The sequence below is a fragment of the Lutra lutra genome, chromosome 7, assembly GCF_902655055.1.
Source record: "Lutra lutra chromosome 7, mLutLut1.2, whole genome shotgun sequence".
NCBI classification, from domain to species: domain Eukaryota; kingdom Metazoa; phylum Chordata; class Mammalia; order Carnivora; family Mustelidae; genus Lutra; species Lutra lutra.
In genome coordinates this window covers 23,582,790-23,653,508 of record NC_062284.1, presented here as the reverse complement: position 1 = coordinate 23,653,508, position 70,719 = coordinate 23,582,790, and the positions used below count along the sequence as shown (strand labels likewise).

The window sequence follows — 70,719 nt, the reverse complement described above, 5'->3', positions numbered from 1 at the left end:
CATCTTCCTTATCCATATTGGGAATATTTTAAAGAATCCTTTAATCAACAAATATTATAAAGAGCAAAGGAGGTACCAACAATAATAAAAATTGTGATTTTAGCATAAGTGGAAGCATATATGTTGTGAATATTTCAGATAAATATTTAAAAAATCAGTATTTAACACAGTTGAATTTCGCTACAAGATTATTTTCTTTCAATATAAAATTGTGAAAAAAAGAAATATGGAAATAATTCCCCAAAGTTATTAATTATTTTAAAAAGATATTTAATTTTTAAAAAATATTTTATTCATTTATTTGACAGAGAGTGAGAAAGATAGTGAGAGCAGGAACACAAGCAGAGGGAATGGGAGAAGGAAAGCAGGCTTCCTGTTGAGAATGAACATGGGATCTTGGGATCATGGCCTGAGCCAAAGGCAGACGCTTAATGACTGAGCCACCCAGGCACCCCTAAAAAGATATTTTTAAAAAGGAAGAAATAATGAGGATTCTTTGTTCCATGTAGGGACATTCACTGGGAAAAATATCTATCATAAAATATTCTTTCTTAAGCCTCTGAAAGAATGAAATCATGACTCTGAAACACTGACATCACTAGTAATAAAATGTCATAATTTCAAAAACGCCAGGATAGCCACTCACCTTTCTTCCCTGAAAGTAACTTATTCACTTGAAAAAAAACCCAAAACCAGTAACCTGTTCGAGCTTTTGACCTACAGAACATTACAAAAAAAAAAAAAAAAAAAAGTGGATCCGGTAAGACAATGCATTAAATTAATCAAAATAATGCATAACATTAGCTCTATTTTAATCAATCATACAGACATCTTTTGCCACAAATATCACGTTGCTTGATCCTTTGTCATTTACGTTACGTCATTTATTCATTTTTTTCTTCTCTGAGTGATTTACTTTGCAAATGACCAATAATTCTCTCTGCTGAGCTATTCAAATAAGTATATAGCAGTTATCTCTAAAATGTGAAATTCTAAAGCTCTCTTACACCCAGTAAAGAATGAAAATACCTCGTGATGTTAAAAATGCCCTGTGATGTGAAAAATGAAAAGAACATAGTAGGGGTATTGTGAGACTGAGGAGTATTATGAAGGGGTATTATGAGAGGTATTATGAGGATTATTGATGACCTCATCCTTGAAAAGTACTAAAAGTGAGTTTTTTTGTCTTTTTAAAAAAATATTTTATTCATTTATTTATTTAAGAGAGAGAGAGAACATGAGAGGAGAGAGTTCCGTGGGAGAAGCAAACTCCCTGCTGAGCAGAGAGACTGATGTGGGACTCGATCCCAGGACTCTAGGATCATGACCTGAGCCGAAGGCAGTTGCTTAACCAACTGAGCCACCCAGGCACCCCTGCCTTTCTTTCTTTTTCTTTTTTCTTTTCTTTTTTTTTTTTTTACATTATGCACATGTAATTCACTCATTTAAAGTATACAATTAATGGTTGTATACTTTACAACCATTTCTAGTAAATGCCATATTGTGCAACATTGCCACAAGTTTATTTTATTTTATTTTTTACTGTATACTTTTTGAATTTAAATTCAATTAGCCAAGGTATAGTACCTCATTAGTTTGCAATGAAATACTACCTTACATGAGTCTTATTTGTCTTATGGAAGACCACTTAGCTGGACATCAGCAACCCCAGATGCTTATTCTTATTCTTGATCCAAACAGAACTAGCACAACAAATAACCATTCCACACACCACACTAATGCTCTCAACAATTTACTACTTGCATTTAGCTTACAGTGAAAAAACAGCACAGGTAGACCTTTAACTTGACTTTAGTAAATCTGGTTATAATGGTAACTACAGAAGCTTCCCAGAATCTTTCTCTTTAGAGTGATACAAAAAGAGATATTGCAGGGTAGGAGTTTTTAATTCTGATATATTTATTCAATAAGATAGGGGAAAAAATCAAGAGTTAAATGTGAAGTTGGATTATATCACTTAAAAGTTATTAAATTAGGACCAGTGGAGACAAGATGGCGGGGAAGTAGGAGGAGGCGCCCTTTCAACCTGTACCCTAAAGTGAGCTGATTACCTTCCAAAGAACTCCGATCACCCATGAAATCAGCCTGAGGTCAGAATTATACATGTCTGGATCTCTACAGGGGCAGAAGACGCCAGTGGGCAGGTAAAGTTGAGTGGGAACGTTGGACTGACATCGTAAGATAAACAAAAGGGGGAGGGAGCCACCAGTGGCAACCGGTTGGAAAGTAATACCCCTAATACGAGAGTGCCCTGCGTCTGGGGACCAGCATTAACTTGGAGACTGGTTGAAAGCACTGAAAGAGAGCAAAGGATCACGGGGGGGGGGGGGGTGCGGGGAATTGTGGGAATCCGGGTGGCTAGGGACAGGGGTTTAAGTCCTGGGACCCAGGACAGCCTCCCCTGGTGCTGAGCCAGAGAGAGTGTGGCGGAGAAACCAGGTCTTGGTCCCTGAGCCGCCAGCGTGCCCGAGAATGCATGGGGTCCGGCTCCTGTGAGGGGCTGGGAGCCTTGCCAGACGGCAGAACACCGAGCCAAGCTACAGAGCCTGAGACGTGCGTGCCCCTCACCCTCCCCTGAGAGAGGTGCTCCAAGGCCCAGCCCAGCCCTCTTATACCCGCGCCATTCCACTAGAGCCTGAGACGGGTGCACTCCCCTCACCATCCCCTGAGAGAGATGCATATACTTTTATCAGTCTTTTTGTTTTTGTTTGTATACTTCATAAATCTTACCTTGGGGCCCATTTGGGCTGAACCTTCTCTTTTATCTTCCCCTTTTTTCCTGTCTCTCTCTCTTTTTTTCTTTTTCTTTTCTTTTTCTCTCGTTTGGGTGGGGAATCCTGATTGCTCAGAAGTGTTCCAGGGTGCACCTTGACTGCACCACAGTCGATACATCCAGTTACATCCGTTCAGCCATCTCTCACCAAAATGACTAGGAGGAGGAGAATGCCCAACAGAAGAAAAATACAGAGGATGGGCCTTCTGCAACAGAGCTAATGGCTATAAACATAGACAATATGTCGGAAAGAGAATTCAAGCTAACAATTATCCAGGCAATAGCTAGGTTGGAGAAAGCCATGGATGACCAAACAGAATTGATTAGGGCTGAACTAAAAGCAACCAGAGATGGTGTTCCCAATGTTAGGGCAGAGCTGAAAGCTACCAGGGATGAGGTTCACAATGCTCTCAATGAGTTCCAATCTAATCTAAATTCTCTCAAAGCTAGGGTAACTGAGAAAGAAGATAGAATTAGTGATCTGGAGGACAAACAGATAGAAAAGATCAGGAGGAAGCCTGGAACAAATAGCTTAGAAGCCACGAAAACAGAATCAGGGAAATAAATGATGCCATGAAACGTTCCAACATCAGAATTATTGGAATCCCTGAAGGGGAGGAGAACGAAAGAAGTCTAGAAGATATAGTGGAACAAGTTCTTCATGATAGCAGCAATCTCACGAATGGAACCAGCATTCATGTACTAGAGGCCAAACGATCTCCACCCAAGATTATAGATTCCAGAAAAAACATCAAGGTACCTGATAGTCAAATTGAGGAATCATAATTGTAGATATAATCTCCTGAAAGCCACTAGGACAAATAGGCTACTTACTTACAGAGGAAAGCACATCAGAATAACGTCAGACCTGTCCACAGAGACCTGGCAAGCCAGAAAGGGCTGGCAAGATATATTCAGGGCACTAAATGAGAAGAACAGGCAGCCAAGAATACTTTATCCAGCAAGACTGACATTCAAAATGGATGGAGAGATAAAGAGTTTCCAAGACCAGCAAGGCTTAAAAGACTATGCAACCACCAAGCTGACACTGCAGGAAATATTAAGGAGGGTTCTATAAAAGAGCAAAAATCCTACGAGTAACATTGAACAGAAATATAGAGACAATCTACAGAAAGAAAGACTTCAAAGGTAACACTCTGTCAATAAAAACGTATCTATCAATAATCAATCTCAATGTGAATGGCCTAAATGTGCCCATAAAACGGCACAGGGTTGCAGATTGGATAAAATGACAGGACCCATCCAAATGTTGTCTACAAGAGACCCATTTTGAACCTAAAGATACACCCAGACTGAAAGTGAAGGGATGGAGAAGCATCTTTCATACCAATGGGCCTCAAAAGAAGGCTGGGGTAGCGATTCTCATATCAGACAAATTAGATTTTAAACTAAAGACTGTAGTCAGAGTTACAGAAGGACACTACATCATTCTTAAAGGGACTATCCGCCAAGATAATCTAACAATTGTAAATATCTATGCCCCCAATATGGGAGCAGCCAATTACATAAGAAAACTGTTAATCAAGATAAAGTCATATTGATATGAATACATTAATAGTAGGAGATCTTAACATGCCTCTCTCAGAAATAGACAGATCATCCAAGCAGAAAATCAATAAAGAAACAAGAGCATTGAATGACACATTGGACCAGATGGACCTCATAGATACATACAGAACATTCCACCCTAAAACAACAGAATACTCATTCTTCTCAAGAGCACATGGAACCTTCTCAAGAATAGACCACATACTGGGTCACAAATCAGGACTCAACCGATACCAAAAGACTGAGTTTATTCCCTGCACATTCTCAGATCACAATGCTTTGAAACTGGAGCTCCATCCCAAGGAAAAGTTTGGAAGGAACTCAAACACCTGGAAGCTAAAGACCACCTTGCTTAAGAATGCTTGGATCAACCAGGAGATCAAAGAAGAACTGAAACAATTCATGGAAACCAATGAGAATGAAGACCCTTTGGTCCAATACCTATGGGATACAGCAAATGCAGTCCTAAGGGGGAAATACATAGCCATCCAAATCTCCCTCAAAAAATTTGAAAAATCCAGAACACACCAGCTGTCTCTACACCTTAAAGAACTGGAGAATCAACAACAAATCAAACCAACTCCACACATAAGAAGGGAAATAAATCAAGATTAGAGCAATGATCAATGAAGTAGAAACCAGAGATACAGTAGAACGTATCAATGAAACTAGAAGTTGGTTTTTTGAAAGAATCAATAAGATCGATAAGCCACTGGCCACACTAATCCAAAAGAAAAGAGAGAAAGCCCAAATTAATAAAATTATGAATAAAAAGGAGAGATCACAACTAACACCAAGGAAGTAGAAACAATCATCAGAAGTTATTATCAACAGTTATATGCCAATAAGCTAATCAATCTAGATGAAATGGATGCATTCCTGGAAAACTATAAACTCCCAAAATTGAACCAGGAAGAAATTGACAACCTGAATAGACTGATATCTAGTAACGAGATTGAAGCAGTGATCAAAAACCTCCCAAAAAACAAGAGCCCAAGACCTGATGGATTCCTTGGGGAATTCTACCAAACTTTCAAAGAAGAAATAACACCTATTCTCCTGAAGCTGTTTCAAAAAATTGAAGCAGAAGGAAAACTTCCAGACTCTATGAAGCCAGTATTAACCTGATCCCCAAACCAAGCAAAGACCCCACCAAAAAGGAGAATTTCAGACCAATATCACTGATGAATATGGATGCTAAGATTCTCAACAAGATCCTAGCAAACAGGATCCAACAGCACATTAAAAAGATTATCCACCATGACCAAGTGGGATTCATTCTTGGGCTACAAGGATGGTTCAACATTCGCAAATCAATGAATGTGATAGAACAAATTAACAAGAAGAACCACATGGTCCTCTGAATTGATGCAGAAAAAGCATTTGACAAAATCCAGCATCCATTCCTGATTAAAACGCTTCAAAGTATAGGGATAGAGGGAACATTCCTGAACTTCATAAAATCTATCTATGAAAGACCCACAGCAAATAGCATCCTCAATGGGAAAAAGCTTGCAGCCTTCCCGTTGAGATCAGGAACATGACAAGGATGCCCAATCTCACCTCTCTTGTTCAACATAGTATTAGAAGTCCTAGCAACAGCAATCAGACAGCAAAGAGAAATAAAAGGTCTCCAAATTGGCAACGAAGAAGTCAAACTCTCTCGCTTCACAGATGACATGATTCTTTACATGGAAAACCCAAAAGACTCCACCCCCAAACTACTAGAACTCACTCAGCAATTCAGTAATGTGGCAGGATACAAAGTCAATGTACAGAAATCAGTGGCTTTCTTATACACTAACAATGAAAATACAGAAAGGGAAATTAGAGAATCGATTCCATTTACTATAGCACCAAGAACCATAACATACCTGGGAATGACCCTAACCAAAGAGGTAAAGGATCTGTACTCGAGGAACTACAGAACACTCATGAAAGAAATTGAAGAAGACACAAAAAGTTGGAAGACCATTCCATGCTCTTGGATCGGAAGAATAAACATTGTTAAAATGTCTATACTGCCTAGAGCCATCTGTACTTTTAATGCCATTCCGATCAAAATTCCACTGGTATTTTTCAAAGAGCTGGAGCAAATAATCCAGAAATTTGTATGGAACCAGAGGAGACCCCGAATTGCTAAGGAAATGTTGAAAAACAAAAATAAAACTGGGGGCATCACATTACCTGATTTCAAGCTTTACTACAAAGCTGTGATCAGCAAGACAGCATGGTACTGGCATAAAAACAGACACATGGACCAGTGGAACAGATTAGAGCGCCCAGATATGGACCCTCAAATCTATGGTCAGTTAATCTTCAACAAAATAGGAAAAAATATACAGTGGAAAAAAGACAGTCTCTTCAATAAATGGTGCTGGGAAAACTGGACAGCTATATGTAGAAGAATAAAACTAGACCATTCTCTTACACTATACACAAAAATAAACTCAAAATGGATAAAAGACCTCAACGTGAGACAAGAATCCATCAGAATCCTAGAGGAGAACATAGACAGTAATCTCTTCGATATCAGCCACAGCAAGTTCTTTCAAAATATGTCTCCAAAGGCAAAGGAAACAAAAGCGAAAATTAACTTTTGGGACTTCATCAAAATCAAAAGCTTCTGCACAGCAAAGGAAACAGTCAACAAAACAAAGAGGCAACCCATGGAATGGGAGAAAATATTTGCAAATGACAGTACAGACAAAAGGTTGATATCCAGGATCTATAAAGAACTCCTCAAACTCACACACAAAACAGACAATCATATCAAAAAATGGGCAGACCATATGAACAGGCACTTCTCCAATGAAGACAGACAAATGGCTATCAGACACATGAAAAAGTGTTCATCATCACTAGCCATCAGGGATATTCAAATTAAAAACACCTTGAGATACCACCTTACACCAGTTAGAATGGCCAAAATTAGCAAGACAGGAAACAACATGTGTTGGAGGGGATGTGGAGAAAGAGGAACCCTCTTACACTGTTGGTGAATGCAAGTTGGTGCAGCCACTTTGGAGAACAGTGTGGAGATTCCTCAAGAAATTAAAAATAGAGCTTCCCTATGACCCTGCAATTGCGCTACTGGGCATTTACCCCAAAGATACAGATGTAGTGAAAAGAAGGGCCATCTGTACCCCAATGTTTATAGCAGCAATGGCCACAGTCGCCAAACTGTGGAAAGAACCAAGATGCCCTTCAATGGACGAATGGATAAGGAAGATGTGGCCCTATACACTATGGAGTATTATGCCTCCATCAGAAAGGATGAATACCCAACTTTTGTAGCAACATGGATGGGACTGGAAGAGATTATGCTGAGTGAAATAAGTCAAGCAGAGAGAGTCAATTATCATATGGTTTCACTTATTTGTGGAGCATAACAAATAACACAGAGGACATGGGGAGATGGAGAGGAGAAGGGATTTGAGGGAAATTGGAAGGGGAGGTGAACCATGAGAGACTATGGACTCTGAAAAACAATCTGAGGGTTTTGAAGGGGTGGGGAGTGGGAGGTTGTGGGAACCAGGTGGTGGGTATTAGAATGGGCAAAGATTGCATGGATCACTGGGTGTGGTGCAAAAACAATGAATACATTTATGCTGAAAATAAATTTTAAAAATTAAAAAAAAATAAAAGTTATACAAGCATCACAAAAAAATGCTATTTCTCAGATCCCCTACAATTAATATATTCATATCAATATGACACTACTTTTTGTTTATCAGTTGGCTTATGTAGTTGGCTGCTTCCATGTTGGGGGCATAGAAAATGAACTTTTGAGACTTCATCAAGATAAAAAAAAATCTTCTATATAACAAAGGAAAGAGTCAACAAAACTAAGAGGCAATGCACAGAATGGGAGGAGATATTCAGAAAGGATAGTACAGACAAAGGTCTGATATCCAAGATATGTAAAGAACTCCTCAAACTCAGCATACAAAAAACAGATAATCAAAAAATGGGCAGAAGACCTGAACAGACATGTCTCCAAAGAAGACATACAAATGGCTAGCAGACACATGAAACAATGTTTATCATCATTAGCCATCCAGGATATTCAAATCAAAACCACATTGAGATACCACCTTACACCAGTTAGAATGGCCAAAATTAACAAGACAGTAAACAACATGTGTTGGAGAGGATGTGGAGAAAGGGGTACATCTTAGACTGTTGGTGGGAATGCAAATTGGTGCAGCCACTTTGGAAAACTGTGGAGATTCCTTAAGAAATTAAAAATAGAGCTTCCCTATGACCCTGCAACTGCACTACTGGCTATTTACCCCCAAAATACAGATATGGTGAAAAGAAGGGCCATCTGTACCCCAATGTTCATAGCAGCAATGGCCACAGTTGCCAAACTGAGGAAAGAACCAAGATGCCCTTCAACAGATGAATGGATAAAGAAGATATAATCCATATATACTATGAGTATTATGCCTCCATCAGAAAGGATGAATAATCAACTTTTGTATCAACATGGATGGACGGAAGAGATTATGCTAAGTGAAATAAGTCAAGCAGAGAGAGTCAATTAGCATATGGTTTCACTTACTTGTGGAGCGTAAGGAATAACATGGAGGATACTAGGATAAGCCAAGGAAAAGTGAATTGGGAGAAATCAGACAGGTAGATAAAGCATGAGAGCCTATGGACTCTGAGAAACAAACTAAGGGTTTTGGAAGGGAGGGGGTTAGAGGTGGATGAGCCTGGTGGTGGGTATTAAAGAGGGCACATAGTGCATGGCACTAGGTGTGGTGCATAAACAATGAATCCTGGAACACTGTGAAAAATAAAATTAAATTAAGATGTTAAAAAAATTAAAAAAAAAAAAAGCCATTTCTCAGTTTGAGGTAAACTGGACTTATGGCGAAATTTGAGTGATAATTCTTTCTCCCAATCTACTACATACGCTCTAAAACAAAACAAAACAAAATGGACAGTGCAAATAAATTTCCACCCTTATTCTACTCAAAATGTACAATGTACAAAAGAGAATGATGCAAGATGAGGGAAAAAATGTAACCCATCAACCTTAAAACTGACTGGCAGATGACCATATTTTAGGAGGAACACAGAAAAAATTTAATTCTATTCTGAAGAATGCATAGAAGATGATGACAGATTTCATAAGAAAAATGGAAATGCTTATAAGGATGAACAAAATAGGAATTCTAGAAATTAAAACTAAATATATTTATTAAAAAAATAGATGGAGCAAAATGACAAAGTAGGAAATCCCTAACTCATGTGCTGCAAGAAAAATAGTGATCTGGCTGCCATCCATGGATAAAAGTGCCATTGTGGGAGCTTTGGGCTCCATGTAGGATACTGTGAAACTCCAGTGAGGCACAAGACTAAAGAAAGCTGCTTTGAGAAGGCAGGTCCATGCCCTAATGATAGGCTCTTTAAACATGGTCCTCGCTGCAGACTGAAAAATCCCGGTATGGACTCAGCTCCAACCCTGCTTGGTTGTGGTTTTGAAAGCAGCCTCATTCACCAAGGGACCCTAGAAGAGTTATGCCCTTGGTGTCCCTGGTAGTAATTTTACAATCTCAGTGAATACTGAAGTGGCCGTATGGCTTGGCCCTCTAGCCCTGCTCTGCCACACTCTAGAGTAACTCTTGGAGTAACTCATGGACATGAAAGGAAACCAACCTATCTCTTCCCCTGGTAACCAGGCCACTGACTTTAGTCTCAATTGTAGATCTTGACATATCCCTAAGACCTGGCTCCTGTTTTGCTATACTATGGCCTAGAGACACCCCTGCCTCCCTTGCCTGCCCAGGAGCCCTGTGATGCATTTCAGGATTCTTAGTAATAGTTCCACTGATATCAGTCTTGTCTATGGACACTGAAGTGGTCCTGAGACTTAGTTCCAGCCCTATTTTATAATGGTCTTGGGCAGTTCTACCCACACAGGGAATCAACAATAAACATACTGTCCAAGGCCCTGATTATAGGTGATATAATCAATAAATTATATTACACAATATAAATAAATTATATGACACAATAAATTGATTGTGGACCCAGAAAAAACTCTGTGACTTGGCCCCAGCCCCTTTTGACTATGATCCCAGAGGCAGTCCCACTGACCTGTTGATCCCACAGGAACCTTGCTTGCTTGACCCCTCAGTAATAGGCCTGCTAATCATGAACTCCACTGTAGATACGGCAGTGGCCACATGACAAAACTCAAGCCCTGTTCAACCGTGATCCCAGAAATAGTTCCATTAGCCTGCGTAGTTAGAAGAAGACTCTTTACTTACTAAAAACTGTATATAAAGGAAGGAAGGGGTGTTTTTTCCTTCAAATCTACAGACATCAGTACTAGTCTACATAAATCATGAATCAAGAATCAGCAAAACATCAAACCACCAAAGGAAACTAATCAAACTTCAGTAAATTAACCCCAAAGAAATGTAGGTTTATGAACTGCCTGACAAAAAATTCAAAATTGTTGGGTAAAGGAAGATGGTGGTAGTGTAGGAGAACCCTAGTCTCATCTTGTCCCATGAATACAACTAGATATCAATCTCTTAAATACCCCAGATATAGACCTGAAGGGTGACAGAACAAACTCCACAACTAAAGGGATAGAAGAGGACACATTGAAGAAAGTAGGAAGTATGGAGACATGGTTTAGGGGAGAAGTGGATTGCAGATGCTGCAGAGTGGAAGAAGTCATTGTCACAGAGAATAGCAAGAGACACTGGATTACACAGGGGAAAGCACAAAGAGAACATTTCCCCAAAGCCACTGGGTTGAAAAATAAGGATTGAATTTTGTGAGTTCTTGCAACAAGTGGAGCTTTAATATTAGAGTTTAAAAAGTCAGTGGACTTGGCAGGGCTAGAGCCCCAAGGACACTATGCTGCTCCTGAAGAGAAGGCAGGCAAAAATGCAGGGACAGACAGTATGGAAACAGAAATACAAAGAAAATCTGGGGCAAAGAGTATGGAGATTATTTGCTCTTCTTGGAGCATATGTTGAGCAGGATTATTCATAGAGATACCTCTCTGGAAACAAAGGAACTGCCCAGAGACATTTCCCTCATCAGCCCCTCAGCATAAACACAGAGCCATCTGTGGGAATCAGTGCAGCACTGACACTGGCTATGTAACTTGCATGCACTATATTCAACCAGCCTGCACTCTGGTGGGACTGCCCTTCTCAGTCCCACATGCACCACGCCCAGTGTAGTGGGACCATCCTGCAAAAGACCTGCACCAACCCCTGTCCACATCACATCACCAAAAAGTTCTGTAGGGCCTCAATCTTGTGGAGGTGGTGACAGGTCTCATTTCATAAGTAGACCAGGGCACACCTGGTTAACTTGCTGCATTTGGGTCAAGGACCAAACACTGGCCATAGCAGACAAGGAAAGCTTCTGCAGGTGACTGGCCTGACAGCCAAAATGCAATATCAGAGCACATACAACACACACCAGAAACACTCCCTGAAATGCCAGGTTCTGGGCACTACATGACTCTTCTTTGTAAGGCCATTACTTTCAGGAGCAGTAGTCATAACTGGCTTTTCTAACATAGAGAAGAAGGCAGAGATTTAGACAAAATGTGGAGGTGGAAGAAGTTATCCCAACTGTAAGTACAAGATAAGGTCATGGCCAGAGATCTAAGCAAAAGATCTATGAGTAACATGCCTGATGGAGAATTTAAAACAGTAATCATAAGGATATTCACTGGACTTGAGAAAAGAATAGAAGATAACAGGAGGCCATTATAACAGAAATCAAAGAGTTAAAAAAAAAGAAAAATGCAATAAGTAAGGTTAGAAATATTCTTAATGAAGTGAATAGCATGCTGGGAAAAGCAGACAAACAGATAGTGCTGTAAAGACAAATTAATAAAAAACAATGAATAGAAGAAAAAAGAAAAAAAAATCATCCAACACACAAATAGACTTAGGAAACTCACTGACTCCATAAAACATAAAAGTCATATTATGGGAGTCCTAGAAGAAGAGAGAAAAGGGGGTAAAAGTTTTATTTGAAGTAATAATGCCTGAAAATGTCTAATATGGGGAAGGACATAGACATCAAAACCCAAGAAAAGAGCTCCCATTAAATTCAACAAAAGCTGACAACTGTGTATCATAGTCAAATTAACAAAACACTGACAAGAAAAGATTCCTGAAAGTAGCAAGGGATTAAAAGTACTTAACTTAGAAGGGAAGACCAATCAGGTTTGCAGAAGATCTGTCCACAGAAATGATCCAGTGAAAACAGTAGCAGAATATGTTCAACGTCTTGAATGGAAAAATATGCAGTCAAAAATTCTTTATCTGGAAAGGCTGTCATTAAGAATAGAAAGAAAGAGATTCCCAGACAAAGAAAAACTAAAGGAGTTCATGACCATTAACCAGCCCTGAAAGTAATTTTAAGTGAGTGGAGAAAAAAAACGACAAAAGCGACAGACTAGAAAAGAACAGAGAACATCACCAGAAACACCTACTTTATAGGTAATACAATGGAACTTAATTCGTATCTATCAACAATTTCTCTGAATGTAAATGGACTAAATCCTCCAATTAAGAGACATAGAGTATCAGAATGGATAAAAAAGGATCCATTTATACGATGCCTGCAAGGGGCTTATTTTAGACCTAAAGATACCTGAAGATTGAAAGTGAGAGGATGGAGAACCATCATGCTAATGGACATCAAAAGAAACCTGGAGTAACCATACTTGTATCAGACTAGATTTTAAACCAAAGGCTGTAACAGGAGATGAAGAAGGGCGTTATATCATAATTAAGGGCTCTATCCATCAAGAATATCTAACAATTGTAAATATGTATGCTGCCAACTTGGGAGAAGCCAAATATATGAATCAATTAATGAAAAACACAAAGAAACTCATTGATAATAATCCAACAATAGTTGGGGACTTTAACACCTCACTTGCAGCAATGAATAGATCATCTAAACAGAAAATCAACAAGGAAACAGTGACTTTTAATGAAACACTGGACCAGGTGGACTAACAGATATATTCAGAACATTTCATCCTAAAGCAGCAAAATATACATTCTTTTTGAGTGCACATGGAAAATTCTCCAGAATATATTCACATACTGGGTCAGGAGTTAACCCTCAATAAGTACAAAATATCAAGAACATATCATGCATATTTTCAGACCACAATGCTATAAACTTGAAGTCAACCACAAGAAAAAATTAGAAAAGACCTCAAATACATGGAGATTAAAGAACATCCTACTAAGGAATGAATAGATTAACCAGGAAATTAGAGAAGAAACAAATGTATGGAAGCAAATGGAAATAGAAACACAATAGTCTAAAGCCTTTGGAATACAGCAAAGGCAGTCTTAAGAGGGAAGTGTACTGCAATACAGGCCTACCTGAAGACCTAACCTTACACCTAAAGGAACTAGAAAAGGAACAGCAACTAAAGCCTAAATCCAGCAGAAGAAGGGAAATAATAGATTAGAGCAGATCAGGAGGGAGACAAATCATAACAGATTCTTAATTTTAGGAAACAAATTGAGGATTGCTGGGGGATGATAGGGTGGGTTATGAACATTGGAGAGGGTATATGCTATGGTGAGTATTGTGAATTGTGTAAGACTGATGATTCACAGACCTGTACCCCTGAAGCAAATAATACATTATATGTTAATTTAAAAAAAGAAATAAACATTATAGAGAAACAAACAAAAAAACCCCAGTAGAACAGATCAATGAACTAAAGGCTCATTCTTTGTCAAATTAGAGTAGAGGGCTGTGGGGGGAAGGGTTAACCCAGTGATGGGTATTAAGGAGGAGATGTATTGCATGGAGCACTGGGTGTTATATGCAGACAATGAATCATGGAACACTCTGAGGGTTTTGAAGGGGTAGGGGGTGGGAAGTTGTGTGAGCCTGGTGGTGGGTATTATGGAGAGCACACATTGCATGGAGCACTGGGTGTGGTGCATAAACAATGAATTCTGGTACACTGAAAAGAAATTTAAAAAATAAAAAAAATTTTAAAAAGTAAGCTAAAAAAAGAACTAACAATGTACTGTATGGTGACTAACATAACATCATAAAATAAAATAAAAAAGAGCTGGTTTGGGGCGCCTGGGTGGCTCAGTGGGTTAAGCCTCTGCCTTCGGCTCGGGTCATGGTCCCAGGGTCCTGGGATCGAGCCCCGCATCAGGCTCTCTGCTCTGCAGGGAGCCTGCCTCCACCTCTCTCTCTGCCTGCCTCTCTGCCTACTTGTGACTTCTGTCTGTCAAATAAATAAATAAATAAATAAATAAATAAATCTTAAAAAAAAAAAGAGCTGGTTCTTTGAAAGAGTGAATAAAATTGATAAACACCTAGCCAGACTTATCAAAAAGAAAAGAGGACCCAAATAAATAAAATCATGAGTGAAAGAGGAAAGATCACAACTAATACCAGAGAAATACAAATGTAAGAGAATACTATAAAAAATTATATACCAAAAAGCTGGGCAATCTGGAAGAAATGGATAAATTCCAAGAAAATATAAATTACAAAAACTGAAACAGGAAGAAATAGAAAATTTGAACAGACTAATAACCAGCAAAGAAATTGAATCAGTAATCAAAAATCTCTGAACAAACAAAAATCCAAGGCCAGATGGCATCCCAGGGGGAATTCTACCAGATATTTAAAGAAAAGTTTATACCTATTCTTCTGAAACTTTTCCAAAAATTAGAAATGGAAGGAAAACTTCCAAATTCATTCTATAAAGATAGCTTTACCTTGAACCCAAAACCAGACATAGACCCCACTAAAAAAGAGAATTACAGAAAAAAAAGGGAATTACAGGCCAATATCCCTGATGAACATGAATGTAAAAATTCTCAATAAAATACTAGGAAATCTAATTCAGCATTATATTAAAAGAATTATTCACCACGATCAAGTGGGATTTATTCATGTGCTGCAGGATTGTTTCAATATTGCAAATCAATCAACATATGCACTACCTTAATAGAAGAAAGGACAAAGCTATATGATTCTCTCAATAGATGCAGAAAAAACATTTGAGAAAATACAGCACCTATTCTTGTAAAAGCCCCCAACAAAGTAGGTATAGATAGAACATAGCTTAACATTATAAAGTTCATACATGAAAGAACTACAGCTAATACCATCATCAATTGGGATATATGTATCCTCCCATGATCAGGAACAAGACCAGGATGTTCATTCCCATTATTATTTAACATAGTCCTGTAAGTTTTAGCCTCAGCAATCAGACAACAAAAAGAAACACTGCATCAAAAACTAATGATGTATTTTATGGTGACTAACATAACACAATAAAAATTAAAACAAACAAACAAGTAAGAAATAAAAGGCATCCAAATTGGCAAAGATGAAGTCAATCTTTCACTATTTGTACATGATATGATACTTCATGTAGAAAATCCAAAAGACTCCACCAAAAAATGGCTAGAACTAATACATGCATTAAGCAAAGTGGCAGGGTATAAAATAAACATACAGAAATATATTACATTTGTATACAACAATTATAAAGCAGCAGTGATAAAAATCAAGGAATTGATCCAATTTTCAATTACACACAAAACGATACCTAGGAATAAACATAACTAAAGAGGTAAAAGATCTGTACTCTGAAAACTATATAACACTTATGAAAGGAATTGGAGAGAATGCAAAGAAATGGAAATTCATTCCACGCACATGGATTGGAAGAACAAACATTGCTAAAATGTCTATACTACCCAAAGCAATCCACACATTTAAAGCAATCCCTATCAAAATACCACCAGTTTTTTTCACAGATCTAGAACAATCCTAACATTTGTGTTGAACCACAAAAGATCCCAAATAGCCAGAACAACCCTGAAAAAGAAAAACATAGAGCTCCCCTATGGCCCTGCAATTGCACCACTGGGTATTTATCCCAAAGATACAGATGTAGTGAAAAGAAGGGCCATCTGTCCCCCATTATTCATAGCAGCAATGGCCACAGTCGCCAAACTGTGGAAAGAACCAAGATGCCCTTCAATGGGTGAATGGATAAAGAAGATATGGTCCATATATAATATGAAGTATTATGCCTCCATCAGAAAGGATGAATACCCAACTTTTGTATCAACATGGACGGGACTGGAAGAGATTATGCTGAGTGAAAAAAGTCAAGCAGAGAGAGTCAATTATCATATGGTTTTGCTTATTTGTGGAGCATAAGGAATAACACAGAGGACATGGGGAGATGGAAAGGAGAGGGGAGTTGGGGGAAATTGGAGGGGGAGATGAACCATGAGAGACTATAGACTCTGAGAAACAAACTGAGGGTTTGGATGGGGGGGGTGGGAGGTTGGGTGAGCCTGGTGGTGGGTGTTAGGGAGGGCACATATTGCATGGAGCACTGGGTATGGTGCATAAACAATTAATTCTGGAACACTGAAAAAATAAAAAAGAAGAAAAAAAACAATAGTGATCAATCAAAGTTTGTCTCCTTTATAAAGGACTATCCTTTATAAAGAAAGAAGTGGATTAATGTAAATATCAGATTTAAATTGAAACAGATATCAGACTGCATGTGATTTATTCAAGATCACAAATCATAGGCAAAGCATATATCAGAATCTCAAGCTTGAGGCCACAAATGCCTGGATCTTTTAGTCATAAGTAGCTTATTAATGATCAAAATGTATTACAACACTATAACATCCTGAAATGTAACAGGAATGAATTTATCTACACACGATTTTAAGGTATAATAAATATGTCATAAGAAAATCACAAACCTCTCAAGTTTAAATTTTAAGCAAATTCAGAAAAAATATTAAAAATATTCTCATAAGGATTTTGTGATGTAGGCCACATTAAAGAGAAGAAAACCCATTATGATGTCCATGTTTCTTGATATAATAAACCTGTCTTCAAATCTTGTTTTTGTTAGTCCAGTGGTCTATTTAGAAATTTGCGGCCACCACAAGCAGTCACCCACATAAATCTTAGACTAGTATATCTCCTATAAACCAGGCACACAGAAATGCATAATGAAAAAAATTAAAACCACCAAAACATTAGCTCCAGTAATGGCAGAGAATTCAGAAATCAGGCCTAAATTTTTGGAAAATGTCTGCCACTTAAGATAAGATCTTAAGAATCTACTGAAGATTAGGTTTTATCCCAAGTTATAGCCAAGATATGGCTTCCCACAAATATACATCTCCTTGTTCCTGAGAACTCTTACCAGTAGTTGAAATCTTCAGTCCTAGAGCAGAAGTGGACTGTAGTCAGCCACATTCGGTTCAGGATGCCTGGGTTGAAAAAGTGAGTCAAGGGCAACAGGTCAAAAGTCCTCTTCTTCCGTACTCTTTACCTAAGGAGATAGAAGTAAGACAGTACTTAAGGATTAAAAAAAATACCTCTCATGTGTATATAGTGTATGCATGCCATTCTTTTATTTCTACAAGAAAGACGTAGTTAATACAAGACGCACCATTAATTAGGCTGTAGATAACTTACTCAATAAACACAATAATGGTAAAATATATGTTTTTTTCTCCTTGAAGAACATGTTGAGATGTTTTATACAGAAATGAAAACCTCATTGATTATCCCTTGGTTATATATTCAGCAAGCCATATCAGAAAGGACTGGCTTCTTCCAGAGCATAGCCATTACTTTGAAATGAGCATAATTTGAATACATAAACTCTTTAACTGGGAATCAAATATAAGACTGCACATTCATTTATTTAAATTTCTTGTATCATGGGTGAAACGTATACACAAATCTCAAACCTTTGGCCACAATTGTTTCTGTAATTTGGTTATGAGTAGGTCTTCAATAATACATAATATCATAACTTTTAAACAACTTAACAAACATGAATTTTTTGACTACTACATTTAGACTTCAATAAATACCATACCATCAGGGTGATACCCATGAACCACAAAACATAATATCAAATCAAGTCAAGTTCTGGTAGAGTGAATATATTGTTCCAAGGATCCCATGAGGCAAGTCAATCACTAATTGAAGAGAACGCCAATGATATTGATGTGCCAGAATGAATGAAAGCTATCATCTTTTTAAAAGATGTATGTATTTATTTGAGAGAGTGAGAGTGAGTGGGGGACAAAGAAGAGGGAGAGGGAGAGAATCCCAAGCAGACTCCCTGCTTAACCTGGATCCTGACACCAGGTTCAATCACAACCCTGAGATCATGACCTGAGCTAAAGTCAAGAGTCAAATGTTCAACCAACTGAGTCACCCATGTGCCTCTATCTTTTTGCTTCTTCTTTTTTTGTTCCCCCCCCCAAAAAAAAACCCAATTATCTTAAAAGCCACGTTCACTGGTCAGATACTTATCATACTTGGAATTTCTCAGTCACCAAAGGCAGATACATTTATTTCATGGGGTGATGCATCTCATTGATTTTCAGCATTCCAAAATGAAACTTGAAGAACAATAACTAAAGTATCAGCCTCAAAGCAACAGAATTAAGATTTATAGAACACTAAAATTAGACAAACTATTCTAAAAGTAATTTTCTCTTAGATGAGAATAGATATAGATTACCAAAATAAACTTCTCACAAGGATTTAATAGTCTGAAACCCCAAATAAAGTTCTCTCAGAACAAACATAAAGAAAGCACAATCTTAGCAAAAATGATTGTTATCTCTCAGGCTCCATGATTTTTAATAATCATGGTTTTTAGTCTGTTTTGTCTTCTCTAAGTAATATGAAATCATATAATTGACCCAACTCATAGCATTCCCCATGAATATAGCCCTTGGAATTGAAAGGCTTATCAAGGATCACAACCTTAAACTGTAATATTAGAGCAGATTGAAGTTAAAGCATATTCAATGTGGGAAACTTGGGTGCTGTCGAGTTTCCCTAGAGGCAGCAGGCTAGAAGAGTATTTATTCAGTAGTTTTTATCTAACACAACAGAGATAAGACTGTAGTTAAAAATGAGAATTAAATCTCTCATTTTATATGATCGGTGCATATTATACCTTAATGGAGAGACAAGAGTTGTCAAAAAGGACCCATTACATGAGTCCTGGACCACTGATTCATCAAATACCATAAAGGCAAACATGCAGGTTTTATATTTTGGAGAACTTCTCAGGTGGTTCCATGCAGAAACAAGATCTTACTACTAGTTACCTCTTTTCTACATATCCAGGAAGCCATATCAATAACAACCTGTATCAACCTTAAGTGTATACAAATGAACCACATGAAATTCAGGATATGGATATCAGATATTGGACAACTCATAATTGTTTTCAATGTCACAAATTAAAGGCAATATATATATATATATATATATATATATATATATATATATATACCTAAATTTCAAGGTGGTTGTTACAACCCTATTTTCTTTATGTTATAACTTGTCATAAGTAACACAAAATATCACAAAATCATAGCAACTTGAACATAATATAATAAGGATAAATATGCCTTTTCCTGTATTTGGACAAAGAGAATATCACACTGTAAAGACCTTATGAATAAATCACAAAACTTCTCAACATTATATCAATCTAGTTTGTAAAAAGAAATTACGTTTTTATCATAAGCATTTCATCAAATAAGTCCACCAGGCACCATTAAAAGGAACCTATTATGAAATTCATATTGATTTGGTTCATAAACCCAGTCTACTTGAAGGCCTTATTAGTAAAACAAACATTATTCACAGCATCTTCTTTCATTATTTTGATAAAAACGGAACCACATGCACTCTGTAGGTGAAAAGCAAGTCTCAGGTTGCTCATAACTTATTCCATTTCAAGTTTCATGTGATAGGCATATTACTGAATCTTACATTCTCACCCTAATTGGTGGACTCTTTCTGTTATAATGAGTTCATCAATGGCTAAGCACATCCTTACACCATTACAGTTTCTTAATTAGATAATAGGGGGAAATGGCCTTCTTATGTATTCAGAACGAAATGGATTTGCACATTGATTATGGAACCAATGAATCACAAAATTTATAAAGTTTCAATCACATCAAGTTGAGATTAAAAATATGAATTTTTTCAAGAGGGTCACAGCAAGCAGGTAAACCACATACTGAGAGAAAAAACAAGATTATGCAAACCTTGTTTAAATGAGTAAACCTACTTGTCTTAAAAGTGAATTTTCAATCTTCTAATGATTTATTTGGAATTTATCTTTCAGCAAAGGCAACCAGTTATCCATAAACAATGGTTTGGTGCATCTCTTGCCAGCAGGACTTACAAAAATGCCCAATGTGAAAATCAAGTGCAAAGTTATTCATCATTTTATCCAATTTCAACCTGGGCAAGTATATTACTGAAAGTTACATTCTTACCCTAATTATGAGAGTCTTTCAGTTATAAGAAATTAATCAGGGATAAAAGAATAATCCAGCATTGTTAAATACTGTATTAATATTATAGAAAAAATGGTTGGTTTATTTGTGTATTTAAACTCTACTGAATATAGTGTGCTGAATATAATTCCAATGTATCATAACATTTTCAGCATTCAATTAACTCAATTTCAGGTACAAGGTAAAGATTTTTAAATCAGTATAGCATCAGATATGTTAATATATCATTGAGAAAAATGATCTCTAATGTTGTTCATGTTTCTTAAATGAGTAAATCTAATTGTTATAGAAGTGAGTCTTCACTATTTTAATAGTCTCTTTGGACTTTTCAGTTAGTAATGGCAGCCACTGTCTCATAATAAATAAGATAGTGCCAGAAGGATTTACTGAAAAAAAAACTCAAGAAAGAACAACCAATGTCTCAGTATCAAAAGTCAAAAAAAGAGGAAATTACATATATATTTATATTTTATATATAAATACATTTTAATATATATTTGTATAATAAATAAATATATGTTTAAATAAATAAATATATGTAAATATATTTAATATATTTATATTTATATAAATATATATCACATAAAGAATGAAAACTTATTGTTTTCTTATCAGTGTGTAGATAGAAATGTGCAAAAGAAACTTCACACAGAGATTTCATTGAGACCCCAAATTACATTCTAGTCAAAGGGAACTAAGGAATCCAAACTTCTTGCCACATGATTGTCATCTTCACTGAGCTTCAGCATAATCCAACTGAGGTTGATTTTTGTGTTTTCACTTCTGTACAAGACATTAACTTATTATTGACTCAAGCCCTCACATTTGTATGCATGCATACATTAGACTAATATGATTACCAGAGGTAGCTTCCCTAAGCACTAGTGTTAAAGTGGATTAAATGCTGTCATATTAAGTTTCTGGACACTTGGATGGTATAAATCACCCTATGGATGACAGGGCAAATAATGTTCTCTGTTAGTAGTATTTCTCTAAGAGGATAAAAGTGGAACTACAGTAAAAAAGAAGGATTACATATTTTATGTGTGTATGGTTCCTGCTTGGTCTTTCTTTTTCTTTAAGATGTTATTTATTTGTCTGAGAGAGTGAATGCATGAGAGATAGAAGGAGAGAGAGCATGAGGGTGGGGAGAGGTGCAGAGGGGGAGGGAAAAGTAATATCCCCGCTGAGTGAGGAGCCTGATATGGGGCTTGATCCTAGGACCCTGAGATCTTGACCTGAACTGAAGGCAGATGCTTAACTGACTGAACCACCCAGGCACCATCTGCTTGTTCCTTCTATATGATTGATATATTTGCTACACGAAATATGATCCATTACTTAAACTGTGGACCAATAATTAGCCACATATGTTAAGAACTAAGAACATATCTTGATGTCCCAAAAGTTCATTTTCACTTTTGTTTAACCCTGCCTTTGGAGATGTGTCTTGAAAGAAGTTTTGTGGACGATGTTGAAGAGGTTACTGCTTATGTTCTCCTCTAAGATTTTGATGGATTCTGGTCTCACATCAAGATAAAAAGCATTTCACTTACTTGGGGAGCATAAGGAATAACATGGAGAACATTAGGAGAAGGAAGGGAAAAGTGAATTGGGGGAAATCAGAGGGGAAGATGAACCATGACAGACTATGGACTCTGAGAAAGAAACTGAGGGTTTTGGAGAGGAGGGAGGGTGGGGGCTTAGGTGAGCCTGGTGGTAAGTATTAAGGGCACATATTGCATGGAGCACTGGTTGTGGTGCATAAATAATGAATCTTGGAACACTGAAAAAAAAAAAAAAAAGCTTCTGCACAGCAAAGGAAACAGTCAACAAAACAAAGAGTCAAGCCACGGAATGGGAGAAGATATTTGCAAATGACACTACAAATAAAAGGCTGGTGTCCAAGATCTATAAATATCTTCTCAAATGCAACACCCAAAAAAACAAATAATCAAGTTCAAAAATGGGCAGAAGACGTGAACAGACACTTCTCCAAAGAAGACACAAATGGCTAACAGACACATGAAAAAATGTTCAACGTCGTTAACCATCGGGGAAATTCAAACTATCAGGGAAAATCACATAAGATATGACATTACCCCCGTTAGAATGGCAAAAATTGACAAGCCAAGAAACAACAAATGTTGGAGAGGATGTGGAAAAAGGGGAACCCTCTTAGACTGTCGGTGGGAATGCAATTTGGTGCAGCCACTTTGGAAAACATGTGGAGGTTCCTCAAAAAATTAAAAATAGAGATACTCTATGACCCTTCAGTTGCACTACTGGATATTTACCCCGAAGATACAGATGTAGTGAAAAGAAGGGCCATATGTACACCAATGTTCATAACAGCGATGTCCACAATAGCCAAAACGTGAAAACCAAATGCCCTTCAACAGACGAATGGATAAAGAAGATGTGATCCATATACACAATGGAAAATTACTCAGGCATCAGAAAGGATGAATACCCAACTTTTGCATCAGCTTGGATGGGACTGGAGGAGATTATGCTAAGTGAAATAAGTCAAGCAGAGAAAGTCAGTTATCATATGGTTTCACTTATATGTGGTACATAAGAAATAGTATAGAGGACATTAGGGGAAGGAAGGGGGAAAAGAGGGGGGATGTATCAGAGAGGGAGATGAACCATGAGAGACCATGGACTCTGGGAAGCAATCTGAGGGTTTCAGAGGGGTGGGGGGATGGGTTAGCTCGGTGATAGGGATTAAGGAGGGCACATATTGCATGCAGCACTGGGTGTTTTGGAGATTGTTTGACTATAAGCAATTGTCTGACTATAAGCAAACAATTAATCATGGAAGACTACATTAAAAACTAATGATATACTGTATGGTGACTAATAAAACATAATAAAATTTTAAAAAAGAACCAAGAATATAGGTTTATATTGAAAATCGGAGAAGAAATTATTACCTGGAAAAAACAAAAGCTTCTTGTTACCATCCCTTCATTAAATATACAGGGATCCATATCAGTAACAACTGGCATCATACATAGCATATACATTCTTTTATAATAAATGTAATAAAACCACATGAAACTTAGAATATGGATACAAGATTTCAGGCCACCTGCAACTGTATTCAATTTCACAAATCAAAGGTAACCTGCACATGAATCACAAGCTATTTCCCATAATTGCCAACAATCTTTCAGCTATGATTAGTATCTGAATGATCCACAGATGTCGTAACACCATAGCAACCAAAAAATAGAATAATGTGATGTATAAACAATGAATCTTGGAACACTGAAAAAGTAAAATCAAGTTTAAATTAAAAAATAGAATAATATAAGTAAGTCATTTATTTGTGCATTTATAGCAAATGAATATTTTACTAAAGAGATGATTATAATAATTACAAAACTTTACATCTCTAAAACATGTTTAGGATTTAAAAGTAGGTCCTTAATGAGGAACGCATTTAGCAAGTCAGTCACTCATTGGAAAGAATAGGTATTACATACTCTTTTTTCATGAAGGAGTGTATTTAATTATTTTAAAGGACAGAATTCACTAGTCAAATAAACTATTTGAAATTTTTAATCACCAAAAGTAGAACTTACGTCTTTTCCATAGATTGACACATCTCTTGCTGGTTGGATATTCTGAAGTCCATGTTGAGGAAAAAAATAAACAAAGATATCAACTCTAACAATGAACAAATATTAAGAATAAAGACACTAAAATCAGGATACAAAAATCGTTTCAAAATCTTCTCGTAGAAACAGATAAAGATAGATAAGATTCCCCAGAAGGGTTTTTTTCTACAAATCCCCAAATAGAATACCCCAGAAAAATTTAATTGCTGCTTACGCCTTATTTCAAGAATTGTCACTTTCTTTGGGCCTTGCATAATACTACTAAGCATAATTTTTACATCACCACATCTCCTCAAGACACTGTTCACATATACATCCACTTTGTCTTGTAAACACCAGAACAGCATCCTTAAACGGTGGTTCAAAAGGGATAGGAGATTTTTATATCAACATGGACAGGACTGGAAGAGATTATGCTGAGTGAAATAAGTCAAGCAGAGATAGTCAATTATCATATGGTTTCGCTTATTTGTGAAACATAAGGAATAACATGGAGGACGTGGGGGATGGAGAGGAGAAGGGAGTTGGGGGAAATTGGAGGGGGAGATGAACCATGAGAGACGGTGGACTCAGAAAAAAAAACTGAGGGATCTGGAGGGGAAGGAGGTGGGGGTTGGGTGAACCTGGTGGTGGGTATTATGGAGGGCACGTATTGCATGGAACACTGACTGTGTGCATAAACAATGAATTCTGGAACACTGAAAAGAAATAAAAGAGATAGGAGACCATTTAGATTCACTATACTATACTTGGATGATAGCACTTGTCTCAGTTTAACATGCCAAATAATGCTCTTCCTCAATAGTTTTTATCTAGGAAGATAGAAGTAGGACAGGAGTTCAAAATCAGAAATATGGGCATATATGGCTTATAATACTATTTATTAGTGGAGAGATGGTTTATGCCATCACAAAGATACTTTACTAAGGATCTTAATAATTGATTCCCCAACATTAAGACAAACCATACAGTTTTCTTGACATTGGATACCTTGTAATATTACATATCATACCATAGAGAGAGTAAACATGAGTAAAAATGTTCCATTATTTAAATGAAATATCAGTAAACAATACACATTTTTGAAGGAGATGTCATCAAGAAGGGCATTCACTCACTGAGAAGAACCCAAAATGGGGTTAATGATGACTGAATTGGTGAACTTAGTAATTTCTAAGTTCATGTCAGGAGCAACTGTCATCATTTACAGCATACATTTTTGTTATTCTGAAAATAATGGGGTCACATGATACTTATAAGATAAAATTTAGTCATCAAATTATCCAATTTAAGTTTTATAGGTCATCAATTTGGTCATCAAATTATTAATAGGCAAGGCACATTACTGAATCTCACATTCTCCTCTATTAGCACAGTATTGCAGTTAGGGGAAGTTTATCAGCGACCAAAAGCAACATGAGAATCCTGTAATAATAGAGCAAATTTTTTTTCTAGACATTTATTTACACCTAAATGAATATTGCATTTTGGACTAGGTAACAGAAAATCAAACAATTGTTTAACATTCAATTATCTGAAGTTCATATAAAAAGTACATATTTTGCCAAGGGGATTATATCAAGAAGAAAAAAAAAAGTATTGATATTCAGTTTTCCTGAATTAATAAAACTGCCTGAGGTGTAAATCTTCACTAGTTCAGTGTTTGTATGAGATGATGTGTTTGAAGAGGTGGGGGGTGGGAAGGTGGGTGACCCTGGTGGCGGGTATTATGGAGGGCATGTATTGCATGGAGCACTGGGTGTGGTGCATAAATATTGAATTCTGGTACACTGAAAAGAAATTTAAAAAATTTAAAATTAAAAAAAAGAAGCCACTGATCTCTTATAATGGAATATTTCTTGGAGTCAAGTCTTAAAACAAAAAATGAGATAAAAAGAGCTAAGAAATGAGATATGAATATGCCATGTTATTAGAAACTACAGATAACTGAAACAAAGATTAAAGAATAAGAGGTGTTTGTTTATTTATAGGTACATTGATAAGGTTTAGCAAACAAGTCATTTATAAAATTTTATTATCTCAAGTTCAAAATAAAATTCTCCTAGAAGGGAAATAGTTACTATTATCTGTCCCAGAATTGTCATTTAATCCTAGCCTAATTCTATTGAGCATAACTCTTATATATTTTTATTTACTTTTTAGAGGAACTTTATTTTTTTTAAGATTTTATTTATTTATTTGAGAGAAAGCATGAGAACACAGGAAGAGAGTGAGAGGGAGAGGTAGACTCCCTGCCAAGCATGGATCCTGATGCTGGACTCAGTCTCCGGACACCAGGATCGTGATCTAAGCTAAAGAAAGTGACTTAATCAACTGAGCCACCCAGGAGCCCTGAGCATAACTTTTATTTTTTTAAATTATAGTTTGTTTTTAATTTTTAAAATTTCTTTTCAGTGTAACAGAATTCATTGTTTATGCACCACACCCAGTGCTCCATGTAATATGTGCCCTCCATAACACCCACCACCAGGGTCCCCCAACCTCCCAACCCCCGCCCCTTCAAAACCCTCAGATTGTTTTTCAGAGTCCATAGTCTCTCATGGTTTATCTCCCCCTCCAATTCCCCTCAACTCCCTTCTCCTCTCCATCTCCCCATGTCCTCTGTGTTATTTGTTATGCTCCACAAATTAGTGAAACAATATGATAATTGACTCTCCCTGCTTGACTTATTTCACTCAGCATAATCTCTTCCAGTACCGTCCATGTTGCTACAAAAGTTGGGTATTCATCCTTTCTGATGGAGGCATAATACTCCATAGTGTATATGGACCACATCTTCCTTATCCATTCGTCTGTTGAAGGGCATCTTGGTTCTTTCCACAGTTTGGCAACCATGGCCATTGCTCCTATGAACACTGGGGTACAGATGGCCCTTCTTTTCCCTACATATGTATCTTTAGTGTAAATACCCAGCAATGCAATTGCAGGGTCATAGGGAAGCTCTATTTTTAATTTATTAAGGAATCTCCCTACTGTTCTCCAAAATGGCTGCACCAACTTGTGTTCCCACAAACAGTGTAGGAGGGTTCCCCTTTCTCCACATCCTCTCCAACACATGTTGTTTCCTGTCTTGTTAATTTTGGCCATTCTAACTGGTGTAATGTGGTTTTAATTTGAATCTCCCTGATAACTAGTGATGACGAACATTTTTTTCATGTGTCTGATAGCCATTTGTATGTCTTCATTGGAGAAGTGTATGTTCATGTCTTCTGCCCATTTTTTGATATGATTATCTGTTTTGTGTGTGTGTGTGTGTGTGTGTGTGTGTGTGTGTGTAATTTGAGAAGTTCTTTATAGATCCTGGATATCAGCCTTTTGTCTGTACTGTCATTTGCAAATAATCTTCTCCATTCCGTGGGTTGCCTCTCTGTTTTGTTGACTCTTTCCTTTGCTGTGCAGAAGCTTTTGATCTTGATGAAGTCCCAAAAGTTCATTTTAGCTTTCGTTTCCTTTGCCTTTGGAGATATATCTTGAAAGAAGTTGCTGTGTCTGATATTGAAGAAGTTACTGCCTATGTTCTCCTCTACGATTTTGGTGTATTCCTGTCTCACGTTGAGGTCTTTTATCCATTTCGAGTATATCTTTGTGTATGGTGTAAGAGAATGGTTCAGTTTCATTCTTCTATAGGTAGCTGGCCAATTTTCCCCAGCACCATTTATTGAAGAGATTTTTTCCACTGTGTATTTTTCCTGCTTTGTCGAACATTATTTGACCATAGAGTTGAGGGTCCATAATTGGGCTCTCTACTCTGCTCCACTGGTCTATGCGTCTGTTTTTGTGCCAGTACAATGCTGTCTGGTGATCACAGCTTGTAGTAAAGCTTGAAATCAGGCAACGTGATGCCTCCAGTTTTGTTTCTTCCTTTTCAACATTTCCTTAGCAATTTGGGACGTCTTCTGATACCATATAAGTTTTAGCTCCAGCTCTTTGAAAAATGCTGGTGGAATTTTGATCAGAATGGCATTGAAAGTATAGATTGCTTTAGGCAGTATAGATATTTTAACAATGTTTATTTCTCCAATCCATGAGCATGGAATGGTCTTCCATATTTTTGTGTCTTCTTCAATTTCTTTCATGAGTGTTCTGTAGTTCCTCGAGTACAGATCCTTTACCACTTTGGTTAGGTTTATTCCCAGGCATCTTATGGTTCCTCAAGCTACAGTAAATGGAATTGATTCTCTAATTTCCCTTTCAGTGTTTTCATTGTTAGTGTATAGAAAGCAACTTATTTCTGTACATTGACTTTGTATCCTGCCCCATTAATGAATTGCTGAGTGAGTTCTAGAAGTTTGGGGGTGGAGTCTTTTGGGTTTTCCATGTTAAGGTATCATATCTGCAAAGAGAGAGAGTTTGACTTCTTCATTGCCAATTTGAAAACCTTTAACTACTCTTTGTTGTCTGATTGCTGTTGCTAGGACTTCTAATAATATGTTGAACAAGAGTGGTGAGAGTGGGCATCCTTGTCGTGTTCCTGATCTCAACGGGAAGGCCGTCATCAGCTTTTTACTGTTGAGGATGATATTGCTATCGGTTTTTCATAGATAGATTTTATGAAGTTCAGGAATGTTTCCTCTATCCCTATATTTTGAAGCGTTTTAATCAGGAACGGATGCTGGATTTTGTCAAATTCTTTTTCTGCATCAATTGAGAGGACCATGTGGTTCTTCCTACTTCTCTTATTGATTTGTTCTATCCCATTGATTGATTTGTGAATGTTGAACCATCATTGAAACCCAGGGATGAATCCCACCTGGTCATGATGGAAAAATTTTTAATGTGCTGTTGGATCCTATTTGCTAGGATCATGTTGAGAATCTTAACATCAATTTTCATCCGTGATATTGGTCTGAAATTCTCCTTTTCGGTGTGGTCATTGCCAGGTTTGGAGATCAGGGTGATGCTGGCTGAATAAAAAGAGTCTGGAAGGTTTCCTTCTGCTTCAATTTACTGAAATAGCTTTGGAGGAATTGGTGTTATTTCTTCTTTGAAAGTTTGGTAGATTCCCCAGGGAATCCATCGTGTCCTGGGCTCTTCTTTATTGGGAGATTTTTTAATCACAAATTCAATCTCGTTACTACATATTAATCTATTCAGTTTGTCAATTTCTTCCTGGTTCAATTTTGGAAATTTATAGATTTCTAGGAATGCATCCATCTCATCTACGTTGCTTAACTTATTGACATAAAACTGTTGATAATAATTTGTGATGATTGCTTCTATTTCCTTGGTGTTAGCTGTGATCTCCCCTTTTCATTCATAATTTTATTAATTTGGGTCTTCTCTTATTTTTTGTATTAATATGGGCAATGGTTTATTGATCTTACATATTCTTTCAAAAAGCATAGAGTTTAATTGATGCATTCTACTGTAACTCTAGTTTCTATCTCAATGAATTCTGAGGTGCACATACACCCAGGGCCAGAGTGGAGAGCACTGAGATATCCTTGTCTTAAAGTATCCAACTGCAGCACCACTCCAGGGTCGAGAGGGTCTAGGGGATGCTGATCCCCTCACAGATGCCTGAATTGGGCCTCAGCGTAATCCTATTGAGCATGACTTTTAGGTCATCACCGTTCTTCGAGACCATATGAGTTCTCATCATTAACCAAAGCAAGCCGGGAGTGACGTGTGACGTCCCTGGCCACCGAGAACCTGCTTACCGAGGCTGCGATCGGGACAGCGCCATGCCCCGGGGTCCCGAGACCTGGGCCCTTTGGGCCGTTCTGGGAGAAGCAAGACTTGGTCGTCAGGGCGAGATCCTCACTGAGGGACGGGGCTCTAAGGGGAAAGGGAGAGGCCAGCTGTCAGAATGGGCAGCTCTGTGGCACGTGCCATGCGGACACCACCTTTCATAGCCGAAGCCGTGGCCACAGAAGGCCAGGCATGTGGCTGACCCAGCCCTGGCTCGTGGCCACCAGCAAGGAGCAGGGCGCAGTGGAGCAGCTGCCCATTCCTGGGCCTCTGGAAACAATGGAGACCGGGGTCCCTGTGGGAGACTGACCTTGCTGAGAAGGCCCCAGAACAAGGAGGGGAACACAGGGTTTTCGAGGGCTCCCCCGATGTCCAGCGGGGACCCGAGCAAACGGTGGCGGTGCCAGAAGTGATGGCCAGGAGGACGCTCGCCCCCAGATTGGCCCAGCTGTGGTCTATGCATCCGGACGCTGGCACTGGCAGCCAATGTGGGCCCCCACGGCCAGATCGGCCAGGGCAGAAGAGGGAGTCACGGGTCACCGTCTCCCACTAGCGCAAGGCAGGAGGCCACTGCCCGCCCTGCAACAGGGTCCTGACTCTCCCACTGTGGCGGCGCTTCCTCTGGGGGCCTCCCAGGACCGGCTCTCCAACCATGCCCGCTGTGGCCTGCGGCACTCCCATACTTCCCCAGGGCCAGCCAAAGCTTGCTGACTCGCGAGCCCGAGGAACCATGGAGGGCTGTACTTCAGCAGCCTCCCAGCCTCCCAAAGTCTTTGGCAGTCTGGTGCATGCGTCCGGAGCTCTGCCCTCTCCAACGCCAAGAAACAGGCGCTGGGGGTGGCTGGAGCAAGAACCACACGCTGAGGGGGACAGAAACCCCTGACGCCCAGGGTCTCACGTCCACTCTGCTCACGGGCGCACAGGACACAACGGGAGGCACAAGGGGGCCTCAGGGGCACGCGGGTCTGCGGCGGCATCTCCCCGGGCTCCAGGCCTTGCCAGTCACCCGGCCCCCCGAGCGCATTCCCCGCACCTGGGATGACTCCAGGGCGGCTGTTCAAGGGCAAGTCAACGCCGTTTGGACAACGAGGGCCCCCACCCCGAGCTCAGTGCTGGAGCCAGAGCCCCTGCCGTGATTCGGGCTTCGGGGACGACGCCCATGGCGCCTGGCGTCTCCCTCCGGGCCCAGAGTCTCCCACTCACCTCTCTTGGGCAACGCCGCGCTGACAACCTGGCGCCCGAGGCCCGCTGAAAGACACAAGGAGACAAGGTTTCCTAAGCCATGGCGCCCAGGGAGCTGTCCTGGGAGGGGGATTGGGTCGCTAGGCCGGGCGGCATGCCTCCACACCTCCAGGGGGCCCCTGACGTGCACGGAGAGGCCAGGGCTGCGGCAGGGAGCCCAGAGAGATCGTTGGTATCTCTGGGCCCCCACGGCAGCGCTCCTCCAGGCTCCCGAGGTTCTGGGGGATGCTGATCCCGGCACAGACGCCTGCACTGGGCCTCAGCGTAATCCTATTGAGCATGATTTTTAGGTCATCATCGCTCTTCGAGACCCTATGAGTTCTCATCATTGACCCAAGCAAGCGGGTGGCGATGCGTGCGTTCGCAAAGCACCCAGAACTTGCTTACCGGGGGTGCACGCCACACAGCACCCTGCCCCGAGCTGCTGAGATGTTCGACCTGTGGGCAGGGCTGGGCCGAGCCAGACGTGCTCATGCGGCCGAACTCCTCGATTGTGCATGGGGTTCTGAGGAGAGATGGAGAGACCAGCTGTCAAAACTCCCTGGTCTGGGGCGTCGTCCAGGCGGCCGAGGGTTCCCTTTCCCAAGGTCCGGGCTGGTGGCGCCCGGCCCATGGCTGTCCCACGCGTGGCTGGTGTCCACCAGGAAGGAGCAGGGCCCAGGGGCCCAGCTGCCCTTACCTGGGCCTCCCCAAACAAGGGAGCTCGTGGCCCCTGGGGGAGCCCAGCCTCCCGCAGAACGGCCCCTGAACATGGCACGGGACACAGGGTTTCGACGGGTCCGCGCTGTCTCCCGGGGACGCGAGCCAAGAGAGGCGGCCCGGTCGCCGCCCCACCACACCTCGTCCCACCTGGGATCCAAGGATCGGAGCCCCTCCACTGGAAGCCCAAGGTTGCTCGGGCCCAGGCTTCCCCCAGGGCCGAGCAGTGAAGGCCAGGATCCTATCCAACACTGCAGCAAGGCACACCGCCCACCGGCCCCCCTGGGCGAGCGAGCGGACTCTCCCCGCGCAGTGCCCCTTCGTCAGGACACGGTCCTGGCTGCTTGAGAGTCTCAGGCCAGAGGCTGCGACCCCATGGGAGCTATGGCCTGGGACTCGCACATTCCTCCCCGAGGCCCGGTGGACCCTTGCTGTCCCGCCAGCACCAGGAATCCTCCTGCGCTCTTGGGAAGCAGCCCGCCGGGGTCCCAAACGCCTTGGGCGTCTGCTCTAGGGGACAGGAGGAGCTCAGGCCACTTGAGCCCGCCGAAAGCAGCCACGTCCCGGGCTTCGAGCCCCTCCCCGTTGCTGAAGGACCCAGAGGCTTGTGAGACCACGGGTCTCACGTCAACTACGTTCCCGGGCCCACGGGACAGGCCGGCATGGGTCAGGATGCCTCGGGGCCGCCTGGGCCTATGGCGGTCAGTCACCCCGCGCTTCCCAGGCCTTGCCAGCCCCCCGGCCCCACGTTCGCATTCCCGGCACCTGGCATGGCTCAAGGGCACACGCTCCCGGGAAGCTCAACGCCCTCTGGACACCGGGGACGCCCACCCCAAGCCCAGGGCCAGCTGCAGAGGCACTGCTGGCGTACCCGCTTCCCGATCCCAGGCCAAGGCCTCTGGGGCCTCCCTCCAAGGCCAGACGCGTCCGCTCACCTCTCCTGCTTGTCCACGCACCGAGAACCGTGCCAGCGAGGCCCGCTGAAGACACAAGGAGACGAGGGTGGCTACGCCATGGCTCCCGGGGAGCTGTCCTAGGAAGAGCATTGGGTCGGCAGGCCAGCTTCAATGCCAGAACACCCCGGGGGCACCCGCAGGTGCGCAGACGTTCCGGGGCCAGAGCAGAGGGGCTCGAGAGTTCGTTCTCCTCTAGCGCCCCGCTGCAGCGCACACTCCATGCCCCGAGGGCCTGGACGATGCTGATCCCCGCACGGTGCCCTGCATTGGGCCTCAGCGTAATCCTATTGAGCATGATTTTTAGGTCATCACCGCTCTTCGAGACCATATGAGTTCTCATCATTGACCCAAGCAAGCGGGGGGCGCCGCGTGACGTGCCTGGCCACCGAGAACCTGCTTACCGAGGGTGCGATCGGGACAGCGCCATGCCCCGGGGTCCCGAGACCTGGGCCCTTTGGGCCGTTCTGGGAGAAGCAAGACTTGGTCGTCAGGGCGAGATCCTCACTGAGGGATGGGGCTCTAAGGGGAGAGGGAGAGGCCAGCTGTCAGAACGGCCGGCTCTGTGACACGTGCCATGTGGGCACCATCTTTCATAGCCGAAGCCTGTGGCCGCAGATGGCCAGGCGTGTGGCTGACCCAGCCATGGCTCGCGGCCACCAGCAAGGAGTAGGGCGCAGTGGAGCAGCTGCCCATTCCTGGGCCTCCGGAAACAATGGAGACCGGGGCCCCTGTGGGAGCCTCCCCTTGCTGAGAAGGCCCCACAACAAGGCCGGGAACACAGGGTTTTCGAGGGCTCCCCCGATGTCCAGCGGGGCCCCGAGCAAAGGGTGGCGGTCCCAGAAGTGATGGCCAGGAGGACGCCCGCCCCCAGATTGGCCCAGCTGTGGTCTCTGCATCCGGACGCTGGCACTGGCAGCCAATGTGGGCCCCCACGGCCAGATCGGCCAGGGCAGAAGAGGGAGTCACGGGTCACCGTCTCCCACTAGCGCAAGGCAGGAGGCCACTGCCCGCCCTGCAACAGGGTCCTGACTCTCCCACTGTGGCGGCGCTTCCTCTGGGGGCCTCCCAGGACCGGCTCTCCAACCATGCCCGCTGTGGCCTGCGGCACTCCCATACTTCCCCAGGGCCAGCCAAAGCTTGCTGACTCGCGAGCCCGAGGAACCATGGAGGGCTGTACTTCAGCAGCCTCCCAGCCTCCCAAAGTCTTTGGCAGTCTGGTGCATGCGTCCGGAGCTCTGCCCTCTCCAACGCCAAGAAACAGGCGCTGGGGGTGGCTGGAGCAAGAACCACACGCTGAGGGGGACAGAAACCCCTGACGCCCAGGGTCTCACGTCCACTCTGCTCACGGGCGCACAGGACACAACGGGAGGCGCAAGGGGGCCTCAGGGGCACGCGGGTCTGCGGCGGCATCTCCCCGGGCTCCAGGCCTTGCCAGTCACCCGGCCCCCCGAGCGCATTCCCCGCACCTGGGATGACTCCAGGGCGGCTGTTCAAGGGCAAGTCAACGCCGTTTGGACAACGAGGGCCCCCACCCCGAGCTCAGTGCTGGAGCCAGAGCCCCTGCCGTGATTCGGGCTTCGGGGACGACGCCCATGGCGCCTGGCGTCTCCCTCCGGGCCCAGAGTCTCCCACTCACCTCTCTTGGGCAACGCCGCGCTGACAACCTGGCGCCCGAGGCCCGCTGAAAGACACAAGGAGACAAGGTTTCCTAAGCCATGGCGCCCAGGGAGCTGTCCTGGGAGGGGGATTGGGTCGCTAGGCCGGGCGGCATGCCTCCACACCTCCAGGGGGCCCCTGACGTGCACGGAGAGGCCAGGGCTGCGGCAGGGAGCCCAGAGAGATCGTTGGTATCTCTGGGCCCCCACGGCAGCGCTCCTCCAGGCTCCCGAGGTTCTGGGGGATGCTGATCCCGGCACAGACGCCTGCACTGGGCCTCAGCGTAATCCTATTGAGCATGATTTTTAGGTCATCATCGCTCTTCGAGACCATATGAGTTCTCATCATTGACCCAAGCAAGCGGGTGGCGATGCGTGCGTTCGCAAAGCACCCAGAACTTGCTTACCGGGGGTGCACGCCACACAGCACCCTGCCCCGAGCTGCTGAGATGTTCGACCTGTGGGCAGGGCTGGGCCGAGCCAGACGTGCTCATGCGGCCGAACTCCTCGATTGTGCATGGGGTTCTGAGGAGAGATGGAGAGACCAGCTGTCAAAACTCCCTGGTCTGGGGCGTCGTCCAGGCGGCCGAGGGTTCCCTTTCCCAAGGTCCGGGCTGGTGGCGCCCGGCCCATGGCTGTCCCACGCGTGGCTGGTGTCCACCAGGAAGGAGCAGGGCCCAGGGGCCCAGCTGCCCTTACCTGGGCCTCCCCAAACAAGGGAGCTCGTGGCCCCTGGGGGAGCCCAGCCTCCCGCAGAACGGCCCCTGAACATGGCACGGAACACAGGGTTTCGACGGGTCCGCGCTGTCTCCCGGGGACGCGAGCCAAGAGAGGCGGCCCGGTCGCCGCCCCACCACACCTCGTCCCACCTGGGATCCAAGGATCGGAGCCCCTCCACTGGAAGCCCAAGGTTGCTCGGGCCCAGGCTTCCCCCAGGGCCGAGCAGTGAAGGCCAGGATCCTATCCAACACTGCAGCAAGGCACACCGCCCACCGGCCCCCCTGGGCGAGCGAGCGGACTCTCCCCGCGCAGTGCCCCTTCGTCAGGACACGGTCCTGGCTGCTTGAGAGTCTCAGGCCAGAGGCTGCGACCCCATGGGAGCTATGGCCTGGGACTCGCACATTCCTCCCCGAGGCCCGGTGGACCCTTGCTGTCCCGCCAGCACCAGGAATCCTCCTGCGCTCTTGGGAAGCAGCCCGCCGGGGTCCCAAACGCCTTGGGCGTCTGCTCTAGGGGACAGGAGGAGCTCAGGCCACTTGAGCCCGCCGAAAGCAGCCACGTCCCGGGCTTCGAGCCCCTCCCCGTTGCTGAAGGACCCAGAGGCTTGTGAGACCACGGGTCTCACGTCAACTACGTTCCCGGGCCCACGGGACAGGCCGGCATGGGTCAGGATGCCTCGGGGCCGCCTGGGCCTATGGCGGTCAGTCACCCCGCGCTTCCCAGGCCTTGCCAGCCCCCCGGCCCCACGTTCGCCTTCCCGGCACCTGGCATGGCTCAAGGGCACACGCTCCCGGGAAGCTCAACGCCCTCTGGACACCGGGGACGCCCACCCCAAGCCCAGGGCCAGCTGCAGAGGCACTGCTGGCGTACCCGCTTCCCGATCCCAGGCCAAGGCCTCTGGGGCCTCCCTCCAAGGCCAGACGCGTCCGCTCACCTCTCCTGCTTGTCCACGCACCGAGAACCGTGCCAGCGAGGCCCGCTGAAGACACAAGGAGACGAGGGTGGCTCCGCCATGGCTCCCGGGGAGCTGTCCTAGGAAGAGCATTGGGTCGGCAGGCCAGCTTCAATGCCAGAACACCCCGGGGGCACCCGCAGGTGCGCAGACGTTCCGGGGCCAGAGCAGAGGGGCTCGAGAGTTCGTTCTCCTCTAGCGCCCCGCTGCAGCGCACACTCCATGCCCCGAGGGCCTGGACGATGCTGATCCCCGCACGGTGCCCTGCATTGGGCCTCAGCGTAATCCTATTGAGCATGATTTTTAGGTCATCACCGCTCTTCGAGACCATATGAGTTCTCATCATTGACCCAAGCAAGCGGGGGGCGCCGCGTGACGTGCCTGGCCACCGAGAACCTGCTTACCGAGGGTGCGATCGGGACAGCGCCATGCCCCGGGGTCCCGAGACCTGGGCCCTTTGGGCCGTTCTGGGAGAAGCAAGACTTGGTCGTCAGGGCGAGATCCTCACTGAGGGATGGGGCTCTAAGGGGAGAGGGAGAGGCCAGCTGTCAGAACGGCCGGCTCTGTGACACGTGCCATGTGGGCACCATCTTTCATAGCCGAAGCCTGTGGCCGCAGATGGCCAGGCGTGTGGCTGACCCAGCCATGGCTCGCGGCCACCAGCAAGGAGTAGGGCGCAGTGGAGCAGCTGCCCATTCCTGGGCCTCCGGAAACAATGGAGACCGGGGCCCCTGTGGGAGCCTCCCCTTGCTGAGAAGGCCCCACAACAAGGCCGGGAACACAGGGTTTTCGAGGGCTCCCCCGATGTCCAGCGGGGCCCCGAGCAAAGGGTGGCGGTCCCAGAAGTGATGGCCAGGAGGACGCCCGCCCCCAGATTGGCCCAGCTGTGGTCTCTGCATCCGGACGCTGGCACTGGCAGCCAATGTGGGCCCCCACGGCCAGATCGGCCAGGGCAGAAGAGGGAGTCACGGGTCACCGTCTCCCACTAGCGCAAGGCAGGAGGCCACTGCCCGCCCTGCAACAGGGTCCTGACTCTCCCACTGTGGCGGCGCTTCCTCTGGGGGCCTCCCAGGACCGGCTCTCCAACCATGCCCGCCGTGGCCTGCGGCACTCCCATACTTCCCCAGGGCCAGCCAAAGCTTGCTGACTCGCGAGCCCGAGGAACCATGGAGGGCTGTACTTCAGCAGCCTCCCAGCCTCCCAAAGTCTTTGGCAGTCTGGTGCATGCGTCCGGAGCTCTGCCCTCTCCAACGCCAAGAAACAGGCGCTGGGGGTGGCTGGAGCAAGAACCACACGCTGAGGGGGACAGAAACCCCTGACGCCCAGGGTCTCACGTCCACTCTGCTCACGGGCGCACAGGACACAACGGGAGGCACAAGGGGGCCTCAGGGGCACGCGGGTCTGCGGCGGCATCTCCCCGGGCTCCAGGCCTTGCCAGTCACCCGGCCCCCCGAGCGCATTCCCCGCACCTGGGATGACTCCAGGGCGGCTGTTCAAGGGCAAGTCAACGCAGTTTGGACAACGAGGGCCCCCACCCCGAGCTCAGTGCTGGAGCCAGAGCCCCTGCCGTGATTCGGGCTTCGGGGACGACGCCCATGGCGCCTGGCGTCTCCCTCCGGGCCCAGAGTCTCCCACTCACCTCTCTTGGGCAACGCCGCGCTGACAACCTGGCGCCCGAGGCCCGCTGAAAGACACAAGGAGACAAGGTTTCCTAAGCCATGGCGCCCAGGGAGCTGTCCTGGGAGGGGGATTGGGTCGCTAGGCCGGGCGGCATGCCTCCACACCTCCAGGGGGCCCCTGACGTGCACGGAGAGGCCAGGGCTGCGGCAGGGAGCCCAGAGAGATCGTTGGTATCTCTGGGCCCCCACGGCAGCGCTCCTCCAGGCTCCCGAGGTTCTGGGGGATGCTGATCCCGGCACAGACGCCTGCACTGGGCCTCAGCGTAATCCTATTGAGCATGATTTTTAGGTCATCATCGCTCTTCGAGACCCTATGAGTTCTCATCATTGACCCAAGCAAGCGGGTGGCGATGCGTGCGTTCGCAAAGCACCCAGAACTTGCTTACCGGGGGTGCACGCCACACAGCACCCTGCCCCGAGCTGCTGAGATGTTCGACCTGTGGGCAGGGCTGGGCCGAGCCAGACGTGCTCATGCGGCCGAACTCCTCGATTGTGCATGGGGTTCTGAGGAGAGATGGAGAGACCAGCTGTCAAAACTCCCTGGTCTGGGGCGTCGTCCAGGCGGCCGAGGGTTCCCTTTCCCAAGGTCCGGGCTGGTGGCGCCCGGCCCATGGCTGTCCCACGCGTGGCTGGTGTCCACCAGGAAGGAGCAGGGCCCAGGGGCCCAGCTGCCCTTACCTGGGCCTCCCCAAACAAGGGAGCTCGTGGCCCCTGGGGGAGCCCAGCCTCCCGCAGAACGGCCCCTGAACATGGCACGGAACACAGGGTTTCGACGGGTCCGCGCTGTCTCCCGGGGACGCGAGCCAAGAGAGGCGGCCCGGTCGCCGCCCCACCACACCTCGTCCCACCTGGGATCCAAGGATCGGAGCCCCTCCACTGGAAGCCCAAGGTTGCTCGGGCCCAGGCTTCCCCCAGGGCCGAGCAGTGAAGGCCAGGATCCTATCCAACACTGCAGCAAGGCACACCGCCCACCGGCCCCCCTGGGCGAGCGAGCGGACTCTCCCCGCGCAGTGCCCCTTCGTCAGGACACGGTCCTGGCTGCTTGAGAGTCTCAGGCCAGAGGCTGCGACCCCATGGGAGCTATGGCCTGGGACTCGCACATTCCTCCCCGAGGCCCGGTGGACCCTTGCTGTCCCGTCAGCACCAGGAATCCTCCTGCGCTCTTGGGAAACAGCCAGCCGGGGTCCCAAACGCCTTGGGCGTCTGCTCTAGGGGACAGGAGCTCAGGCCACTTCAGCCCGCCGAAAGCAGCCACGTCCCGGGCTTCGTGCCACTGCCCGTTGCTGAAGGACCCAGAGGCTTGTGAGACCACGGGTCTCACGTCAACTACGTTCCCGGGCCCACGGGACATGCCGGCATGTGTCAGGATGCCTCGGGGCTGCCTGGGCCTATGGCGGTCAGTCACCCCGCGCTTCCCAGGCCTTGCCAGCCCCCCGGCCCCACGTTCGCATTCCCGGCACCTGGCATGGCTCAAGGGCACACGCTCCCGGGAAGCTCAACGCCCTCTGGACACCGGGGACGCCCACCCCAAGCCCAGGGCCAGCTGCAGAGGCACTGCTGGCGTACCCGCTTCCCGATCCCAGGCCAAGGCCTCTGGGGCCTCCCTCCAAGGCCAGACGCGTCCGCTCACCTCTCCTGCTTGTCCACGCACCGAGAACCGTGCCAGCGAGGCCCGCTGAAGACACAAGGAGACGAGGGTGGCTCCGCCATGGCTCCCGGGGAGCTGTCCTAGGAAGAGCATTGGGTCGGCAGGCCAGCTTCAATGCCAGAACACCCCGGGGGCACCCGCAGGTGCGCAGACGTTCCGGGGCCAGAGCAGAGGGGCTCGAGAGTTCGTTCTCCTCTAGCGCCCCGCTGCAGCGCACACTCCATGCCCCGAGGGCCTGGACGATGCTGATCCCCGCACGGTGCCCTGCATTGGGCCTCAGCGTAATCCTATTGAGCATGATTTTTAGGTCATCACCGCTCTTCGAGACCATATGAGTTCTCATCATTGACCCAAGCAAGCGGGGGGCGCCGCGTGACGTGCCTGGCCACCGAGAACCTGCTTACCGAGGGTGCGATCGGGACAGCGCCATGCCCCGGGGTCCCGAGACCTGGGCCCTTTGGGCCGTTCTGGGAGAAGCAAGACTTGGTCGTCAGGGCGAGATCCTCACTGAGGGATGGGGCTCTAAGGGGAGAGGGAGAGGCCAGCTGTCAGAACGGCCGGCTCTGTGACACGTGCCATGTGGGCACCATCTTTCATAGCCGAAGCCTGTGGCCGCAGATGGCCAGGCGTGTGGCTGACCCAGCCATGGCTCGCGGCCACCAGCAAGGAGTAGGGCGCAGTGGAGCAGCTGCCCATTCCTGGGCCTCCGGAAACAATGGAGACCGGGGCCCCTGTGGGAGCCTCCCCTTGCTGAGAAGGCCCCACAACAAGGCCGGGAACACAGGGTTTTCGAGGGCTCCCCCGATGTCCAGCGGGGCCCCGAGCAAACGGTGGCGGTCCCAGAAGTGATGGCCAGGAGGACGCCCGCCCCCAGATTGGCCCAGCTGTGGTCTATGCATCCGGACGCTGGCACTGGCAGCCAATGTGGGCCCCCACGGCCAGATCGGCCAGGGCAGAAGAGGGAGTCACGGGTCACCGTCTCCCACTAGCGCAAGGCAGGAGGCCACTGCCCGCCCTGCAACAGGGTCCTGACTCTCCCACTGTGGCGGCGCTTCCTCTGGGGGCCTCCCAGGACCGGCTCTCCAACCATGCCCGCTGTGGCCTGCGGCACTCCCATACTTCCCCAGGGCCAGCCAAAGCTTGCTGACTCGCGAGCCCGAGGAACCATGGAGGGCTGTACTTCAGCAGCCTCCCAGCCTCCCAAAGTCTTTGGCAGTCTGGTGCATGCGTCCGGAGCTCTGCCCTCTCCAACGCCAAGAAACAGGCGCTGGGGGTGGCTGGAGCATGAACCACACGCTGAGGGGGACAGAAACCCCTGACGCCCAGGGTCTCACGTCCACTCTGCTCACGGGCGCACAGGACACAACGGGAGGCACAAGGGGGCCTCAGGGGCACGCGGGTCTGCGGCGGCATCTCCCCGGGCTCCAGGCCTTGCCAGTCACCCGGCCCCCCGAGCGCATTCCCCGCACCTGGGATGACTCCAGGGCGGCTGTTCAAGGGCAAGTCAACGCCGTTTGGACAACGAGGGCCCCCACCCCGAGCTCAGTGCTGGAGCCAGAGCCCCTGCCGTGATTCGGGCTTCGGGGACGACGCCCATGGCGCCTGGCGTCTCCCTCCGGGCCCAGAGTCTCCCACTCACCTGTCTTGGGCAACGCCGCGCTGACAACCTGGCGCCCGAGGCCCGCTGAAAGACACAAGGAGACAAGGTTTCCTAAGCCATGGCGCCCAGGGAGCTGTCCTGGGAGGGGGATTGGGTCGCTAGGCCGGGCGGCATGCCTCCACACCTCCAGGGGGCCCCTGACGTGCACGGAGAGGCCAGGGCTGCGGCAGGGAGCCCAGAGAGATCGTTGGTATCTCTGGGCCCCCACGGCAGCGCTCCTCCAGGCTCCCGAGGTTCTGGGGGATGCTGATCCCGGCACAGACGCCTGCACTGGGCCTCAGCGTAATCCTATTGAGCATGATTTTTAGGTCATCATCGCTCTTCGAGACCCTATGAGTTCTCATCATTGACCCAAGCAAGCGGGTGGCGATGCGTGCGTTCGCAAAGCACCCAGAACTTGCTTACCGGGGGTGCACGCCACACAGCACCCTGCCCCGAGCTGCTGAGATGTTCGACCTGTGGGCAGGGCTGGGCCGAGCCAGACGTGCTCATGCGGCCGAACTCCTCGATTGTGCATGGGGTTCTGAGGAGAGATGGAGAGACCAGCTGTCAAAACTCCCTGGTCTGGGGCGTCGTCCAGGCGGCCGAGGGTTCCCTTTCCCAAGGTCCGGGCTGGTGGCGCCCGGCCCATGGCTGTCCCACGCGTGGCTGGTGTCCACCAGGAAGGAGCAGGGCCCAGGGGCCCAGCTGCCCTTACCTGGGCCTCCCCAAACAAGGGAGCTCGTGGCCCCTGGGGGAGCCCAGCCTCCCGCAGAACGGCCCCTGAACATGGCACGGAACACAGGGTTTCGACGGGTCCGCGCTGTCTCCCGGGGACGCGAGCCAAGAGAGGCGGCCCGGTCGCCGCCCCACCACACCTCGTCCCACCTGGGATCCAAGGATCGGAGCCCCTCCACTGGAAGCCCAAGGTTGCTCGGGCCCAGGCTTCCCCCAGGGCCGAGCAGTGAAGGCCAGGATCCTATCCAACACTGCAGCAAGGCACACCGCCCACCGGCCCCCCTGGGCGAGCGAGCGGACTCTCCCCGCGCAGTGCCCCTTCGTCAGGACACGGTCCTGGCTGCTTGAGAGTCTCAGGCCAGAGGCTGAGACCCCATGGGAGCTATGGCCTGGGACTCGCACATTCCTCCCCGAGGCCCGGTGGACCCTTGCTGTCCCGCCAGCACCAGGAATCCTCCTGCGCTCTTGGGAAGCAGCCCGCCGGGGTCCCAAACGCCTTGGGCGTCTGCTCTAGGGGCCAGGAGGAGCTCAGGCCACTTGAGCCGGCCGAAAGCAGCCACGTCCCGGGCTTCGAGCCCCTCCCCGTTGCTGAAGGACCCAGAGGCTTGTGAGACACCCCTGACGCCCAGGGTCTCACGTCCACTCTGCTCACGGGCGCACAGGACACAACGGGAGGCACAAGGGGGCCTCAGGGGCACGCGGGTCTGCGGCGGCATCTCCCCGGGCTCCAGGCCTTGCCAGTCACCCGGCCCCCCGAGCGCATTCCCCGCACCTGGGATGACTCCAGGGCGGCTGTTCAAGGGCAAGTCAACGCCGTTTGGACAACGAGGGCCCCCACCCCGAGCTCAGTGCTGGAGCCAGAGCCCCTGCCGTGATTCGGGCTTCGGGGACGACGCCCATGGCGCCTGGCGTCTCCCTCCGGGCCCAGAGTCTCCCACTCACCTCTCTTGGGCAACGCCGCGCTGACAACCTGGCGCCCGAGGCCCGCTGAAAGACACAAGGAGACAAGGTTTCCTAAGCCATGGCGCCCAGGGAGCTGTCCTGGGAGGGGGATTGGGTCGCTAGGCCGGGCGGCATGCCTCCACACCTCCAGGGGGCCCCTGACGTGCACGGAGAGGCCAGGGCTGCGGCAGGGAGCCCAGAGAGATCGTTGGTATCTCTGGGCCCCCACGGCAGCGCTCCTCCAGGCTCCCGAGGTTCTGGGGGATGCTGATCCCGGCACAGACGCCTGCACTGGGCCTCAGCGTAATCCTATTGAGCATGATTTTTAGGTCATCATCGCTCTTCGAGACCCTATGAGTTCTCATCATTGACCCAAGCAAGCGGGTGGCGATGCGTGCGTTCGCAAAGCACCCAGAACTTGCTTACCGGGGGTGCACGCCACACAGCACCCTGCCCCGAGCTGCTGAGATGTTCGACCTGTGGGCAGGGCTGGGCCGAGCCAGACGTGCTCATGCGGCCGAACTCCTCGATTGTGCATGGGGTTCTGAGGAGAGATGGAGAGACCAGCTGTCAAAACTCCCTGGTCTGGGGCGTCGTCCAGGCGGCCGAGGGTTCCCTTTCCCAAGGTCCGGGCTGGTGGCGCCCGGCCCATGGCTGTCCCACGCGTGGCTGGTGTCCACCAGGAAGGAGCAGGGCCCAGGGGCCCAGCTGCCCTTACCTGGGCCTCCCCAAACAAGGGAGCTCGTGGCCCCTGGGGGAGCCCAGCCTCCCGCAGAACGGCCCCTGAACATGGCACGGAACACAGGGTTTCGACGGGTCCGCGCTGTCTCCCGGGGACGCGAGCCAAGAGAGGCGGCCCGGTCGCCGCCCCACCACACCTCGTCCCACCTGGGATCCAAGGATCGGAGCCCCTCCACTGGAAGCCCAAGGTTGCTCGGGCCCAGGCTTCCCCCAGGGCCGAGCAGTGAAGGCCAGGATCCTATCCAACACTGCAGCAAGGCACACCGCCCACCGGCCCCCCTGGGCGAGCGAGCGGACTCTCCCCGCGCAGTGCCCCTTCGTCAGGACACGGTCCTGGCTGCTTGAGAGTCTCAGGCCAGAGGCTGCGACCCCATGGGAGCTATGGCCTGGGACTCGCACATTCCTCCCCGAGGCCCGGTGGACCCTTGCTGTCCCGCCAGCACCAGGAATCCTCCTGCGCTCTTGGGAAGCAGCCCGCCGGGGTCCCAAACGCCTTGGGCGTCTGCTCTAGGGGACAGGAGGAGCTCAGGCCACTTGAGCCCGCCGAAAGCAGCCACGTCCCGGGCTTCGAGCCCCTCCCCGTTGCTGAAGGACCCAGAGGCTTGTGAGACCACGGGTCTCACGTCAACTACGTTCCCGGGCCCACGGGACAGGCCGGCATGGGTCAGGATGCCTCGGGGCCGCCTGGGCCTATGGCGGTCAGTCACCCCGCGCTTCCCAGGCCTTGCCAGCCCCCCGGCCCCACGTTCGCATTCCCGGCACCTGGCATGGCTCAAGGGCACACGCTCCCGGGAAGCTCAACGCCCTCTGGACACCGGGGACGCCCACCCCAAGCCCAGGGCCAGCTGCAGAGGCACTGCTGGCGTACCCGCTTCCCGATCCCAGGCCAAGGCCTCTGGGGCCTCCCTCCAAGGCCAGACGCGTCCGCTCACCTCTCCTGCTTGTCCACGCACCGAGAACCGTGCCAGCGAGGCCCGCTGAAGACACAAGGAGACGAGGGTGGCTCCGCCATGGCTCCCGGGGAGCTGTCCTAGGAAGAGCATTGGGTCGGCAGGCCAGCTTCAATGCCAGAACACCCCGGGGGCACCCGCAGGTGCGCAGACGTTCCGGGGCCAGAGCAGAGGGGCTCGAGAGTTCGTTCTCCTCTAGCGCCCCGCTGCAGCGCACACTCCATGCCCCGAGGGCCTGGACGATGCTGATCCCCGCACGGTGCCCTGCATTGGGCCTCAGCGTAATCCTATTGAGCATGATTTTTAGGTCATCACCGCTCTTCGAGACCATATGAGTTCTCATCATTGACCCAAGCAAGCGGGGGGCGCCGCGTGACGTGCCTGGCCACCGAGAACCTGCTTACCGAGGGTGCGATCGGGACAGCGCCATGCCCCGGGGTCCCGAGACCTGGGCCCTTTGGGCCGTTCTGGGAGAAGCAAGACTTGGTCGTCAGGGCGAGATCCTCACTGAGGGATGGGGCTCTAAGGGGAGAGGGAGAGGCCAGCTGTCAGAACGGCCGGCTCTGTGACACGTGCCATGTGGGCACCATCTTTCATAGCCGAAGCCTGTGGCCGCAGATGGCCAGGCGTGTGGCTGACCCAGCCATGGCTCGCGGCCACCAGCAAGGAGTAGGGCGCAGTGGAGCAGCTGCCCATTCCTGGGCCTCCGGAAACAATGGAGACCGGGGCCCCTGTGGGAGCCTCCCCTTGCTGAGAAGGCCCCACAACAAGGCCGGGAACACAGGGTTTTCGAGGGCTCCCCCGATGTCCAGCGGGGCCCCGAGCAAACGGTGGCGGTCCCAGAAGTGATGGCCAGGAGGACGCCCGCCCCCAGATTGGCCCAGCTGTGGTCTATGCATCCGGACGCTGGCACTGGCAGCCAATGTGGGCCCCCACGGCCAGATCGGCCAGGGCAGAAGAGGGAGTCACGGGTCACCGTCTCCCACTAGCGCAAGGCAGGAGGCCACTGCCCGCCCTGCAACAGGGTCCTGACTCTCCCACTGTGGCGGCGCTTCCTCTGGGGGCCTCCCACGGACCGGCTCTCCAACCATGCCCGCTGTGGCCTGCGGCACTCCCATACTTCCCCAGGGCCAGCCAAAGCTTGCTGACTCGCGAGCCCGAGGAACCATGGAGGGCTGTACTTCAGCAGCCTCCCAGCCTCCCAAAGTCTTTGGCAGTCTGGTGCATGCGTCCGGAGCTCTGCCCTCTCCAACGCCAAGAAACAGGCGCTGGGGGTGGCTGGAGCAAGAACCACACGCTGAGGGGGACAGAAACCCCTGACGCCCAGGGTCTCACGTCCACTCTGCTCACGGGCGCACAGGACACAACGGGAGGCACAAGGGGGCCTCAGGGGCACGCGGGTCTGCGGCGGCATCTCCCCGGGCTCCAGGCCTTGCCAGTCACCCGGCCCCCCGAGCGCATTCCCCGCACCTGGGATGACTCCAGGGCGGCTGTTCAAGGGCAAGTCAACGCCGTTTGGACAACGAGGGCCCCCACCCCGAGCTCAGTGCTGGAGCCAGAGCCCCTGCCGTGATTCGGGCTTCGGGGACGACGCCCATGGCGCCTGGCGTCTCCCTCCGGGCCCAGAGTCTCCCACTCACCTCTCTTGGGCAACGCCGCGCTGACAACCTGGCGCCCGAGGCCCGCTGAAAGACACAAGGAGACAAGGTTTCCTAAGCCATGGCGCCCAGGGAGCTGTCCTGGGAGGGGGATTGGGTCGCTAGGCCGGGCGGCATGCCTCCACACCTCCAGGGGGCCCCTGACGTGCACGGAGAGGCCAGGGCTGCGGCAGGGAGCCCAGAGAGATCGTTGGTATCTCTGGGCCCCCACGGCAGCGCTCCTCCAGGCTCCCGAGGTTCTGGGGGATGCTGATCCCGGCACAGACGCCTGCACTGGGCCTCAGCGTAATCCTATTGAGCATGATTTTTAGGTCATCATCGCTCTTCGAGACCCTATGAGTTCTCATCATTGACCCAAGCAAGCGGGTGGCGATGCGTGCGTTCGCAAAGCACCCAGAACTTGCTTACCGGGGGTGCACGCCACACAGCACCCTGCCCCGAGCTGCTGAGATGTTCGACCTGTGGGCAGGGCTGGGCCGAGCCAGACGTGCTCATGCGGCCGAACTCCTCGATTGTGCATGGGGTTCTGAGGAGAGATGGAGAGACCAGCTGTCAAAACTCCCTGGTCTGGGGCGTCGTCCAGGCGGCCGAGGGTTCCCTTTCCCAAGGTCCGGGCTGGTGGCGCCCGGCCCATGGCTGTCCCACGCGTGGCTGGTGTCCACCAGGAAGGAGCAGGGCCCAGGGGCCCAGCTGCCCTTACCTGGGCCTCCCCAAACAAGGGAGCTCGTGGCCCCTGGGGGAGCCCAGCCTCCCGCAGAACGGCCCCTGAACATGGCACGGAACACAGGGTTTCGACGGGTCCGCGCTGTCTCCCGGGGACGCGAGCCAAGAGAGGCGGCCCGGTCGCCGCCCCACCACACCTCGTCCCACCTGGGATCCAAGGATCGGAGCCCCTCCACTGGAAGCCCAAGGTTGCTCGGGCCCAGGCTTCCCCCAGGGCCGAGCAGTGAAGGCCAGGATCCTATCCAACACTGCAGCAAGGCACACCGCCCACCGGCCCCCCTGGGCGAGCGAGCGGACTCTCCCCGCGCAGTGCCCCTTCGTCAGGACACGGTCCTGGCTGCTTGAGAGTCTCAGGCCAGAGGCTGCGACCCCATGGGAGCTATGGCCTGGGACTCGCACATTCCTCCCCGAGGCCCGGTGGACCCTTGCTGTCCCGCCAGCACCAGGAATCCTCCTGCGCTCTTGGGAAGCAGCCCGCCGGGGTCCCAAACGCCTTGGGCGTCTGCTCTAGGGGACAGGAGGAGCTCAGGCCACTTGAGCCCGCCGAAAGCAGCCACGTCCCGGGCTTCGAGCCCCTCCCCGTTGCTGAAGGACCCAGAGGCTTGTGAGACCACGGGTCTCACGTCAACTACGTTCCCGGGCCCACGGGACAGGCCGGCATGGGTCAGGATGCCTCGGGGCCGCCTGGGCCTATGGCGGTCAGTCACCCCGCGCTTCCCAGGCCTTGCCAGCCCCCCGGCCCCACGTTCGCCTTCCCGGCACCTGGCATGGCTCAAGGGCACACGCTCCCGGGAAGCTCAACGCCCTCTGGACACCGGGGACGCCCACCCCAAGCCCAGGGCCAGCTGCAGAGGCACTGCTGGCGTACCCGCTTCCCGATCCCAGGCCAAGGCCTCTGGGGCCTCCCTCCAAGGCCAGACGCGTCCGCTCACCTCTCCTGCTTGTCGACGCACCGAGAACCGTGCCAGCGAGGCCCGCTGAAGACACAAGGAGACGAGGGTGGCTCCGCCATGGCTCCCGGGGAGCTGTCCTAGGAAGAGCATTGGGTCGGCAGGCCAGCTTCAATGCCAGAACACCCCGGGGGCACCCGCAGGTGCGCAGACGTTCCGGGGCCAGAGCAGAGGGGCTCGAGAGTTCGTTCTCCTCTAGCGCCCCGCTGCAGCGCACACTCCATGCCCCGAGGGCCTGGACGATGCTGATCCCCGCAGGGTGCCCTGCATTGGGCCTCAGCGTAATCCTATTGAGCATGATTTTTAGGTCATCACCGCTCTTCGAGACCATATGAGTTCTCATCATTGACCCAAGCAAGCGGGGGGCGCCGCGTGACGTGCCTGGCCACCGAGAACCTGCTTACCGAGGGTGCGATCGGGACAGCGCCATGCCCCGGGGTCCCGAGACCTGGGCCCTTTGGGCCGTTCTGGGAGAAGCAAGACTTGGTCGTCAGGGCGAGATCCTCACTGAGGGATGGGGCTCTAAGGGGAGAGGGAGAGGCCAGCTGTCAGAACGGCCGGCTCTGTGACACGTGCCATGTGGGCACCATCTTTCATAGCCGAAGCCTGTGGCCGCAGATGGCCAGGCGTGTGGCTGACCCAGCCATGGTCCGCGGCCACCAGCAAGGAGTAGGGCGCAGTGGAGCAGCTGCCCATTCCTGGGCCTCCGGAAACAATGGAGACCGGGGCCCCTGTGGGAGCCTCCCCTTGCTGAGAAGGCCCCACAACAAGGCCGGGAACACAGGGTTTTCGAGGGCTCCCCCGATGTCCAGCGGGGCCCCGAGCAAACGGTGGCGGTCCCAGAAGTGATGGCCAGGAGGACGCCCGCCCCCAGATTGGCCCAGCTGTGGTCTATGCATCCGGACGCTGGCACTGGCAGCCAATGTGGGCCCCCACGGCCAGATCGGCCAGGGCAGAAGAGGGAGTCACGGGTCACCGTCTCCCACTAGCGCAAGGCAGGAGGCCACTGCCCGCCCTGCAACAGGGTCCTGACTCTCCCACTGTGGCGGCGCTTCCTCTGGGGGCCTCCCACGACCGGCTCTCCAACCATGCCCGCTGTGGCCTGCGGCACTCCCATACTTCCCCAGGGCCAGCCAAAGCTTGCTGACTCGCGAGCCCGAGGAACCATGGAGGGCTGTACTTCAGCAGCCTCCCAGCCTCCCAAAGTCTTTGGCATTCTGGTGCATGCGTCCGGAGCTCTGCCCTCTCCAACGCCAAGAAACAGGCGCTGGGGGTGGCTGGAGCAAGAACCACACGCTGAGGGGGACAGAAACCCCTGACGCCCAGGGTCTCACGTCCACTCTGCTCACGGGCGCACAGGACACAACGGGAGGCACAAGGGGGCCTCAGGGGCACGCGGGTCTGCGGCGGCATCTCCCCGGGCTCCAGGCCTTGCCAGTCACCCGGCCCCCCGAGCGCATTCCCCGCACCTGGGATGACTCCAGGGCGGCTGTTCAAGGGCAAGTCAACGCCGTTTGGACAACGAGGGCCCCCACCCCGAGCTCAGTGCTGGAGCCAGAGCCCCTGCCGTGATTCGGGCTTCGGGGACGACGCCCATGGCGCCTGGCGTCTCCCTCCGGGCCCAGAGTCTCCCACTCACCTCTCTTGGGCAACGCCGCGCTGACAACCTGGCGCCCGAGGCCCGCTGAAGACACAAGGAGACAAGGTTTCCTAAGCCATGGCGCCCAGGGAGCTGTCCTGGGAGGGGGATTGGGTCGCTAGGCCGGGCGGCATGCCTCCACACCTCCAGGGGGCCCCTGACGTGCACGGAGAGGCCAGGGCTGCGGCAGGGAGCCCAGAGAGATCGTTGGTATCTCTGGGCCCCCACGGCAGCGCTCCTCCAGGCTCCCGAGGTTCTGGGGGATGCTGATCCCGGCACAGACGCCTGCACTGGGCCTCAGCGTAATCCTATTGAGCATGATTTTTAGGTCATCATCGCTCTTCGAGACCCTATGAGTTCTCATCATTGACCCAAGCAAGCGGGTGGCGATGCGTGCGTTCGCAAAGCACCCAGAACTTGCTTACCGGGGGTGCACGCCACACAGCACCCTGCCCCGAGCTGCTGAGATGTTCGACCTGTGGGCAGGGCTGGGCCGAGCCAGACGTGCTCATGCGGCCGAACTCCTCGATTGTGCATGGGGTTCTGAGGAGAGATGGAGAGACCAGCTGTCAAAACTCCCTGGTCTGGGGCGTCGTCCAGGCGGCCGAGGGTTCCCTTTCCCAAGGTCCGGGCTGGTGGCGCCCGGCCCATGGCTGTCCCACGCGTGGCTGGTGTCCACCAGGAAGGAGCAGGGCCCAGGGGCCCAGCTGCCCTTACCTGGGCCTCCCCAAACAAGGGAGCTCGTGGCCCCTGGGGGAGCCCAGCCTCCCGCAGAACGGCCCCTGAACATGGCACGGAACACAGGGTTTCGACGGGTCCGCGCTGTCTCCCGGGGACGCGAGCCAAGAGAGGCGGCCCGGTCGCCGCCCCACCACACCTCGTCCCACCTGGGATCCAAGGATCGGAGCCCCTCCACTGGAAGCCCAAGGTTGCTCGGGCCCAGGCTTCCCCCAGGGCCGAGCAGTGAAGGCCAGGATCCTATCCAACACTGCAGCAAGGCACACCGCCCACCGGCCCCCCTGGGCGAGCGAGCGGACTCTCCCCGCGCAGTGCCCCTTCGTCAGGACACGGTCCTGGCTGCTTGAGAGTCTCAGGCCAGAGGCTGCGACCCCATGGGAGCTATGGCCTGGGACTCGCACATTCCTCCCCGAGGCCCGGTGGACCCTTGCTGTCCCGCCAGCACCAGGAATCCTCCTGCGCTCTTGGGAAGCAGCCCGCCGGGGTCCCAAACGCCTTGGGCGTCTGCTCTAGGGGCCAGGAGGAGCTCAGGCCACTTGAGCCCGCCGAAAGCAGCCACGTCCCGGGCTTCGAGCCCCTCCCCGTTGCTGAAGGACCCAGAGGCTTGTGAGACCACGGGTCTCACGTCAACTACGTTCCCGGGCCCACGGGACAGGCCGGCATGGGTCAGGATGCCTCGGGGCCGCCTGGGCCTATGGCGGTCAGTCACCCCGCGCTTCCCAGGCCTTGCCAGCCCCCCGGCCCCACGTTCGCATTCCCGGCACCTGGCATGGCTCAAGGGCACACGCTCCCGGGAAGCTCAACGCCCTCTGGACACCGGGGACGCCCACCCCAAGCCCAGGGCCAGCTGCAGAGGCACTGCTGGCGTACCCGCTTCCCGATCCCAGGCCAAGGCCTCTGGGCCCGTCCTCCAAGGCCATACGCACCTGGGATGACTCCAGGGCGGCTCTTCATGGGCAAGTCAACGCCGTTTGGACAACGCGGGCCCCCACCCCTAGCTCAGTGCTGGAGCCAGAGCCCCTGCCATGATTTGGGCTTCTCGGACGACCCCCATGGCGCCTGGCATCTCCCTCCGGGCCCAGAGTCTCCCACTCGCCTCTCTTGGACAACGCCACAGTGACAACCTGTCACCCAAGGCCTGCTGAAAGACACAAGGAGACAAGGTTTCCTAAGCCATGGCACCCAGGGTGCTGTCCAGGGAGGGTGATTTGGTCGCTAGGCCGGGCGGCCTGCCTCAACCCCTCCAGGGTCTCCTGATGTGTACGGACTGGCCAGGGCTGCAACAGGGATCCCTGAGCGATCATTCGCCTCAAGGCCCCAACGGCAGTGCCCCTCCAGGGTCGTTAGGGTATGGGGGATGCTGATCCTGGCATAGACTCCTGCACTGGGCCTCTGCGTATTCCTATTGTGCATGATTTTTAGGTCTTCTTCACTCTTTGAGACCATATGAGTTCTTATCTTTGCCCAAGAATGCCAGGGTGATAGGTGATATCCCTGTCCACCCAGAACCTGCTTACTCTTGGTCCTTTTTTTAGAATCCCATGACGTGTGGATGGAGACTTTGGTCCTTCTGTTGTTCAGTGGCAATGAAGAATTGTATTCAGGGCTACGATCCTTGCCTGGGACATGCGTTTAAGGAGAGATTAAAATGCCAGCTTTCCACATGCCCTTTTCCAGATCACATGCCACAGGACCATTTGCTTCCATTCTCGAAGGATTGGCAAGTGGTGTTCATGTCTGTTCCTCTCCAGCACAGTTCTTGTGTCCACAAGGAGTGCAGTTTCCAGGCTCACCAATGCGTATTCCTAGGCAAGCCTGCTTGATGGAACCCATTGCTCCCTCCTGATCTTACTATTGCTGAGTCAGGCTTCAGTACATGACCAGGCACACTGAGTGCTTGAGAACTCTCCCCTCTCTCTGCATGGTTCTCAAGTGAAGGGTGCCAGCTCGCTAGTTTGGGTGAACTGTCACCCTCCCATGGATTGGCCCATCTCTGGTTCCCAGAACCAGGCCTTGACGCTCAATACCAAAGTTTGCCCAGGCACCCAGGTTCTCCACCCCTGAGGAATGAATCTCTGGCCACCATCCACCACAAGAACAATTTATGGTGTCCATGGCTTGCTCTGGACAAGAGTCTTGACTCTTACCCTGTTGCACTACTTCCCCAGAAACACACCCTTAGGTGTTGATGGTCTGGGCAAGAGGCTCAGACCCAATGCCTGCTATCATCTGGGACTCACAGTTTCCTCCCCAAGGTCTGGTGGAACCTTTCTGTCTCACAAGCACAAGGAATCAGTGAGTGATGTGTTAAGCAGGTTTACAGTGCCCCAAACTTTTTGGGAGTCAGTTGCAAGTGACAGGGGGTCTGACCTCTCAACTGCTGGGAAGCATGGTTAAGGGTGGGGCTTGAGGAACCACCCGCAGCTGAAGGAGACAGAGGCCTCTGATCCCAAGGGCCCACATCCACCATCCAGAGGCCCACAGTCCACACCTGTATACATTGGGAGCCCTCAGGTGCACACAGGCCTATGGCAGCATTCCCACCCTTTTGAGTTTATGTCTGTGACTTGGCCAACGTTTCACTTCCTCTGTACATGGGATAGCTCAAGGACAGATGTTCATGAGAAAGTCAATGCCATCTGGAAAATGAGTGTTCCCATCCTAGGCCAATGCCATCGCCTGAGCCAATGCCCTGATGTGGGCTCCCCGAACCCACCCCAATGGCATCTGGGGTTTCTCTCTAAGCCGAAGGCTTCCACTCACCTCTCTTGGTTGAGGCTGTGCTGAGGAATTGGCGACCAAGGCCTGCTGAATGACTCAAGGAGACCAGGGTTGCTAAGCCATGGCTCCCTAGGAGTTGTCCTGGTAAGAGAAATGTGGTGGTAGGCCAGGCCAAATGCCTGAACACTTCATGGGCACCTGGAGGCCCACAGGCAAACCAGGGTCACAGTGGGGAGCCTCAAGTGATCATTTGCCTCAAGCCCCCAACTGTAGTGCTCCCCCAGGGTCCCGAGGATCTCAGGGATGCTGACCCTTACATGGTCCCCTGCATTGGGTCTCAGCATAATCCTATTGAGCATGATTTTTAGGTCATCATCACTCTCATTGAGACAATATGAGCTCTCATTGTTGACCCAACTAAGCCAGTGGTGATGCATGAGGTCGCTGCCCACCAGAACCTGCTTACCAGTTGGTATTACTGTAGGGCTGCATGCCCCATAGTTCAGGAGATTTGGACCTCTTGGAGGGGCTGAGCCAAGCAAGACTTGGCCCTAAGTGTGGGATCCGCCACTGGGACAGGTTCTAAGGAGAGAATGATTGGCCAGCTGTCAAAATGCCCTGCTCCAGGGCACCTGCCCTGCAGCCAGGAGCTGTCATTCCTGAAGGCCTGGCAGGGAGTTGCCAGGCCTGAAGCTTACCTGCACACTACGTGGGACTGAAAGGAAAGAACAGGGTACAGGAGCACCAATGCCCATCCCTGGGCAGCTCAAAACAACAGAGTACCTGGCTCCCATGGGAGCCTAGACTTGCTGAGGCAGGCCCCATTATGTGTTCCAGTACACAGAACTCTCGTAAGTTCCCTGGAGAGAGGGATAGGTCAGCTGTCAAAGCTCACTGCTCCGGGGCTCCTGCCGTGTGGCCATGATTCGCCATTCCTCAACCTTCGATGCCTTTAGCATGACCTTTGGTCTGCCTTGATAACCCTGGATACCTAAGTGAAGAATGGAATTCCTGAACACCTATGCCTTTTCTTTTATCTCCTATGAAGGGTCTTTATTTCTCCACTGTGGAATTCATGTCTTGGTAATTCTGCACTATGGAATTCATGTCTTGGTAATGCACCACCACTCAGTGGCACGCTGGCTTCTTAAATTTGCATTTAAAGGGAATGATTTGCTTGGTCTTAGATTTGGTAGCCCTAGATTTTTTGGCCTGTCCTTGGACTTTGCATGGAATATGCCCCCTGTGACATTCATGTCTGGACACTGTGCCCTTGTGACCAGAGTTTGATAGGGCATCCAGCATCGTGGAAATTCTTCCTTGCTCACCTCTGCCAAGCAGAATGCCAGGCTTACTCCAGAGCCTGATGCCCAGGTACACACGATTTTGTGCCTCTTCCTGGAGTTTTGTAGTCCTGTTCTTGTATGAGTGCGCTCGTTTTCTTTCTGGTCAGCAGTAATCTGTTTAATGAGAAGTAAGATATTTGTCAGAACAACTTTTCCATCTGCGTCATTTTTTATGTTTTTTCTTTATCTGTATAAACCATTTAGTACATGAATGTGTTCAGAATAAGTGAACCAATGGATGTATAATTATAGTGTTGTAGCAAATGCACATATATCTACTTTCTTAAAAACACAGTGAGTTGGTCCTTAGTGTTTGTTTATGTGCATATATCTATCTACATCTTTATCTCTATCTATCTATAACTATATAGTGTCATAAATAGACCTAGTTGTTCTGATTCAGTATTTAAACTCTGTTTGCATTTTTAATGATTTTACTTCTTAGGCTCACTCATTTTTAGATTCAATTTCATTTTTCTCCTACAATAATTTAATATATTCCAGAAACTCTTATGAAATGTCATTGTGACTTTATATGTAATTGTTTTACAGTAAAACACATCTCCCATCATTATACTTGTTCCTCATATCAAGTAAACTTTCAGTCCATTTTTAAAAGCCATGTTTCTTTTCTTAATATTGTCCTTCCATATCCTGATAACAGCATTTAAAATGTGATTCATATACCCTACCATATCGATGTACAGGTGAACTTATGTGATCAAAGAAACATGAGGTCAGGAGGGAGTTGCTTTAATATTCCGAAGAACTTTCTTATTTATTTCTACAAAATTACACTTGAAATAGTTTTTGTATTCCTGTTTGTTTCCTTCTTTAAGACATACATTTTCCCCCAAATAAGTTTTCCAAGTACTTTGGGCACTGGTGCCCTTATTGGGTAAAACTTATTTGGTGAGAGTTCCTGTTATGAACAACTGACAATACAAAGAGCTCACAATTTTTTTTGCTTCTTTTTATTTAAATTCAGTTAGCCAACATATAGTGCATCATAGTTTTGGATATAGAATTTAGTAATTCACCAGTTCTCCTCACATCTCGTGTCCTCCTTAATGCCCATCACCCAATTGTCCCATCCCCCACCCACCTCCTCTCCAGCAGCCATGAGTGTTTCATGGTTCTTTCCCATCATTTCTTCCCATCACTCTTCCCTCATTTCCCCTATGATCTTCTGTTCTGTTTCTTACATTCCACATATGAGTGAAACCATATGATAATTGTCTTTCTCTGATTGACTTATTTCACTTGGCTCAATATCCTCCAGTTCCATTAATGTCAATGTAAATGGTAAGATTTCATACTTTTTGATGGCTGGGTATTTTCTTAAATTGTCATAAGAAGTTTCATCAATCCAGCAGAGTCACAAGTTAGCTATCTGAATTCTTTTCAGTGTCTTCCAACTGAGATCCATGGGACAAATTTTTGCATCTCACCATCTGACCACCATGGATGTCAACCTTTTCTAGAAGAGGTCTAACTGAAATGCAAACTCTTGCTGTTGTTAACTCTGAGCTGTATTTAATGTATTTTCCTCAACCTGGACACACACTGACTTGTGTCATGTTTTCCAGTGGTCAAGGACAGATATCTTCCACTGCTATCTTACACATTTCTTTGAAATTAACAAAGTTACACTTTCCAGAGGTTCTCTCATGTCAAGAAGAAATAAACCCTCTATTATTTAGTTTTCTGAAAGGAGTCAAATATATTTATTGCCTTTACATGGGCTTCCTTTTTTGCCCTAGTTTTTTGTGTCCTGTATCTATGATCACATGCATCAACTCACCTCATGTCTTATGACAACAATTGCTTGATTGTTCAACTGAAGACACAATGAGGGGAAAATGTATAGAAGTGTTCCAAATGGAGGCTTCCTTGAGGAAACATGGATCATGTAATAAAGTCTAAAATATGAACATTTGTTAGGTACATGGAATCTTATGAACATTGTACAGCAGAAGGGATTGCCTTGACGTTATCTCAAGTCTGAAATTCCATTATTTCCCCAGTGATAATGCATAAAAGAATGAATAAATTACAAAGAAATTTATAAATTAATTAATCAATTAATTAATACCCAAAGAAATAAATTCAAATTTACTTTATAAAAATGCTGAGCACCATTCATTCACCATAAAGGAGAAGTCCTTTTTTATAAACAAGCTTCTAGATTGGAAAAGCAATCAAGTTGTGTCTGGTAAAATCAAGATTGCTATGGTCCATTTTTTGTCTACATAGCAATATTGGTATGTGGATAATTGGGCTTGGTTATTGGCCATGAACACCCGTAAAATGACTTTGTAAAATTATGTAGAATTGGTTTTATGGTGTCCTATAAATGTGTTCACTACCCATCACTGAGATAAAACCTTGTATGAGGATCTTTAGGTCATGGCTGAAAATACATTATTTTCGTTCTGACTCCTCTTTCATGTACTTACCAACATCTTGAAATCAGCAATGTGAATTTTTTCTTTGTAATATATATCTTTATTTCTGTACTTGGGCAAATAATATCTCATGATGTAGGTGATAACATGGCTCCAAAAATCTCAACGTCAGATTTATACAAGTACTTCCAAGTTGTTTTTGTTTTCCTTTATTGTGCCATCTTCTAAAAGATTTGTGTCTTGAGAAGAAGAACTTCAAATATGAAGTTAGTGTTCCATTTGGCAAAGCTAAACAGATTAATGGGCCAATTGGGAAAAACTGGCATCACCAATAACCTACTATTCCTTACAGCAACATTTCAAAGACCTAATAATCCTCATGGGCTACCACATACTTATCTGAATACTCAAGTGTCTTTTAGCCAAGACCCATCTCTGGATGCCATGGGCATGATCCTTCCTTAGAGGAATTTGTTTTGAGTATCCAATGAAGATGCCAGCAGTGATTATCCCTTCAGTATATTAAAGTTAATTTTCAACCTGTGCACAGACAGATAGTAACATTTCTTAGGGGTTAGGGGTTGGGTAGTGAAGGAAATATTTCCTCCATTTGGAGAGTGATCCATTTCAGGTATAACTAAAATGTTTCCAGCGATGCTATCTCAGTTGCCTGACTCCCAGACAGAAATCAAACATCTATAGCACTTAGCTTTCTGAAAGTAGTCACTTATTTGTCTTCTTAAGTCAGACCTCTTGTATAGTCTAATTTTCTGTGTCACCTATATCTATGATCAAACACATCCACTCAGTTTGAATTTTAATGCAACAGTTAAATTCTTTCCAGAACTTCCAAATGAGTAACATGATGAGAAAAATATAGCTAAGGGCCAGGCTTGAGGATGGCCCTCTGTAACTAAATATGGCTTGCTGAATATAGCCTAAACTTGAGGATGTGCTGTGGTCATGAAACCAATAAAGAAGATTCCCTGTAGGGACTTGTTGCCTGAAGACCAAAAACCCATTACTTTAGAAAGGAAATATATGGATCTTCAACCTTTTGTTTTGGCATTACTGACTTCATTGTGCCTCAATGTAAAATTAATGAGCATGATTTTCAGGTCATCAATTCTCTAAAAGATAAAATGTGTTCTCATCTTCAATCCAACTATGGCACTATCTGTCAAATTACACACTTTGACCTGTATATGCTCATCAGTGATAGATTTTGCAATTTGTGATGCCAAAATACACATGACTTGTACCATATGCCATCATGAACACCTGGCTGACATAGGTTCATTCTGTGGCAACAGCCAAACAGGGATCTTTTTTTTTAAGAGTCATTTTCTGTGTGGACAGTTGTAAGACCAATTACAAAATGTTTTACTCCATTTCTCAGGTACTCGTGATTTATCCATACTCTACATTGAGCAATTATAATCGTTTCTGGGAAAAAAATGAATTCTTACAGAGTTGATGCAGCTTTCATTCACCAAGCAGAGAAAGGACAATATATACAGGTTTCTTAAGTTTGGATAAACATTCAGGTGGTGTTTGTAGACATGGGAGAGATTCATTTGGTCAATTTTATTCTATCCAATAAAGTTCATGATTCATTACATATAAACTCAAATAAAATCTTACTCTTTCAGCCATATGTAACTCTGGATCTAGAAACCAGGTGTCAGGACACTTGAAATTATGATCACTTCATGAATCTTTTGGAACCATATAAGGAGTTTTTCGTATCGTGGGCAATGAGCTGTTGTATTATATTGTAAGTCCTCTTCAGTGTCTTACAATATTGACAAAAACAGAATAAAGGAAAATATAATAATTAGTGTAAATATATACACTTTTATATTTAGACCAAAGAAACTCACAAAATGGAGTAGGAACCATAGCTCTGAAATATTCTCATATACTTTAAATAAACTTTCAGTAAAAAAGTAATGTTTTTTTCACTTATTATCAGGAAAATACAAATCAAAACCAGGATGGGATACCACTTCACACGTATCAGAATGGCTAAAATTAACAATATGGGAAACAACAAATTTTGGTGAGAATACAGAAAAAGAGTAAATCTCTTAACACTGTTGGTGGGAATGCAAACTGGTGCAGCCACTCTGGAAAACAGTATGGAGCTTCCTTTAAAAGGTAAAATAGGACTACCCTATAATGCATCAATTACACCACTGGTTATTTACCTAAAGGATGAAAAGAATACTGATTTGAAGGGGAAAAGCATCCCAGTGTTTATAGCAGTACTATCAACAATAGCCAAATTATGGAAAGAGCCCAAACCTCCACTGACTGCTGAATGGATGGTAAAGATGTGGTATGATATGTTCCATGAAATATTACTCAGCCATCAAAAAGAATGAAATATTGCCATTTACAATGACATGGATGGTGCTAGATTGTATTATGTTAAACAAAACAATTCAGTCAGAGAAAGGCAAATACTATATAATTTTACTCATATGTGAATAAGAAACAAAACAGGTGACCATGGGGAAGGGGGAAAGAGACAGAAGGAAACCATAAGAGATTCTTAGCTGGAGAGACTAACTGAGGGTTGCTGTAGGGCAGATGGGCAGGGGACAGGGTAATTGTGTGATGGACATTAAGGAGGGGACTTGTTGTAATAAACACTGTTATATACAAACAATGACCCACTAAATTCTACCCCTGAAACTAATACTATACTGTATGTGAATTAACTTGAGTTTAAATAGAATATTGAGGAGTGACAAGGCAAGATGGCAGAGGAGTGGGGGACTCCATTTCAACAGGTCCCCTGAAGTTAGCTGGATATCTACCAAGCCATTCTGAACACCAACGGAAGCAGCTTGAGGTGTAAGATTATATGTCTGGATCTCTACAAGGGCAGAGGATCATCAGTTGTCAGGTACAAAGGATTGAGTTGTGATTCTGTGCACAGATATGATAGGAAAAACAGAAGGGGGAGGAAGCCAACAGAAGCTAGCCACTGGAAAGTAATATAAACTCCAGTGAAAAAGTGCCTGAACCAGGTGACCAGAAATAATTTGCAGAGCAGTGGTGGCAAGACAAGAAGGGCTTGATAACAGTGCTGAGACAGGATACAGGAGCTGAAGGGGCACACACTGTGACTGGAGTGGCTGCTTACACAGACCTGTTTCCACAGACCTGGGGTGGCTGTCCCCACAACTGCCACTGCCCATGCCCATGTGGTCCTGGGCCCACCTGTGTGGACCCAGGCGAGCTGCTGCCACCACTGCTGCTGCCCATGCCTGCCTAGACCTGGATTGCTGCTGGTTTTGGAAGCAGAAAGGGCAGAGACAAGCGGGGACCTGAATCAATGGCTGATAGGGTCACCGGGGGCATGCACCACCTGGGGGTGGCTGCAGTTTTCAATGGCCCTTACAGAAAGGGAGACTGTGTGTTCTGAAGTGTTCAGAGAGGAGCAGACTGTGACTTCTCTGCCCTGGAGAGAGGTCTGTGTGTGTACATTTCACTTTGTTTTGACCCTCTGAAAAGCCATCAGAGAACAAAAGTCCCCAGAGAACAAAAGCCCCAAAAAACAGTTGCTACAGAGCCCAGCCCTCTGATAGGGGGCAGGGCAACTCCATCCAAGCACAGTTGCCTGAAAAACAGCACAGCAGGCTCCACCCCCAGAAAACAAGCTGGAAGAACAAGAGGACAACAGCTCTAGAGTCCTCATAAAACTGTAAACCCCCAAAACCAGGGGAAAATAGTACATTGAGCTCCCGATGTTGCCTCAAGGCCTGTGTATTTCTCAGACACAACTTTTTTTTAAATTTTCTCATGTTTCTTCTTCTTCTTTTTTTTTACTTTCTTCCCATTTCAACTAGATGTGTAATACAACATATTCCAAAGTAGCTTTTTAACTTGTACTTTTTCATACCTAAATTTTTTTCCCTTTAGATAGATAGATCAATAGATAGATGATAGATAGACAGATATAAGCTTTAATGTAGTCCTTTTTTCCTTATTCAATACTACCTTTATATATATATATATACCAATTTTAATTCCTTATAACTCTGGGAAGTAGTGTTTTCTAACAAAGAGAACAAAATACATCCCGGAAGAACTGAAACACCCTATGTTGTCCAATTTGAGAGATTATAGCCCCTTTCCTCACCCCCTCTTTTTTTAACTTTATAAGTCTAATTCCTGGGTTCCATTTGGCTGGGTTTTTTCAGAGGTGGTTTCTGTCACCTCCAAACATTCCTAGGCTGCATCTTGCCTGGATTATGGTTGATAGTTTCAACTCTATACATCCCCTCAACCTTTCATCAACATAATGACTAGGAGAAGGAACTCTTTTTTTTAAGATTATTTATTTATTTATTTATTTGACAGACAGAGATCACAAGTAGGCAGAGAGGCAGGCAGAGAGAGAGGGGGAAGCAGACTCCCCACTGAGCAGGGAGCCTGATGTGGGGTTCGATCCCAGGACCCTGGGATCATGACCTGAGCTGAAGGGAGAGGCTTTAACCCACTGAGTCACACAGGCTCCCCAGGAAAATGAACTCTTAATAAAGAAAAGAACCAGACTCAATGGCTTCTCCCACAGACCTAATGAATATGGATATAAGCAAGATGTAAGAAATAGACTTCAGGGTAGCAATTATGAAAACAATAGCTAGGCTGGAGAAAAGCATTAGTGGCAAGATAGAATCTCTAAGTGCAGAAATGAGAGTTAAACAGGCCAAACTAGGGGTACCTGTGTGGCTCCATGGGTTAAAGCCTCTGCCTTCAGCTTAGGTCATAATCCCAGGGTCCTGGGATTGAGCCCCACATTGGGCTCTCTGCTCAGCAGGGAACATGTTTCCCCCTCTCTCTCTGCTTGCCTCTCTGCCTACTTGTGATCTCTGTCTGTCAAATAAATAAATAAATAAATCTAATTTAAAAAAAGACAGGCCAAACTTAAAAATCCTATGAATGAAATGCAGTCTAAACTAAATACTCTAGTGCTCTCTTTGGCAACACATATACTAAATTAATAATCTAACAACTAGGGTAAATGAGGCAGAAGAATGAATTAGTAATTTGGAAGATAAGCATATATAAAGGAAGGAACAGGAGGAGGCCTGGGACAAACAGCTTAAAATCCATAAGAACAGACTTAGAGAAATTGATGACTCCATGAAACATTCCAGTGTCAGAATTACTGAGATTCCTGAGGGTGAGGAGAGAAAGAGAGGGCTAGAAGATATATTTGAGCAAATCATAGCTGAGAACTTCTCAATCTGGGGAATGAAAGAAGCATTCGTGTCCTATGGGCAGAGAGGACACCCTTCTAAGATTAAGGGGAACAAACCAATGGCGTGGCATGTATTAGTAAAACTTGCAAATCCTATACTTAACTAACGAATCATTGAACACTACATTAAAAAATTTATGTACTATACAGGTTAACCAAACATAATAAATAAATAAAAACTCACAAATCTTAGAACCAAGGAGGCCATCCTGAGAGCAGTTTAGGGGAGAGATTATTTATGTACAGAAAGAGGACCATCAGAATAACATCAGACGTGTCCACAGAGATCTGGGAAGCCAAAATGTCTGGCAAAACATATTCAGGGTACTAAATGAGAATATGCAACAAAGAATACTTTATCCAGCAAGGCTATCATTCAGAACAGATGGAGAGATAAAGAGCTTCCAGGATGGGAAGAAACTGAAAGAGTACGTGACCACCAAGCCAGCCCTGTAAGAAATACTAAGAGGGATTCCATAAAAGAATAAGAACCTCTAGATCTATATAGACCAGAAATTTACAGACAATCCATATAAACAGGGACTGTACAGACAATGGGATGGCGATAAACACATATCTTTCATTAGTAACTCTCACCATTAGTGGCCTAATGTTCCCATGAAATGACACAGGGTTGCCAATTGGACACAAAGATAGGACCCATCCATATACTGTCTACAAGAGACTCATTTTGAACCTAAAGACACCTCCAGACTGAAAGTAAGGGGATGGAGAACCATTTTTCATGCCAATGGACCTCAAAAGAAAGCTGGGTTATAAATTCTTATATCAAACAAATTATAATTTAAACCAAAGACTGTAATAACAGATCCAGAGGGACACTATATCATTCTTAAAGTGTATATCCAACAAGAAAAATAACAATTGAGCGGTGCCTGGGTGGCTCAGTAGGTTAAAGCCTCTGCCTTCAGCTCAGGTTATGATCCCAGCATCCTGGGATTGAGCCCTGCATTGTCTCTGCTTGGCAGGGAACCTGATTCCCTCGCTCTGCCTGCCTCTCTGCCTATTTGTGATCTGTCTGTCAGATAAATAAATACAATCTTTAAAAAAATTTAAAAAAATCTATGTTCCCAACATGGTAACAGCCAACTACATAAGCCAGCTTTTAAATAAAAAATAAAGAATCAGATCGACAATGATACATTAATAGTAAATAATTTTAACACCTGACTCTCAGCATTGGACAGACCATCTAAACAGAAGATCAACAAAGAAACAAGAGCTTTGAATGACACATGGACCAGAGGGACTTCCTAGATATACAGAACATTTCACCTTAAAAAAACAGAATACTCATTCTTCTCAAATGCATACAGAACTTTCTCCAAAATAGACCACATACTAGGTCACAAATCAGGTCTCAGCCAATATCAAAAGATTGAGATTATTCCGTGAATATCAGACGACAGTGCCTTGAAACTTGAACTGAACCACAAGAAAAAAATTGGAAGGAATTCAAACACTAGGAAGTTAAAGGGAATCCTACTAAAGAATCAATGGGTCAACTAGGAAATTAAAGAAGAACTTAAGCAATTCATGGAAACCAATGAGAACAAAAACATATTGGTCCAAAAACTTATGGGATACTGCAAAGTTGGTTCTAAGGGAGAATTACATAGTCATTCCAGCCTCTCTTAAAAAAAAAAAAAAAAAAAAAAAAAAAAAAAAAAAAAAAAAAAAACTAGAAAAATCCCAAATGCACAGACTAACTCTTCACCTAAATGATGATCTGGAGAAAGAAGAACAAATAAAACCTAAACCAAGCAGTAGAAGAGAATAATAAAGATTAGAGCAGAAATCAATGAAATAGAAACCAGAAAAACAGTAGAACAGATCAACAAAACTACAAGATGGTTCTTTGAAAGAATTTTTAAAAAGATATTATTTATGTATTTGACACAGAGAGAGTGCACAAGCAGGGGAGCAGGGGAGGTAGACGCAGGCTCCCCACTGAGAAGGGAGCCCAATGTGGGGCTTGATCCCCGGACCCTAGGATCATGACCTGAGCTGAAGGCAGATGCTTAATGACTGAGCCACCCATGCACCCTCTTTGAAAGAATTAATAAGACTGATAAACCACTGGCCAAATTTATTTAAAAGAAAAGAGAAAGGACCCAAATTAATAAAATCATGAATGAAAGGGGAGAGATCACGACTAACACCTGAGACATAGGAAGAATTATTAGAAATTATTACCAGCAACTATTTGCCAATAAATCAAGCAACCTGAAAGAAATGGATGCCTTCCTGGAAACTTACAAACTACCCAGACTGAAACAGGAAGAAACAAACAATCTGAATAGACCAATGACCAGTAACAAAACTTAACTAGTAATCAAAAACTTCCCAAAAAATCAATAGTCCAGGGCCAGACAGCTTCCCAGAGGAATTCTACCAAACATTTAAAGAAGAAATAATACCTATTCTAATGAAGCTGTTCCAAAAAATATAAACGGAAGGAAAACTTCTTAACTCCCTCTATTAGGTCAGCATTAGTCTTATCCCAAAACCAGGCAAAGACTCCATCAAGAAAGGGAATTACAGACCAATATCCCTGATGAACATGGATGCTAAAATACTCAACAAGATCCTAGCTAATATGATCCAAAAGTACATTAAGAGGATTATTCACCGTGACCAAGTGAATTTTATGACTGGGATGCAAGGGTAGTTCAACATTCACATGTCAATCAACTTGATAGAACACATAAATAAAAGAAAGGACAAGAACAATACTATCCTCTTAATTGATTTAGAAAAAACATTTGACAATTTTTGTATCACATAACAAGGTAGTCTTAAACCCTAAATTTATAGATTTTCCAAACTCAAAGAAAGAAACATCATGCTTATGACATGGAGTTAATATTATTTTTAATAAAACCAGTTGTAAGGCTTTGGGTTACTGTGAGACAATGTCCTGATACAATTTAGTCAGATAATTTCTTAGGGTGTGGTTTATTCATTCTACTTATTCAGATGTTTGGAGATGATTAAAAGTAGCCAATTTTGAGTACTTGTAGTATACTACAAATCTCCTGAATTACCACAAATATAAAGTGACCACCAGGTGATGGGTATTAAAGAGGGCACATGTTGTGATGAGCCCTGGGTGTTATATGCAACTAATGAATCATTGAATACTAATTCAAAAACTAATGATGTACTATATGTTGGCTAAATGTGCATAACAAAAAATAAATAAAATAATAAGGGGCACCTGGGGGGCTCACTGGGTTAAAGCCTCTGCCTTAGGCCTGGGTCATGATCCCAGGGTCCTGGGATCAAGCCCTACATTGGGCTCTCTGCTCAGCAGAGAGACTGCTACCCCCTTTACCCTCTGTCTGCCTCTCTGCCTACTTGTGATCTCTGTCAAATAAATAAGTAAAATATTTTAAAAAATAAATAGAATTACTCTTCTTACTGAATTCCACATGTTTAGGAATCACAGAAGTTTAGATGATATAATTTAGTAAGGCACTGTTCACAATTTGAGCATCAACTTTAGCCTATGTGACCACACATGTGGCCATATGGACATCATATATAACATTACTAACAATACATAATATCTTCTAAAGTTGGCATCTGATTGCCATCATATCCCAGGTAACATTGGACTTAGACTTGACTTATCTTATGTTTTCCCTGTAAAGAACTTTTCAGACAAATAGCACATATTTGGATTATATCCTGAATTATTTAATCCAATAATGTGTTACAAGGTTCCAAAATTTTTAGCATATTCCTTCTGTATGATTGAGTTTCTTAGTTTTATGAAAAAAACACCCATATAAATGATTGAGGTAAAAGAAAAGTCCTATAACATAATTCCCACTTTCCTATGGTATTCTTCTTAGCTTCTCTTGATTTCTAATTTTCTAATTCTTAGAGAGTTAGATGTTTCTGAAGTTATCATTGAGAGTTCCTGAATATGAGTAATAGGGATTTCATTTTATTAATCCATAACTTAGTACCTCTTTTCACAGCTTGTTCTAAAAACTACTTTTTAAAAATATTTTATCCAGTTTTCAAGTATGTTTTGAAATCAATAATATAAATCTTTTAGATAATAAATAAATAATAAATTAATTAATAAATAAATAACTTTCCATATATTTTAATTGTTGTCAATGTTGGGAAGCCTTTATTCTTTCAAAGTTGGATAGTGGCACAACAGACCACAAACCATATTTATCAATAATATAAATACGTTAAGACTGAAGGCTATCTATAGTTACATTAGCAAGATGTCAGAATAGGAGGTCTCTGGCCCTAATTCCCTCACAGAAAAATCAATTTAGTAAATATACAACAATGACAAAAAAAATGCCTTTGTGAGAATCACAGACCTCAAAGGTAATGTTTTAGCACATGGGGAATGCAAAAATTAATTTTAAAACATTAAGAATGGTCAAAGTAAAGGTTTTACTTTGTCCTTGTCACTCTTCCCCCAACTGGCACAGTACCACACTGAGAACAATCTCATACGTGATTTCTCCTGTGGGGGAAAGATAGGATAAGACACATAACCAACGTCTCCAGTGTCTTGGACACTACCCACTTCTCTCTTGTCTCAATTGGAACAGGGGAAATTATAATAGCTAGAGCACATGAGGACTGTTAGAAACAAGGAAAAGGGACCTGGGCTGCTGGGTTCTGCAGTTCTTTGCAGAGACCCTGTGCTCCCACCAGGAGTTTAGATAGCCAAAGCTCTTTCTAGCAGCATCACTACAATAGGGAATGCCCCCCAACCATCCCACCCAATCAGGGAACCCAGCCTGCAGCCTGAACCAACTGTAGACCCCAATCAGCACTTCTGCTGGCCTTGAGAGCTGAGCCACCAACACACCCAAATGTGCAGTGCAGCCAGAAGTCCTGCATATGTAGGCTACTCCAGTGAAATTTAGAGCTCAACCAGTAGCCCTGCCAAATCACATAGACCATTCAGGGGCCCCGCCTAATGAAGGAGCCCAGCCAGGATCACCATCTGACTAAACAACCCATTCAATGTCCCCACCTGAATGCAAAACCCATTCAATGGCTCCTGTAACTGTAGAACCCAGCCTGTGTCCTCGCCTAACCTCACATCATTGGTATCTTGCTCTGCTGGTCCATAGATGCTAAAGCTGGTCTACCCAGAATCCTTGGTGATAAGCTTTTCCCTGCTTATATGGATTGTCTGTAAATTTCTGGTCTATATTGCTCTAGAGGTTTTTCTTTAAGCTACAAAGTCTGGAAAAGGTTACTATTTTCTCAAACTTGCAAACACCAATACAAGGATATAAGGATCAGAAAGAACTAGGGAGATATACAACTACAAAAGGAAACAAATAATGCCCATTAACCAATCCTAAAGAAACATATCTACAAAAATCCTGATGAAGAATATAAAATAATTGTCGGAAAGAATTTCAGGGAACTAAAAAAGAGCATACATAGACAACTGAATGAAACAGGAAAATAATACATGAACAACCAAAAAAATTAAAACCAAAAAAAAAATCAAACAGAAATCTTAGAGATGAATAATACAATGACTGCACAGACATTTCAATAGAGAAATTCAACAGCATGTTCAATCTAACTGAAGAAGGAATTAGTGAACTTGAAGACTATTCACCTAGTCAGAGGGACAAAAAGTTAAACGAATTAACGTGAGTAAAGAAAGCTGATGGAAGTATGGAATATCATGAAGTAAAACAATACTTGTATTTTGGGAGTCCCAGAAGGAGAAGAGAGACAAATAGGAGCAGAAGTCCTATTTAAATAAATAGTAGCTGATGGGGTGAGAAATGAAATTAATTAAGCCCAAAAGTCACCACATAGATTGGACCCAATAGGTCTATACCTAGACATATAATTAAATTGTCAAACTCAAAAACAAAGAGAGAGTTTTGAAAGCAGCATGATATAAGTAACATAGCACATATAAGGGATCTCCCATAAGACTATAAGTACATTTATCAGTAGATATCTTGCATGTCAGGACACAAAGGGATGACATGTTTAAAATACTGAAAGAAAAAAATTTTCTAGCCAAGATTATTAAACCTAGAAAAAAAATTTTTTAAATTTAATATTTTAAATTTATGTTTATATTATAACATGTATCATTTGCAAGAGTTCTTTAAAAAATAAACATACTTTTCCCCCTTTTTATTTGAATATAGTTGACACACAGTGTTATGTTAGTTTCAGATGTACAACATAGTGATACCATATCTCTATATGTTATGCTATGCTTACTGAAAGTGTAACTACTATGCGTCTTCATACAATGGTATTAAAATTTAAGTGACTAAAGTCCTTATGTTATACTTACATTCCCATGACTTATTCATTTCATAATTGGTAGCCTGAGAAGATGGCGGAGTAGGAGGATCCTGAGTTTACCCCATCTCACATTTTCAATTAGATATCATCCACATCCAAGTCAACAAATAAGAAACAAATCCAAGGACTGGAAGAATTAACTCCAAAACTAAATATAAAGAAGAAAGAGCAGCTGAAAATTTAGGAAGTCAGAAAGGCAAAGCTGGAGGCTGGCCACAGGAGAGAGGAGGCTGTGCATGTGGAGAGGGCAGAGAAATGGGTGCTTATAACTAGGGAACTCACACGGGGGAGACTAATTCCCATGTTTGGTTTAAAAACCAAAGGGGTTAAATTCCATGAGTTCATAAAATCAGCGGTACTTGGAGCTTAGAGCCTAAATGTCTCCTGATTCAGGACTAGGCAAGCAGGAAAGGTGAGTGATAGCTGGGTTACTGTCCTTAAGGAGATAACAGCCTGCATGGAGAGGCAAGAACAACAACAAAAAGTGGAAGTTTCACAGTGCAGGGAAAAACCGGAGGCAGATCTATTCATACTGATTTTGGAGCATCTTGCAGGACTTCCCAAAAAATGAGGGTGTCGATAGGTGCCATTTTCCTCCCCTGCCCCCTGCAAAAACACAGAGTCCCCTGCCAGAGACAGGGCTGTACAGACTTACTGCCTGACCTAGTGGAAGTGCACCTTGTGCATGAGTCATGAGGACTAGCCCACGCCAAGCCTGTTGGCCTTGGCCCTAAGGGAAAATTTTTTAAAAGCCATGCATGTGCCCTGACCAACCACCAGGTGCACAGCTACAACTGTATATGTCACCCACCCACAGCACCAGGCCCAAGTATTGCCCCATGCCCACCTTCATGCCCTGGCAGCACTGGCACCCAACTTCCAGGTGCCAAAACTATTCCAAGGATCCCACATAGGACTAGTGGTCAAGCACAAATTTTGATAATACTAACAAGTTCTCCAGTGGGCACACCCCCTCAGACCTTGCCTGATGGGGTCCACTAACATCACAGAGAAAAAGCACAGCCCACAGCAGGTAGAGATTTAGTGCAGACAACATCACTGAAAGGAAAAGTGACTCAAACACAACAGCAGATGTAAGGAGTACACAGAGGATACTCTCCTGAAGTACAAGGTTCTGGTGAATACTGCCCTGCAGGACACTTCAGAATGTCTTAATAAAGTCCCTACTTTCAATAGCAGAAGACACAGCCTACTTTCTTAACAGAGAAACAGACACAGACTAAATGAGGATATAGAGAAATTTATCCCGAATAAAAAATCAGGGCAGGGGCGCCTGCGTGGCTCAGTGGGTTGAGCCGCTGCCTTCGGCTCGGGTCGTGATCTCAGGGTCCTGGGATCGAGTCCCTCATCGGGCTCTCTGCTCGGCGGGGAGCCTGCTTCCCTCTCTCTCTCTCTGCCTCTCCATCTACTTGTGATCTCTCTGTCAAATAAATAAATAAAAAAATCTTTAAAAAAAAAAATCAGGGCAAACCCTCAGCCAGAGACCTAACTAAAAAATATATATAAATAACATGTCAGATAGAAAATTTAAAGTAATAATAATAAAGATACTGGACTTGAGGAAAGAGTGAAAGGCATCAGTGAGATTCTTAACACAAATAAGGAATAACAGCAGAGATAAAGAGCTCAGTAAATGAAATGAGAAACAACCTTGATGAAATGAATAGCAGGGTAGAAGAAGCAAACTAACTTGGTAACCTAGAAGACAGAGTAATGGAAAGCAATTAAGCTGAACAAAAGGGAGAAAAAATTATACAAAAGGATGGGATGCCTGGGTGGTTCACTTGGTTAAGTGTCTGCCTTCAGCACTAGTCATGATCCCAGGGTCCTGGGATCAAGATCTGCTCAGTGGGAATCTGCTTCTCCTTCTCCCACTATCCCTACAAGTGTTTCCTCTCTAGCTATCTCTCTGTCAATTAAATGAATAATTTTTTAAAAGAATTACACAAAATGAGAGTAGATAGGGAACTCAGTGACTCCATCAAATGTAATATTATTTGTATTGTAGGAATCTCAGAAGAACAGAGAAAAGGGGGGCTGAGAATTTATTTAAAGAAACAGTAGCAGAAAACTTCTGCAATCTGAGGAAGGAAACAGATATCCAGATCTAAGGAACACATAGAACTCCCATCAAAATTAAAAAAAAAAAAAGCAGACCCACACCAAGACATATTGTAATTAAAATTGCAAAATATAGTGATAAGGAAAAAAATCCTTAAAACTA

General features: G+C 46.9%; 16 non-coding genes and 2 pseudogenes across 16 annotated transcripts; all 18 read right to left on the bottom strand.

Moving 5' to 3' along the window:
• Positions 1-21,491: 21,491 nt before the first annotated feature.
• LOC125105844 (uncharacterized) lies at positions 21,492-21,567 on the bottom strand (annotated as a pseudogene).
• Positions 21,568-24,626: 3,059 nt separating this feature from the next.
• On the bottom strand, positions 24,627-24,701 carry LOC125105846 (uncharacterized; annotated as a pseudogene).
• A 5,230-nt stretch (positions 24,702-29,931) lies between these two features.
• Positions 29,932-30,012, bottom strand: LOC125105842 (small nucleolar RNA SNORD115). The gene has a single exon (XR_007129092.1). It is a non-coding gene; the product is annotated as a small nucleolar RNA SNORD115 (small nucleolar RNA).
• A 1,579-nt stretch (positions 30,013-31,591) lies between these two features.
• On the bottom strand, positions 31,592-31,672 carry LOC125105840 (small nucleolar RNA SNORD115). The gene has a single exon (XR_007129090.1). It is a non-coding gene; the product is annotated as a small nucleolar RNA SNORD115 (small nucleolar RNA).
• Positions 31,673-33,260: 1,588 nt separating this feature from the next.
• On the bottom strand, positions 33,261-33,341 carry LOC125105833 (small nucleolar RNA SNORD115). Its single transcript, XR_007129083.1, has one exon. It is a non-coding gene; the product is annotated as a small nucleolar RNA SNORD115 (small nucleolar RNA).
• A 1,580-nt stretch (positions 33,342-34,921) lies between these two features.
• Positions 34,922-35,002, bottom strand: LOC125105834 (small nucleolar RNA SNORD115). Its single transcript, XR_007129084.1, has one exon. It is a non-coding gene; the product is annotated as a small nucleolar RNA SNORD115 (small nucleolar RNA).
• Positions 35,003-36,590: 1,588 nt separating this feature from the next.
• LOC125105832 (small nucleolar RNA SNORD115) lies at positions 36,591-36,671 on the bottom strand. Its single transcript, XR_007129082.1, has one exon. It is a non-coding gene; the product is annotated as a small nucleolar RNA SNORD115 (small nucleolar RNA).
• A 1,580-nt stretch (positions 36,672-38,251) lies between these two features.
• On the bottom strand, positions 38,252-38,332 carry LOC125105839 (small nucleolar RNA SNORD115). Its single transcript, XR_007129089.1, has one exon. It is a non-coding gene; the product is annotated as a small nucleolar RNA SNORD115 (small nucleolar RNA).
• A 1,585-nt stretch (positions 38,333-39,917) lies between these two features.
• LOC125105831 (small nucleolar RNA SNORD115) lies at positions 39,918-39,998 on the bottom strand. Its single transcript, XR_007129081.1, has one exon. It is a non-coding gene; the product is annotated as a small nucleolar RNA SNORD115 (small nucleolar RNA).
• A 1,580-nt stretch (positions 39,999-41,578) lies between these two features.
• LOC125105838 (small nucleolar RNA SNORD115) lies at positions 41,579-41,659 on the bottom strand. The gene has a single exon (XR_007129088.1). It is a non-coding gene; the product is annotated as a small nucleolar RNA SNORD115 (small nucleolar RNA).
• Positions 41,660-43,258: 1,599 nt separating this feature from the next.
• LOC125105837 (small nucleolar RNA SNORD115) lies at positions 43,259-43,339 on the bottom strand. Its single transcript, XR_007129087.1, has one exon. It is a non-coding gene; the product is annotated as a small nucleolar RNA SNORD115 (small nucleolar RNA).
• A 1,588-nt stretch (positions 43,340-44,927) lies between these two features.
• On the bottom strand, positions 44,928-45,008 carry LOC125105830 (small nucleolar RNA SNORD115). Its single transcript, XR_007129080.1, has one exon. It is a non-coding gene; the product is annotated as a small nucleolar RNA SNORD115 (small nucleolar RNA).
• A 1,581-nt stretch (positions 45,009-46,589) lies between these two features.
• LOC125105836 (small nucleolar RNA SNORD115) lies at positions 46,590-46,670 on the bottom strand. Its single transcript, XR_007129086.1, has one exon. It is a non-coding gene; the product is annotated as a small nucleolar RNA SNORD115 (small nucleolar RNA).
• Positions 46,671-48,258: 1,588 nt separating this feature from the next.
• Positions 48,259-48,339, bottom strand: LOC125105829 (small nucleolar RNA SNORD115). The gene has a single exon (XR_007129079.1). It is a non-coding gene; the product is annotated as a small nucleolar RNA SNORD115 (small nucleolar RNA).
• A 1,579-nt stretch (positions 48,340-49,918) lies between these two features.
• Positions 49,919-49,999, bottom strand: LOC125105835 (small nucleolar RNA SNORD115). Its single transcript, XR_007129085.1, has one exon. It is a non-coding gene; the product is annotated as a small nucleolar RNA SNORD115 (small nucleolar RNA).
• Positions 50,000-51,750: 1,751 nt separating this feature from the next.
• On the bottom strand, positions 51,751-51,830 carry LOC125105843 (small nucleolar RNA SNORD115). The gene has a single exon (XR_007129093.1). It is a non-coding gene; the product is annotated as a small nucleolar RNA SNORD115 (small nucleolar RNA).
• A 1,587-nt stretch (positions 51,831-53,417) lies between these two features.
• On the bottom strand, positions 53,418-53,500 carry LOC125105841 (small nucleolar RNA SNORD115). Its single transcript, XR_007129091.1, has one exon. It is a non-coding gene; the product is annotated as a small nucleolar RNA SNORD115 (small nucleolar RNA).
• Positions 53,501-57,921: 4,421 nt separating this feature from the next.
• Positions 57,922-58,002, bottom strand: LOC125105845 (small nucleolar RNA SNORD115). Its single transcript, XR_007129094.1, has one exon. It is a non-coding gene; the product is annotated as a small nucleolar RNA SNORD115 (small nucleolar RNA).
• Between the last annotated feature and the right edge of the window lie 12,717 nt (positions 58,003-70,719).